The sequence below is a fragment of the Protopterus annectens genome, chromosome 5.part0 (assembly GCF_019279795.1).
Source record: "Protopterus annectens isolate FY-2018-M chromosome 5.part0, PAN1.0, whole genome shotgun sequence".
Classification (NCBI taxonomy): domain Eukaryota; kingdom Metazoa; phylum Chordata; order Ceratodontiformes; family Protopteridae; genus Protopterus; species Protopterus annectens.
This window is the reverse complement of record NC_056735.1, coordinates 404,488,505-404,560,593: the sequence shown is the minus strand read 5'-3', so window position 1 is coordinate 404,560,593 and position 72,089 is coordinate 404,488,505.

Below are 72,089 nucleotides of genomic sequence, written 5' to 3'. Positions count from 1 at the left end.
AGCTTCTTGGAGCAAAATATATTCAACAAGGTTGCATTATATGGTGACAGGCTGTAGACGTAAGTTAAAATCATTCATTCTGCATGTTAGCAGAGGTTATGGGACATATATTGCACATGAGCATAAAAACAAACTTACACACACACACACACACACACACACACACACACACACACACACACACACACACACACACACACACACAAACAGGACCCTGGCAGTAACTTCTTGCAGTATACTGGCTTATTCTGTGTATGTTAGTTTCTGGAATGACAGCACAATTTTCACCAGACTGCTGTTAGTAACCAGTGCCATTTAAATGGAATAACCTTAAATGTAGAACTGTACTCCTATCCATACCTCTAAAATGTTATTCTAACATAATCTTAAACCTCAAACCTTAATTGTAATTCTAACCCTGACTCTAACCATAAAACTTTAACTGTAACCCTAACCCTAAAGCTCTGTCCCTAATGTTAAATCTCTTATTGTAATCCTAACCCTAAAACTCTATTACTAACCATAATGCTAGATCACTAACCCTAACCACAAAACTCTGTCCCTAACCCTAATACTAAAACTGTATTTCTAACCCTAAAACTCCCATTTCTTACCCTAATCCTAAAATGCTAATTGTAACCTTGAAAATCAACCCTAATTTTCAGCTCAACACTCTACCCCAAATCTAACCCTACAGCTTTAATTCATAGTGGTGACTTTGTGTTATAAACTTAAAATTTTAAAGTGTACCTACAATTTTACCTCAGAATTAGCACACTATTCCCATTTTTCCACAATTTATTTACACTACTTTCACACAGCTTCTAGTTTCTCACTATACAAAAAAAGTTTCCTAGGACTTATAGCTAAAACTGCATTAAGAAATATCAAATCACAAATAATTGAACCTGTTACTTTGACAACATATTTTGACTTTAACAGAATAACAAAAGCGCCCCTGCATTTCTAAATATACTCTTCCTGAGATTTTATTGCCTTGATGCTAAGGTAGCTTCCTTATCCCCACAGTTCTGCTGCATAGTTCAGTTCAATATGCAGTTTTTTGCAAAATGCGGGAGTTGATTAAAATAATTGACTGCCTTTATGCTATTTACAGACACACACACACACACACACACACACACACACACACACACACAAATGTACACACACACATATATATCATCATACATGCACACATGCACAGTTAAAATAATGTACGCATATGTGTGTATCCTCTTGGTGATCTCCTTACCTTTACTAATCTAAAGCTTTTGAGGTGCTTATCACAGAGTGAGATGGTAACTAGTCACTCAGTTTTGAGGAGCATGACTATCCATTTTATTACACTTACAGAATATTGTCCAGTATTTGGATTTTTCAAAACTGCTGTGCTCCAAGCATAACCTCATAGTATTGTGATAGAACAGACACCTGTCAGATTCTTCTGCATTAAGTATAATGCATAACTCTGTTCTAGTGAAGTGGATCACTGTTGTAAAATTATTCATGGGTAGCAGATACTGTTGACATGTCACTGTGTACTGCATGCACTGTCTGTGAGCATGTGTGGCTATGTATTGTTGTACTTTTCCATCACTGGTTTCCATATTCATGCATATACCTTTGGTGTAATATATATAAATATATATGAGACTATACATCTGTGATATCTTGGAAGTCTCTGTTGTCATGGTTTGCTGCTACTGTTATAAGACCTCCAGCAGTACCTATACATACTCTGATGGCAAGGCAGTAGCTTCCTTCCATTTGGCAGCTCTTGCATACATTGTTGCAACAAAATCGCTGATGATGACTGTGATGCTTATTCTTCATCCCTCCAAACTGCGCTGCCACCATGTAACATGTTCTATTGGCTATTTGCATATCATTCATGCAGCTCTGGCCCTCTTGGTTGTTGTTGTTGTTGTTGTGTCTTTCGGCTTTTCCCGGTTAGGGGTTGCCACAGTGGAACTCCGGTACGCTAATGATTGGCAGTAGATTTTTACATGCCAAGTTAACGGCCCTGACGCACAACCTTCAAAGAAGGTACGCCCATTCATGCATGTCTCCACACAGAAGACGCTCTAGCTGAGAATCGAACAGGACAATGTCTTACTGTGAGGCGACAATGCTACAGCAGCACCACCACCGCAGATGTGCATCAAAATAAATGTTGCACAATCCTGTTGTACTGTTTTCTATGACTCATATTTGTACTTTAGAGGGTTTATTTCTGTACGTCAGCACTATACAGTATGCATCATTTTCATGAATAGGACATAACAACAAATGCCAGCTTCCTATAAGCTAAACATCTTATCCAGACAGCTTACATCCCCATCTTGTAAACTATATAAAGAATTTTAGTGCACTATATTTGTATTGGTAATGCAAATATAATACATGTACCAGTAAGTGTAACATGCATAAAGATATAGTGCTGATTATAATAAGACCCCCTGATTTAATTTGAAAATGGATTTAGTTCTAAGTGTATGTGTGTGTGTGTGTGTGTGTGTGTGTGTGTGTGTGTGTGTGTGTGTGTGTGTGTGTGTGTGTGTGTGTGTGTGTGTGCATGTGTGTGCATGTGTGCGTGTGCGTGTGTGTGTGTGTGTGTGTGTGTGTGTGTGTGTGTGTGTGTGTGTGTGTGTGTGTGTGTGTGTGTGTGTGTTTCAGCTAAACTGCATTTGGAACTTTGTTGTAAACCGCAGTCCATCCAACACTAAGGTGATAACAGATCTGCCTCAAAACAGCCTGTATTAGATACTTGCTCTGTGGCACTTACTATAATATTCAAGCATGTTTCTTATGAAGTTGGACTAGCAAATATTTGTTTTGGATAGATTTGCAGGGAATGAGCTTAAGAAGTATTTTTACTGTAGCAGTAGAAGGCCTTATGTGATCTGCTCAACAATATTTATGAACATTTTTGTCAAGAGCTGCAGGATTGGCTGACTATATAAAATTATAGAACAGGAAGTGTTATTCCAATAACACTACTTAAATAAACATCTATCAATTGCTGTATAGTTAAATCTGTGACCAAGTGCTAGCCTCAGAATTTAAGCAAATAAATAGAGAAAAGATATCAAAGCATGAAAAAATGTGGAGTGTAAACGTTACTTAAGTCTTAGGTTTTAAAACTGTTACCTTAATGTGTAGTGTTTATAACCACAAGTACAATAGTTTGAGAAGCAGACTACTGGGACATGAATCAAGAAATAAAAACAAAATCCAATGGAATTAAGAATCATCAGCAAGAGGTTCTCCTGTTCGATTCTTGGCTGGAGTGCCTTCTGTGTGGAGTCTGCATATCCTCCCCGTGGTCGAGTGGCCTCCAAAAGGCATGCGTGAATGGGCGTGCCTTCGTTGAAGGTTGGGTGTCGGGCTGGCAACTCGGCACCATAAAAATCAACTGCCAATCATTAGCGGACCGGAGTTACGCTGTGGCGACCCCTAACTGGGAAAATCCAAAAAGACAAACATCCAAACAAGGGAAATAGTAATAAAATATGTAAAAAGGAGGCACAGTCTGCAAATTTCATAAGCACAAAAACAAGCATACACAAGGTAAAAGAGGACCTCCAAAGATGATGCAACAGTGAGCAGATGTGTCTTTAATTTCTCCCAGTTGTGAAAGTGTAAAAAAACTGAACATGGCAGCAATTTGGAGTTCTTAGTGCTATATTTTTGGAACTATGTTCTTTGCCACAGTTTCCATAACAAATTGGACAAGCAACTAACAAAGACCCTGTAAGCAGTTGAGTTCACCAAAATGTTTGGACACACTTTACGATGGTACCGGAACCTCCAAAATGCCTGGTGTAAAGAGTGTTATTGATGACTGTGATTTGCTTCCACAGAAAGTATTGTTGATGGGCTTTAAAGATGTTAAAGACATGCCAGATAGCTTCATAGAGCCAAGAAATCTTCCCGTGATAACATGAAGTTGCAGTACGGAAATTAGGGGAACAGAACACCAATTTTCAGCCTGAAATTTTTTTCCACTTTTGGCCCCCACTGACTGTCAGTCACAAGCCCCTTCCAGACCAATTGGCCCATATGCTCCCTACCACTTGGATGAGGGTCAACCAGGAGAAGCCATAATTTAGACTGTCACTGGGGTGGTTCAAGTTCTTTTCTGTCTTTTTCTCCCCAGCAGTAGCTGGCTGAACATTATATAGAAGAATGCTATATGCTGCCAGTGGAGGTTGTCCCCTCACTTTCACAAGGGGAGTTCCTGTAAGCAGTCCTGCCCCTTCCCACATTATGAGTTTCTCAGTCTTCATCAGGGAAATTGCACCTTACAGTGTTTCTCTGAATATATGCAAACTCCTCCTACACCACAGGAGAGGTGAGTGGGCTATGCCCCCTCACTCCTCCCCCTCCTTGAATGTCTCCTCCAGTGCCAGGGCCACTAATCAAACCCCAGTCACAGTCAGTGTCATAAATTCAGGCTTTTTCCGTCTAAACTTGAAATATGAGAAGGTACTATCTGATAATGAGTATCAAACTAAAGGGAAAATATCTAAACAATCAGAGCTCCAGAGAAAGTGGAAAGTAGCATCTGTGTTGTGCATAGTCAAATTATACCAAAATAGGACAATTAAACAGAATACATATTGATCTCAAATGGTACCATTACTATGGGGCAAACTTTTACCTTGTGTATGTAAATCTGTATCATTACAGATTCTTAAAATAAGGCTGGATGAGTAGATTGAGAAAAAAGCTTATATCTGGTCTTAAGGAATCTGCATTCTTTGATGGTCTTCTGACCTAATGCAGTACAACAAACAATGAAACTATTAAGTGGTTGAGTGGAATAGTTTGCATGCAAGTCAAATAAGAATTAATCAGGCCCACACAGTTTATGCAAGGTAAGAAGGAAGTTGAACAGTGAAAGGCATGTTTTGGTCAGGACTGAGTCAAACAAGGTGAAAGGTCATATATTATTAATATAGTTAAAGTGGGCAAACAAGATGTATCAAACTGCAGATAAATGAGTGTTCTTTGAAAATGACTACTGTGACTGTCTGCCAACTCTAAGAAAGAGGCCACACTCTGTAGCACTGATGAAGAAATGTCAATAGAAATATTTATAATTCTGAGTTTTCTGTCCAACCTCGCTAAGAGTGCATTTTCTGAATGGACATAAGCCATTTTCTAATTTTCAGGCGTAGCTGAAAACTGTAAGATAATATACACATAGAAAAGTGTAAAAGGACATTTCTACTTCAGAACTTTATGAAGAAAGGCCTAACACATTAGAGTCAGGCAAAACTGAGAACTTGTTCATAAATTGGAAGAAGGCTCTGTGAAGAGTTGTTAATTTGGCAGCATTTCTAATTTTTAGGTCAAAACTACTATAAAACAAGCACTAGATCAAATAGTTAAAAAAAAGCAATGGAACAATTTATTGAAGTCACCTTAATATGACCAAAGGGTATGTAGGAATACTCACTGAATCTTAAGAATATATGGAGTCACACATTTAGTAACTCACTGACCTAAACAGAACATAATGAGATCTTTGTGTTTTTGCCAAAAAGAATTAATAACAAGAATGATTCCTTTAAACAATCTAATTCCTCATCTGGTCATAGATTTTTTAATGGGGCAGAACATAAATGAGGACATTATATACTTAAAATATGATAATGGTTGAGCCTAGTAAATGAAAGAACTAATGAAGCAAAGTTTTTGTCTTTTACTATGGGACTAGTGGGTCCACATCTTATATTGTGAAAAAAGACATCAGTGAGATAATATTGTAATCTAGAAGTCAAGTATTGCAAAAATGAGAAGAGCATTGTCTCAAAGTAATGCATATATAAATGTTATTAAAATGAAAAAGTGAAAAAATAAATATGTAAATTAATATTAATCTGACACCTTATTACTGATTAACTAAGAAGTATAAACAGCCATGAAATCTTAAGAATTAATGGTCAAATGGCTTGGAGCAGTTGTGGCTTAGATGTGACTATATCAGATACCTGCATGTCAATATTTGTATAACTAAGTACAATATGTAATAGTTATGTTTGCTTTTTAAGTGTGTTGATGCATTGTTTTTACATATTTTTGTTAGAGACCATGCAGACATTTAAAGGGTGCTGGTATGGAAGGTACTGAGGACTTTTGTTTTGGTTAAGGAATGGATTGGTTTTATTACATGGCATGTGAGTTGTCTGACTAATCTAACTAATCTGCAAAGGATTATTATGGTATTCCTACAGGCCTTAAGGCCATGGGCTGTAGCCCTGTGAGTTATCCATTTTAAAAGTGCAAGAGCATGCCATGTTGTATAAATGGGAAACAGACTGGAGTAAAGGGTTTACTTTACAATTTAAGAAGAGTGAAAAAGAAGGGTGTGATGTTATTGTAGGCAAATACTTCACTATATAAACTATGCAGAAAGGAATTAGGGATTTAATAAGAGCTATGAATGATTTTCAAGAAGTGCTGTTGCTGTTTGTGGGAGACTGGAAGACAATAACAAGTGTAAATGAAATGAGGGGACACTGTTTCCATAGAGTTGAAAAGTACGTAGATCGATATGTTAATGATATGTACATTTAAGATGTATCAGTATTAAAAAAAATATGAGGGATATTACACATTTCATATATAAAGCCATGGAAAGAATTACCATGGATATAATAAATACTGACATTAGAAACTTTCAGACAATGGAACTAACCCAGTCTGGTTTCATTAAGAGCTGTTTATGCCCATTCAACCTGAAAGACTTCTTCAAGAAGGTCAGCAAAGCAACGCATAAGGGCAAAATGGTGTATATGGCCTACCCTGACCTGGCCAAGGCATTCAACACAACACTCATTTGGATATCATAGAGACTGGATAGCCAGCTGACTGACAGATAGGACCCAAGAAGTCAGAAAGAGGAATCTACCTCTACAAAAAGTCCAGTCACTAGTGAAATACCTCAGGGCACATTGCTGGGGCCACTTCTTTTTGGCATCTTTTTTTCTGAAGTTGAGACTTATGTCAATAGCCACTGGCTGACCAAGTCTGCAGATGAATGCAAATTAGACACAGTTGCAGAATCCACCAAAGGCACAAATACTGTCCAATAAGATTTGACACAAACTAATAGCTGGTGCTAGAGTTATGGCCAGAAACTCAGTGTCAAGAAATGTTTAGTAGTAACCTTCAATAAGAAGTCCATCCTGGGAAATAACTTCAATGATAATACACCCCTGAGATTAGACACTTTTGTCAGGGATTTGAGAATGCATGTGAACAGTGACTTGGCATTTGGCCATCATAAGGATATAATTTTATGTTGTGCAACTTACAAGTAAGGGCATGGCATCTAGATTCAAAGATGTTATTGTTTCATTCTACTTGGCCCTCATTAGATGAATCACTGAATGCAATGCCCCTCTCAGTATGTATCCCACCAGGCATATGCAACAACTGGAACATACACAAAGGTTCCTCACAAAAAGAATAGATGGTGTAGAAGACATTCTACGAGGACTGCCTCAAAGCCCTATCCCTGCACTCGGTCTCTTACAGACTTCTGAAAAGCAATCTATGCCTGGCCTACAAAGCATCCTCTGATCCAACTCTGTAGGACCTACTGCATATCTGTAAAACAAATAGTATCAGAAATACCTGATTCAGAGATCTAATCCTCATCTGTAACATAAATAATACAAGTTGAATGAATAGGTATGTATCTCAGAAATTATCCCTTCTCTGGAACAGGCTTCCCATCCATGTGAGGTAGAGTTCCTCTTTACACTTGCTCAGCACAGTTTGGACCAGTGGGTGGGGGCTAGAAAATCTACTTCTTGTCTGACACTTATGGCTCTGTTACAAAGAGTGCCCACTCATTCTCAAGTTATATGCCTAAACCATATATACTCCTCATAAAATCCTATGATATCAAACCCTGTCAAACACAATTGGAAAGCATTGCTAGTCTTAAAAAAGGCCATTTAGAGTCATTAGCCCAGTAATCACCTATGAATATTTGGAGAATTTACTCCCACTGAAAGATAAATACAATATTTACAACGTAAAATAAATTAGGATATACCCTGTTCTTTTTTTTAGGCCGTTCCCTTTTACAATGTAACTTAGTGTTTCTGACCAAGTGCTTGAAGCAGTCCACATTTGCTGAGTGATTCAATGGTATGAATGATGACAAAACAGAACTGATGGGACTGCTCCAGGATATTTTTTTATTGTCCGTGAAACGCAATGCAGATGAACATTGGGAAAAAAAAAGAAAACAGATGGCCCAAAACAAATGAAAGTAGAAGAATTGTTGGATTAGAAAATATTTGATGGGGGTGAGGATTGTAGAACAAAAAAGCAACATATAAAATTGGAAAATGAAGAAGAAATGGAAAGGAAATTGCAATTCTCTAGTGAAAATTTAAAAGAAAAGCATTTATAACAGTTAGCCTGAGTAACAGAGGGAGTGGGCTGTAAGACTGAGCTAACAATGTTCACCAGGGCTATGAAACAAGTGTGATACATAGATGACCAAGGATCTAGCAAAAAATAGCAGATAATTTGCATGCATTACCACTTTTTATATGGGGAGAGACCATGTGGAGTCAGAAAGAGGATATGTATATATTTGAATAGTTTGGATTTAAGAAGGGGATAGATAAAAAGGTTACACAGACAAACCATTCAGCAAAAGCTGCAAGAAAGACTTAGCCAAGCTATAAGCTTCACTGTATAATACCTTAAAGCTCCTGAAGTGGAGGCCCATAGGACATATGTAAATGACCACTTAAGGAAAACCATTGTTTCAGCTAAATGGCTTCAGAATACCCATGACTTTTTACGTTTTAACTTTTAAGTCTTTATGGGCAGATTCAGGCCAATAAAGTCAAATCCCACTAGCAGCAGACATGCCATGTGTCTGACTTTTTGTGACCTCATCAGGTCAGTATAAGTGGAATGTTTGGCTGTACTTTAGAAAGGCATGGTTTAAAACCTAGTCCAATGCCCTTAAACATGAAGATACCTGCAAAATATCCCAAACAACATCCAAGCAAAGTGTAAAATGGTTACATAGACAAACCATTCAGTAAATACTGCAAGAAAGACTCAGCCAAACTAGAATATTCCCTGTTTAGTGGCACTCCTACTGAGATGTTACACCCCCTAAATGTATATATACCAACTCCAAAAACACAATACTTTGTAGAAAATGGAATATTCCTAGAAAAGGCAATGTTAGTATGTGTAAGTTTGGATTTTCAACCATGCAATCTCCACATTACAGAACTTGGCATTTCTAGTCTTGATTATTCAAATGGTTACCTGTCACTGTCTTTGGTAGGGTGGAATAGTATTTTTTGGCTTTCTGGGGCTAGGATTTACTGAATACTTTGTATATTTAATTATGTATATTTATAACCTATTTATACTATTTTATACTTTTAGACGTTTATATACTATTTCTGACAGTTTGCTGAAAATGAGTAAAATGATGTGCTGCTAGACATAGACCCTGAAACAGTCTTTGCTATGATTTCCACTGTCTCCATTTGCCTCCTCTTTGACTCTGAACATGCAGTCTAGTGTGTTCCCCTGACTCTGAAAATGTGACTTAACCAGGCATTACTCACTGGTTGCCCACGAAAAGGGACTGTGTATACAGTGGGCTTACACTGTTAACATTTTTTTCATTTATAAAAAAATCAGATGCCAGAAAAAAAACTGTATGCAAGTCTATCCATCCCTTTTTAGCTTAGAAGAGGAACCAAATGGGGGTACCCATTTCCCCTCTTTATTTGTGTTATATCTACAGCTATTACTGGCTTGTGTTAGACAAAGCAAAATTATTTGGTTTTAAAACAATTGATAAACAAATCAAGTATAAAACAAACAAATAACTATTTACATAGGCCCACAGCTGATCCATGCATCAAAGTTATACATATCAATAACAAGTAATATTTTTAAGCAAGTCTTTAAATTTAAGCCAAAATTTATATGACTCTGTAATATTAGAAGTTCTCATCTTTATAGTATGCAATTCACTACTGCAAACAATGTTTCTCCATACTAATAAATTTAACACTAGAAGGAATAACTTTACTTTTCCAATGTTTCATACTTACTTTTCTGGCTGTAGCAAGAATAGACAAAAGAAGAGGCACTTGGGTTTTTGGAATGATCTCAGGAATCAAAGCATTACATTAAAGATTTAGAAATATTATATCTATCTGACCATAGAGCTTAAATGAAGTTATTAATTTCTTTCCAAAAAAGGGAGATGACTTCACATTCATGTACCATATGCCTCCAATCAGCTATTATTTCAAAAATCACATCTCCAGCATTTAATTCTATTTGATTTATACATAATTCTAATTTTGTGAGTGACAAAAGCTTTGTGTAAAAATTTCCAAGTGAAACTTTTCCAATATAATGAAGATGTAGTTTTATCAGTAGATTTGAATATTATTTTCTTGTATTCTTTAGAAAAGTCTTCATTATTAATTTTTGAGGAATAATTCCAGTAGGAATTATCTAAGTATGTGAAATCTAACTTGAGTTTTATAAATTTGTGACAAATATGATTTATTTTTCATTGCATTATTATTAAGAATTCCAACAATTTGGAGAACAGTTTCTTATCTAGGTTAAATATCCCTCTGCAACCAGAGTTAGAAGAGTTTCTTAATATTACAGGAATACAGTTGAGAGAGATATTTGTCAGCAAGCCTAAAAGGAAATATTATAATTTAATGTCTAAAGAAAGAGCAGCCTTTCATCAAATTGTAAACAATGATAAAATAACAGTGACCAAAGCTGACAAAGGAAATACCATGCTCATTATGGACAGAGAGATGTACCCTAATAAGATGTTTATGATGCTTGCTGATGAGAAAGTTTATAAGAAGGTTACCTTTATTGATATTAAAAAGGCTTATTCTTTGATTGATTATTGCTTAGAGCAATGGGTCTGTAATGGAAGGATTGATAATGTGACTGCTATTTTTTTAGAAATCAGAAACCTGAAGATCAGCCAAGTTTTTGGATTGCCTAAAATTCATAAATCTTTAGACAAGCCTCCTTTAAGACCGATTGTGACCAGCAATAAGACCAAAACTGAGGCTAAGGCTATTTATGTGGATAAAGTTCTACAAAACTTGTTTTTAAAAGTGAATCTTTTGCCAGAGATACTTTTGATTTTAGGAGCAAAATTAAGGAAGTTCAAGTGTCTGATTCAGGTGCTTTGGTCACTCTTGATATCCAGTCATTATATACTGTCATACCGAATGATACTGGAATGGACATTGTTAGATCTGAACTTATTGATTCTAAGGTAGTTTTTTGTGACAAAGTTGATTTGATTATGGAAATGTTGAACATTATATTGTCTTACAATTTTATGAGTTTAATTCTACCTATTACCAACAGGTTAATGGAGTAGTGATGGGTGCCTCAATGGCCCCTAGCTACGCTAACGTTTCCATGAATGGTTGGGAGAAGGCAAATATCTTCTCCATTGTTTATTTTGAAAATATTATTATTTACAAATGCTTTATTGAAGATGTCTTTTGGTTTGGAGAGGTGAAATTAATCTTCCCAATGTATTTTTAGACTATATTAATACTGTGTCTCTGTATTTAAGCTCTACCTTTGAGAAAAGTTTTGAAAGTCTTATTTTTTTTAGATGTAACTATATACAAAATAGAAGGTAGGCTACAGACAAAGATTTATAAAAAGGAAGCTCAAAATAACACTTACTTAAGTTATGACAGCATGCACCCTAAGAGAATCAAATCCAATAAAATTAAAGGTCAACTTAAAAGAACAGACATGCTTACACAGGATGATTCTGATTTTTTGAAAGAAAGTGAAGCTCTCTGTTATAATTTTATTAATAGACGTTATCCAGAGAGAATCGTGAAAGAGAAATATTATGAGGCATTTGAAGCATGAAAGGATGGAGAGAAAAGTGTTAAGAACGAGATTAAAAACAATGGATTTAACACTTCCATGCAAATAACCAGTAGTATAGATGAACAGATTATTAAAGATGTTATTGTGGGCAATTGGAAAGTTTTAAGTAGCTTCCCTGAAATCAAAATAGTTGTCTGAGATAAGCCTTTATTTGTTCAAAAAAACATAAAAGCTTTAAGAATTATTTTCAGTCTAAGTTGAGTTTACCCCCAAGCAAATATAATAAAATGGGAATGTTTAAATGTTTTAACTATAGCCATTGTAGTTACCTATTGACTGAAATTACTGAGTTCAAAATAAGGAATGTTAGCATACAAATTAGAGGTAGTTTCTCTTGTAAATCCAAATTTATAGTGTACCTTACTCTGTAATTTTTGCAGAGCATTCTTTGTTGGGAGACCTACAAGAGAGTTGAACAGAAAAATCTATGAACATAAGCATGATATAAATATTAAAGATGAGAAAAATGCTCTCAGCAAGCACCATGTTTTAGAACAAATTATGAATTATGAAAATTTATTTGATGCTGAGGAAGAACTTGAGTGGAGACAGTACTTGTGGCAGCTAAGGTTGGATGCTTGTCATCATCCTGGGCTGAATGACAGAGAATTTCAAAGTTTATTTAAAAAGAAAGTCTTAGCCACTAATTATGTTAGCCATGTGACTTTTTAATTGCTTTAAAAAGGCATGTTTTTAATTGTTACATTCAGTCTGAAGAAGTCTTTTAGAAGGATGAAAGTGCTTACTGAATGTTTTAATAAAATGTGATTTTAAGTGTTTCCTTAGCATTTCAGCTATTATTATTATTATTATTATTATTATTATTATTATTATACTATTTTAGCTTTAGTATTTGAACAGACTCCTCCTCTTTACTGGATTATTCATTCCATTAATATTAAAAGATATACATTTAAAATCAGATATTTATATAAAAGAGAAAAAAACAGGTATAATGAAATCACATTTATGTATAGAACTTATTATATACTTTATATATAACAATATGAAATCTTCAGCTGTGGACAAAACTTTTGAAACAAATAAAAAAATGCCTAATGATATAACCCTAAACATTCTAGCATGGAATAATGTATTCCTGGTTTATTGAAAAAGGTGAATAAACTACCTCTCAAACTCTCCATTAGACTAACAACATTTAGTTCTTGCTTCTGATACATATTAATGTGTCTCATATTTTTAGTATGCATCATCTTTAAAAAGCCCATAAGTGGGTTACTATGTATAAGAGAAGTTAAACTGGTGTTCAGAATCTTTATTATAAGTTGACCAAACTGAATATATCTACAGTCTTCTTTTTCTGTACCTCACATTATCTCTCTGGCCTAGTATAGGAAGGAAGTCAGTTGTTATTTTCATATTTACTAATTTATAAGTCAGATGATTTTATATTTTTCTATTTTATTTACTATGTGTAAAGTTATTCATAGGATCATAAATTAGTAGTAGGCTAACTCTCCTTGTGGGTCTTTCCAACCCAGCCAATTATCCTATGTGAGACTCAAACCCTGTACCTTGTGCCAATAAGGTGAACACGTTAACCACTATACCAACTTCCCACCCTTGTAGAATTATCTGTATTCAACTATATATATTTACTTATTCTGATCTCTTTCTGTATCTGTTTGTATACAATTACTGTATTCCTAGGTATTATATTTTAGCTATAATCCTAGTATAGAGTATTATATAATAGAACATTTATATTTGCCCTTATATATTTGATACTCTTTAATCTAGTACTACTATTAGCATCAGTCCTATTTTTCCTTAAATATTATGTCTAATAGTATCTGAACAAAACATCTAAAAATTCTTCCCCTTTAAGATTCAAGTTTTCCATAATAAATTGTTATGAGCTATCACATTTTGTTATCATTAACAAGAGACAATAACTGAGAAAAACAATCATATTTTTATCAGAAATGTTATTCTATAGGCTAGCGTATAAACTAAGCATTCAGAACTATTTAATAACTGACAGTGGTTTAGAATGCAATTCACTGTCTTTTGTTTATTATCTAACTTGGATTCATTGACATCTTGGCATATGATTCAAAATATTATAATTATTTACTTTTAGACAGGAAGAAGTAACCTGGACAATTTTTTAGAATTTTTAGAACTCCCACAGCATCACATAAGTGCTCATGACTCTAATTAAGCTGTTTCAAGCTGGTCTTCATGACAAGGGCTTGCATATGAACAGTTTATCAACTACAATTTGAACAAAAACATTCATGTGTGAATCCAAGCCACCTCTACTTTATACATCAATACCTCAAACCCTTCCTAACCACTTAAAAAAACAACAAAAAACATTTTGATGTATGTTAATTACTAGAAAACTATTGTAGTTAAAGAAATAATATTTATTAATCCAGCAAGCACTATTTGTATCACATTTAATATAAAGCAGGCTATCATTTTTTAAGGAGATATACATAACATATAAACTTGCATTAAAAGAATGACATGTGTGATCCAGGTTTAACTTGTAAAAGTGTGAATGTTACTCTAATTATTTGATAACATTCCAATAATAACTTTTATATATGTAAGAAACTATATTTTATACTTTGTTTATAACATAGCATTATTTTCCTGGGTGCTACTGCACGTCAAGTATACTATCAGTAGCAAGCATTCGGAACTATGTAATAATGGAGAGTGGTTTAGAATGCAATTCACTGTCTTTTGCTTATTATCTAACTTGTATTCTTTGACATCTTGTCATATGATTCAAAATATTATGATTATTTACTTTTAGACAGAAAGAAGTAACTGGACAGTTCTTAGAAATTTCAGAATTCCCATACCATCACAAAAATGCTCATGACTCATGAAGTTGTTTCAAGACAATTTTCATAAAGGCTTGAAAATGAATATGGCATCAATTACAATTCGCACAAAAATACTCACAAGAGAATCCAAGCCACCTCCACATCACACATCAACCCCTCAAACCCCTCCAAACCACCCAAAAAAAATCTCAAAGTATCCCAACCACTAAAAAGCAATTGCACTCAAAGAAATCACATTTAATGAGTCAGCAAGCACTATTTGCATGAGATGTTTAATAGAAAGCAAACTGTCATTTTTAAAGGAGACATAGCATATAAATTTGCATTAAAAGAATGACGGTTATGTGTGATCCAGGTTTAACTTGTAAAAGTATGAATGTTACTTTAATTATCTGATATCATTCCAGTAGCAGCTATATTTTTTCAACTTTGTTTATAACATAGCATGTCTTTCCTGAGTGCTATTGCATGTCAAGTATCCAATCAGTAGCACACTACTGGACCATTTTAATAGCCCAGAATGTAACTTAACATGCCTCTTTAGTGTCATTTGTTGCATTTTGTATTATATGTAAGAGTTCATTACTCAACTATACCAAGGTATCATAAAGTGTACCACCTAACATAAGTTTCATCATAATAATGATTAACTTTTAATAAAATAAGTAGTTGAACCTTTTAAACTCTAAATGTAAATAAGTGGCTTTAATTTCATATATAGCCAAAAGAATCAAACTCTAACATTTTAAAAAAAGGGAACTAGTAACCATTTGAAATAGGGAAAGAAAGAAATTATTTGCCTTGTATAAAGTAATATTCAGCACATGTTCAAAAGTATTCAAGCACTTCTTTAAATTAATAAGAATTCATAACCATGAAATACATTGATTTTCTTTTCTCCCTCAATTTTTTACTCCTTTTGTCTTTTATTAACCAACTATCTCTTGTTGCATTCCTCTTCAAAGAAGTTGCTAGATTACAATCCATTTCTTCAGTTTTTTCTAGGATTTTATTTTCTGCATAAATCCATTGCTTCTTCCAAGGTGTTAAAAATCTTCTTTCCTTCTGGAAGGCAAATCCTTATTTTTGCTGGAAACAAGATTTGTTCTTTAATATTGTTTTTCTTTAAGCTTTTAACAAGTGGCACACATGCTTTTCTCTTTAACATCACTAATGTTGAATAGTCATTGTCAAATCTTAGAGTATTTTCTTTAAAGTTTAACTGGATAATTAGTCCATGCAGATTTTAAGACTAAATCCTTATCCTGACTTGAGAAAAATTGTATGATCACTGACCTTGGTGAAAGTGTCTTTGTTTTTAAAAGATGAGTTAGAAAGTGATTTATATGTCCTTTCAATGCCAAAGGAAAAAGCTTCAGGCAGGTTCAAAGTTTTAGGCAGCCAGATATTAAGGAATTAAATCATACAGTCTTCTCTCTTCTTTTTCAGGAATCCCATAAATCCTAATGTTATTCCTTCTAGATCTGTTCTCTAAGTCTTCTGTTTTTTTTTTTTTTTTACTGGAATAAGTTGTTTTGTTACAGAAGAAATTCAGTGTTATTCTCATTTTCAAGTAATCTTCCATTAAAATCAAACATAGCCTCTTTTATACTCGAGATTTGTGATGAGTGTTGTTTAAGAGATTCACTCATCACTTCAACTTGTTTTTTACATTCCTTTTTAAAATTGTCCATTTTGCTTTCTACTTTATCTATCTTTATAGATAACTCACTGATGTTACTTAGTATAGCTTGTGTTTTTTTTTTTTTTCATAGTAGTGTCCCATACACTGGGGTTAGAATATCTCATTCTGAAAAATGAGTTCTTCTAGTTTTCTTGGCAGGAAAAGGCAATTAAAAGTGTTTCAAACTTGTTATTTTTGTAGTAAATCTTTCAGCAGATGTTCAATGGGTTCCTATTATATGAGCAAAGATGCAATCCTTCAAATGTGTCTTGATCGAACTTGAAAGCATGAAACAGCAAAATAACGAAATGGGATATAACCGATTTCTTTCCCTGGGAAAGAAATCACTTGGCCGCCTCTGTTACTTTGCCGTTTTTGTCACTGTAGTGCTATCTCGAAGTTGGTATATTTAAGTAGGTGGTGGGGGGGTGAAGCCCCACACTTTATGTAATGTTTCGATGTTTTTATTTATTTATTTATTTTTTTTTTTTGTGGAACAGTGATTTTTTTTTTTCCCCTGGGAAAAAATCACTGTTCCGAGTGTTCGGGATTGTAAGCTTTCGCTTGCATGGGGTAGATAAATCAGCGTTCACTGATTTAATGTAGACCCTGTTCAACTATAAATCCATCAAGTTTTGAAATGTTCTACTTGAGTTTTTTAGTAAAAATCCTGTCAGAGATGTTAAAATGAAGCAGAGTTAAAAACAGTGCTGTTAACAGCTCACCATCTTGGCAATTCCCACCCCCATAGTATGCTGGGTTTTGACTTGCCAGCTCTGATTAGAGGTCTGTATATGTTTTATACATTTTCTAGATATAAAACTGATGCAGTTAAGACGAGTAAAGTAGTTTTTAATTGTTGCTCCTGATAGTTTAAAGACCAAATGTGGTCATTTGTGAGTATCCCCCCATACAAAATATTTGAGAGTCTGAATGAATGTTTCATTCGAGGACTTGGTGGCTAAAACATATGAAGAGCTAACAAGAAAGATCAAAGATTACTTAAGAAGGTGAAAGTCATTAGAACTGAAACCAAACCAGATGGTACAGGTGCAACATTTTCTGTAGTGCCATCACAACTGAATGATTTTCAAGTTTTCCCAGTAAGTCTCTATGCCATTGCATTAATAGCTTTCTTTTTAAACATTCCTCATACTAGTCAGTCTGATGATGATGCACTGGTAGGTTGTCTATTTCCACTGTCAATGACCTAAGTTCAGTAATGGGCTCAAGACATCAGTAGGGCTGACTGGCAGAACAGGATGAAGTGGTCGATGGTCAGGAAGGGATATGGAAGCTAGATACCCATGCAACCTCTGATGAAGACCAGGAGCTTCACAGCATCCACTCAAATTACAGGTGGTGATGATGTTGTTGCTGATGTCATTGCAATAGCCTGTCCCTAAGGTAGGGACTTTTACCAGCAACCATAAGGATGATGGCTTCTGACTAAATGTATGCAGCTTCCTGATGGATTCTCTGCTCCCATGACTAAACATGAATACTATCAAGACTGACTTCTTGAGGAGTCAGGAAGCCCAGCCAGCAAGGGGTTATGCCAGGGCACAACTGGAAGGAGCAATCAGGGGATCTATTGGTTGGGCAAGTAAGGATGCTAGGACTTCACAGTGCCAGGAAAGGGGTTAAAATATTCTCTTGCTATTCTGCATTATTTTATTTGAATATATATGCTTTTGTTTTGAAAACCTTTTAATAAAATATTTATACTAAAATAACTAAGTAAAACACTTTCATCAGTTTCTGCTTATAGACTATATAATATTCACCATTAAACAATTTAGTGGGTCCTGCTTTGGAATCTAAAACACCTATGATTTCGAATGACTGGAGTGAGATGGATTTCACCTAAAGTACTGGTCTATATTTGTAGTTATAGCTGCCTCTAGTTACAGAATAATTGCACATTAAAAGAAATGGAACAATTTTTACCTTTGTTAGTTTATATTGTATTGCATTTTAGTATTATTGATTTGATTTGGGATGTTATATAAATTTTATATTAATCACCGATATTCATGAAACACTTCCCAAAAATTATTGGTTAGCCTGAGAGTAACTTATACTTTAGGCCATTCATTCATTAACAAATTGCCTGCTTAATCCAGCTCAGATCACAGGGAAGTCAGAGGCTACCATTATACTCAGTGGAGAGAAGGTATAGAAAGCAATGCTGAATAGGATATTTGCCCAGTATAGAATCATGAGGTGCATATGCTCACTGGCACACATACAAATGTGCATACACACACACACACACACACACACACACACACACACACACACACATGCACATTCACTCACTAACTCACAGCATGCACATTTATGGGCAATTGGAGAAACACCAGTTGACCTGTGGCGTGTATTTGGAATGTGAAAGGAAACCAGGGGATTGGGTAACAGCCCACAAGGACACAGGGGGAGGATATGTAGATTCTATACAGAAGGAAGCCCTATCTGTACACCAAGGTGGAGAAACAAGCACTATGAGGCAGTAATGCTAACTACTACAATGACTGCATTTCTGTACCACCTTAATTTAATCCAGTAGTTTTTAAATGGACAAAGTTTGATAAAGAATCTCAAGTACAACACAACTCTAATGCCTTACATGGATTTTTAAATGTTTCTAAAATGTGTTCATTTTTCCAAGGTTAGCACAATTAAAAGAATTAAATTTGTTTGATGTGGTTCACTGGGTTGGAGGTCACAGATGCATCTAACTGAAGGATGTTTAAATACTAAAACAAAGTTACCATAGGTTATGTTATCCTACCTGTATGAGATGTATTTATACCACATTATATTATATTGATGCTTATTCAATGTAGAATGCTCATTGCAATGACTGTTACCAACTCCATTCACAAACTCATGACAGGAGTGCACAGAGCTGTGTTGTTTAAAACTGATAGTGTATAAATCATCAGACTAATTTAGGAATCTGACATATATGGCACATAAATTATATTACCCTGCAGTCACTTGCTGTGCTTGAATGTTTCAAAATGACCAAAAGTAAAACTTTTAATATATTTATTTTTCTGCATAAGATGTAAACTAAGCTATGGTTTGGGGTAAGAGGTCATTGCTGCAGCTGTGCAGGATGTAGTTTCCTCACAAAATGAGCCTTATGAGGTTGTCTTGGTTTGGCCATACAAGTTTAGATTTTAACAAATTAAACTAAGGCAATGTTAGCTCTGTCTTGGATGTTTGAGTGAAATTTTAAAATCTTCCACAACTGCTAGAGATTTAAAATATATTGACAATAATTTACTGAATATAATGCTAAGAACAATCCTTTTAAAATGAGCAAATGTTGATTTGGTTGCCTGGCACAGAACATAAACAGCTTAATTTCTTTTATCTTCTGGACTGATTTCAACTGTTTTAAACAAGCAGATTATGTCAAAGGATAGCATATTTCAAATAATGCAGTGGTAGTCCTTCAGTTGTTTGGTTCACTGTCATATGAAACCTGATCTGGAGACATTTGGCAGAGATTACCTAGATTTCCTACTGCAGCTGGATATGTTAAGAATATGTACAAAAATCATTTATACTCAGTCACAATAAAAGCATGATAACTGAGAAAAATATGTTTTGCATATAATTCAGAAACATTACTTTAGTAGAAGGACTATTCAGAAACCAAACATGAGGATGAATGAAATGATTTGTTCCAACAGATATATGGCTTTAAAGGTGTTCCATCAGATGATGACAGAAAACTTTATCAAAATCTGCTAGAAAAAGATCAATAGACAAGAGTGCAATTTGATCATGGACCAAAAAAATGAGAATTGCAGTTATGTAACATCGTGCTTAAGAAAACAACAAGAAAACTTGGAAGAATAGAACAGGCAGTTATTGTGTAAGATAATGGGATTTTTGTTGTATGTTCAAGGACTGCAACTCTCAGAACTACAAAAAATTAAATGCAATTATGGAGAAACTGTTGTATCTTAGAGTGTTCCTTCATCTCTGTGGTACAGTAATCTTGAAGTTAGTTTATATAAGTAGTGGAATGTGGGAAGTGCAGCATCCCACACTGGGGGGGGGGGGTCTTGCTTCCTCTACAAACAGCATTTTCAATGTTAACAGTGGCTTAAGTTTACTGTTAACTATAAAATTGCAGAACCAACTTAGAAATAAACCACACACTGGAGCCAGAATAAATTTATTCTGGCTCCAGTGTGTGGTTTATTTCTAAGTTTACTGTTACTTGTGATAACTTGCATTTAAATGTTTATACTTTCAGGACTCGCACTATCATGTCTAAACATCCACTGTGTAAGAAGTAGAATGTTCACAAACAGTTATTATGTGATCTAAATCGTCACAAAACATAAATGGAATAATGATAATAACTATACTTCCTAAAGGTGTAGACTGTGGCTTGTGCCATGTACTATCTCTGTCAATCAGTATTAAAGACAAAAAGAAGCACTCATATCTTAAGATTATTGTTTGCTGTAGCACAGACTAGATCCAGGCCTGCTGAATCTAGCTTTGTTTGTATAACTTGAGCACTAATCCAGGCATTCTTTAAATTATTCAATTGTATTTATTACTGCTTGGTAGTAACTTGATTAAAGTGTAGCTATCATTCTAAGTCTTTTGGATTAAGCACTTGGGCTTCAGACCACTTGTTTTACATTACGAAGGTTTGTGGCATGCACTGTGGTGGCAGAACAGGTAGCTTACATCCTTCTAAGTTGGGAACTGCTAATTGAGGGCTCAGTGTCTGTTATTCTAAAAGTGTATTAGTTTTGGTTTAAGCACTTGGGCTTCAGGCCAGTTATTTTACATTAAGAAGGTTCGTGGTCTGCACTCTTGTGGGAGGAGAGGCTGGACTCTGCCCTTCTGAGCTGGGAATTTCTGGTTAAAGGCTTATAGTACCTGCATATTTGAACTGTTTCTTACTGAAATTGGTACACCTTGTTTGCTGTAGGATAGACTAGATCCAGGCCTGCTGAATCTAGCTTTGTTTGTATGCTTGTTGTTTGTCTGCTTGTTATTTCCCTGAAACGCTAATTCCACCTAAAACGCGGCTTTTCAGCGCTTCTGTGGATCCCTAGTGATATCTGCATTGCTTACTGTACTTATTTCCTTGTTTCACTTGAAAGAAAGTTACTGTTTGTCATTTTTGCATTTAAGTTACCTGTAACACATTGCATTTAAGATACCGGGCACTTGCTCACTAAAGCAATTATATAAGTCAGCACTAAAAAATTAAAAGCACTACACCCTCACAAATTCCCCTTGAGTACCTTGTTCCCCACTGGCCCTTTTTTTTCAATTATAAAGGAATTCCCAATACTATTCTAGCATGTCCACAGGTCAGTTGTCAATCTCCTCTCCGGTCCAGCTGGTGAATCTGGGAATCTTGAGACAATGTTACAACTGCCTCATGTACACAGACAACCCTCTCCTCCTCCCAACAAATTCCAACACATGTGAGAGATGCAACCATATAGCCATACTGGAGGCTAAGCTTTCTCAACTCAGTACTGGTGAAACCAGTCAGGAGGAGAAGGAAACCACACTCACTACAATTCCAGTCTCACATAGACCTACCACGACAGCAAACCAAACACATAAACACACAAAAACATACTCGGAGGCTCTAAATAAAAATCTGCCTAAGCAGCAGAGACCTCCAAAGCAGACACCCAAGCAACCGCTACCCCAAAACAAAACACGTGCAACACATAGCTCACAAAGCCAGCGTGCCAAACAGTCACAGACCTTAAGGCTAAACAACACACCTGATACACTTGTAATAGGTGACTCTATCGTCAGGCACACTGACATCCCACTCACCAGGCTGAACAAGAAGAAGGTCATGGTGAGCTGCCTGTTGGGTGCTAGGATCCACCACATAACACAAGCACTCAGGTCACTCCAAGGCAAGTACAAATATGACTCAGTCATTGTCCATGCTGGTGTGAATGACCTGAGACGTACCTCCCTGGACTACATGAAAAGAGACATAGAGGAACTCTCTGAGCATGTAGCCCTGGCCGGTATGACCCTGACCTTGAGTAGCATCTTACCCTCATCAAGAATGATGCCACAATATGAAGACAAGATGATCAATTTCAACAATTGGCTTAAGTACTGGTGTCATTCAAAGGGGATCCAATGCCTGTCAGCCTGGGATGACATGCTTGACAAGCCACGATGCTTCGCTAGGGATGGCTTGCACCTGTCACCCCTGGGCTTTCGGATATTGGCAAAGGCTCTTGCTACCCCATAGTGCCTTTTTTAGGCAAGGCTCAAAAGACAAACCCACCTCCATAGGTATCACAAGGGATAAGAAACTAAGAGTAATGCTACTCAACGCCAGAAGTCTAAACCTCAAGATGCATGCACTCAAAACTCTCCTTAGCATGGAGAACATCAATATCTGTGCAGTAACAGAAACCTGGTTCAAGGCTCCCGAGAGCACCCCAGCACTACCAGGTTATACCTCATACCATGCTTTTCAGCCCCAAACCTTGGACCGAACCACAAAAGGAGGGGGCGTATCAATATTCGTCAAAGATACCCACACCTCCAGGTTGGTGGCACAGCACGAAGAATCAGAGACTATCCATGTGCAACTAACAGTGGGTAAAACTGCCTTCCAGTTTATAGCCTGCTACAGACCACCCTCCCAAACCCAGGAACCCCACTCGGCCTTCCTGAGAACACTGGAAAATATGAAGGTCTCTCCAAACACCATTATATTGGGCGACTTCAACTACCCAAACATAGACTGGGAGCATTACTCTAGCTCCAACACCCTAGCCCAAAGGTTCCTTGAATTTATAAACTCAAATGCTATGGAACAACTTGTTACCACTCCCACAAGAAGGGAAAACATACTGGACCTGATCATCACCAACATAGGGACTCTATGCTCCAGACCAGAAGTGTATCCCTCACTGGTAAGATCAGACCATAAACTAATCTCACTGGATAGTCACATCATGACTCAACCCCCTGCCCTGAAAACCACAGTGAAAAACTTCTCTAAAGCAAATTTCACACTCCTCAAAACCAAGGTGGAACCCTTCAAGGCCTTTGGAAAATATGGCCCAGACCGCAGAATCCTTTATAAACACATTCTATGAACACCCTCAGGAATGCATGGATCATGCAATCCCAAATAAAACCAAGACCCAATCCTCCAAAGGCAGACGTCCTGTCTGGTGGACCCCAGCCATAAACAAACTATACAATAGAAGGAGGAAGCTACTACATGATAAAGCAAAATCCCAAAAAGGGAAGGCATCTCTGATCAGTATTAGCAAAAAACTATGGGCACTCATAAAATCGTCTAAGGTCAGCTTTGAGAGAAAAATTGCACAGGACACTAAGGATAATCGCAAGGCTTTCTTTAGTCATGTTAGGAACCTGGGTGGAAATTCCCAGATATGCTCAGAATTAGTCCAAAATGACAAAAAATACACCGAACCCACAGACATTGCCAACATCCTAGCTGACAGGTTCAGCGCAAACTTCTCCCCCCCCATCCCCACCAAAAGGGAAAATATCTATCCCAGCAGAGTGCTGCCCCCCTGACATCTCAGATGCTTAGGTAAGAGCTGCCCTCTCCAAAGCAAAAAACACAGCATCAATGGGACCAGACAGTGTCCTGGGCTGCGTCCTACATGAACTCCAAGAAGAGCTAAATCCAAACATAAAACTACTGTTCACTCTCAGCCTTACTACAGGATATGTACCCAAAGAGTGGTGTACAGCAACAGTTGTCCCTCTCCACAAAGGTGGTGCCTCAATGGATCCTGGAAACTATCGCCCCATAAGCATGACTAGCTTGGTCTGCAAAGCTATGGAAGGGATCATCATGGACCTCATAAATAAAGATATTGGGGGCCTACAGACACTGGATCCTACCCAGTTCAGCTTTGTTAAGGGCAGATCCTGTCTCTTAAACCTGGTTGATTTCTTTGAAACAGTCACCAAGGCCATTGACGAGGGGAAGGTGGTCCACACAGCCTACCTGGACCTCGCAAAAGCCTTCGATACAATATCCCACTCGAGCATTATAGATAAGCTCACCAGCTTAAATATAAACCCCTATGTCACTAGATGGGTTGCAAACTGGCTCAAGGACAGAACCCACATGGTTAGAATTGCTGGAGCCATGTCAGTCTCCAAACTATTTACAAGTGGTGTCCCACAAGGCTCAGTCCTGGGACCTCTCTTGTTCGGTATATATTTCTCGGAGGTACAGGCCAACACAGAAGGACTGTGGCTGACCAAGTTCGCAGATGACTGCAAACTGGGCGCCATAATTGACTCTCCAGCCGACACAAGCATCCTCCAAAAGGGCCTCATACAAACAGACAACTGGTGCCAGAGCCATGGTCTCAAGCTAAATGCCAAAAAGTGTATAGTCATCCCCTTTGGCAAAACCAAAGTGCCCACAAATTACAACATAGGTGGTAATCCATTAAGTACAGAAGAAGTAATTAGGGACCTGGGGACCCAAGTTGATAGCAATCTCTCATTTGACAACCACGTGGCCAAAGTGGTTAGAAAAACATTTTATATAGCCCACCTAATCATGAAGGGATTCACATCTAGATCAGGGGAGGTCATCGTGCCTCTTTACTCATCCCTCATCAGGCCCATAATTGAGTACAATGCCCCTTTTGGGATGTACCTTACCAGACACCTGCAGCAACTGGAAAGACCCTAAAGCTACCTCACCAAGAGGATCAAAGGGCTCAAACAGATGCCATATGCTGCCCGGTTAAAGAAACTCCAGCTCTACTCAGTGGCATACCGCCTGCTCAGAGGCGATCTGTGCCTGACGTATAAAGGCATGTCCAACCCGGAATTAATGGACATGCTGCACCTCAGAAAATCCAAATCCCATCAAGCTACGCACTCGAGAGACTTGAACCTCAGCACTGAAATAAATAGGACATGCTGGAGGGACAGATTCATAACCCAGAGGCTCCCTTCACTCTGGAATAAAATCCCAGTCCAGGTTAGGCAGAGTCCCTCATTGACTCTCTTCAAGAGGAATCTTGATGAGTGGATGGGAGATCGTAGGTTTACCCCAGGTATCACTTCTGTGTCTCTGTTAGACAGAGGCACAGTATACTAACCTCAAAAAAGGGCATAGCAAAATTAATTTAAAATGGGTGGCGAAAGCCAAACACACTCTGGCTAGGCTTATAAATGCCCTAGGGCAGATAGCCTAGTATGAACCTATGAACCTATGAACCTATGAGTGACTTAGCAGTTAGTAATACTGCTTCACAGTGCTTAATGGTTCAGTTTAGTTCTTGGATGAAGTACGCTCAGTGTGGAGTTTGCATTTCATCTCTGTGCCTGTATGGATTTTTGGAATTTAATTTTCTCCCACAATCCAAAGCTATGCAAGAAGGTAAAATGGTAATGCGTTAAATCGACCCTTGGCTTGTGTGTCCTGTCCATGTAATTGTGCATGTGCCCTGCTGTGAGCCAATGTTCCATCCAGGATTTTTCCTACCTTACATCCAGAGTTGTTGACATAACCACAAGCTCCTCATGACACTGAATTAAATAACATATACACTAACAATGGATGGAAAAAGAATATAAAGTCTTCACTATGCCAGTCCCGCTGACTGGCATTATCAGCATCTATGTTATGATATAACATAATCTGAAGAAAAACTCTTAAATCATTTTGTATTTATTTATTTTATTTTATTGGTACTAGGTCAGGAACTTATTTTAGAGGTCCTCTTTCGAAAGACATTAGATGACTGCTTTTCTTTGCTCTCCCTCAAAATCTTCTTCTCCCCTAACCACTCTACCTCCTATGTTAGGCTAACAGCACCCTCAAACTGGTGTGTCAGATAACTGGGTCAACAGTGCTGGGAACTGTTGAGGGAAGGAGGTTACAGCATCATCCATTCTGCCTCTGGGGAAGGTTTCTGGAATCTTTGTTGCTGAATGATGCAACTGGGAAGACATGCAATGGACATTGTGAGAAAATCATTCCTGCCTTTATGTTGGCATACTTATCTATAGCCCCGCCTGCCCTAAAACTTGAAAATGCCTGTGTCATCTGGTTGCCACTCTCTACCAAATGCCACAACTCTGGTGTGCCTCCAGTATTGTTTTTCATCTTCATTCTCTAAGATAGGAGATCACGCATTGCTTCATTTCATTTCTCTCTCGTCCCTTCATCTCTTCCTCCTGACTACAGGCCTCTACTCAAACCTAGGTCATCAGGGTCGTAGTCAGGACTTCATCCTTTTTCACCATGGGGATGACAACTCTCCTCAAAAATATGAAAGAGAAGGGACTTCCAAGATGGCTGCACACTGATCAACAGCTTAACTTCTGCTCTCCCAGTGTGAAAACAGAAAGTGAAAAAGAACAGCCAGTGATATAGTCAGTTTGAGTAAAATTCTGTTACTGACTAGTAATTACACTGCCTAGATGCCAGCAAACAAGAAAATAAGACAGCCTAAAAGTTGAAAACAAAATGTTGACTAGGAAGAAAGCAGCAGATGTTCAGCAAAAAGCAGTTCAAGCTTCAGTTTTGGTGCAAGACATGGCTTCCAGTAATCTAGAGGAAAAAATAAGTTAAATGTGTTGATTAAAATAAATGAAACACTAACAGAATATATCCACTCAAATAACAAAAAGCTGGAAAAATAGAAGAAGCTTTAGATATATATTCAGATGAGCTGATAAAACTGCAAAAATCAGAGGTCAAAAATGAAGAAAAGGCTGGCTGAGTATGAAACTGCTCAAGAAGAGAAGTTTCAAAAATAGTAGACAGAGGTCAGAGCTCATAGGAAAAATCTGAAATTTTCTGCTGTATCAGAAAAACTGGAAGGAACAAACTATTAATTTTATAAAGGCACAAATAAGCAACTAGACTTGTATTTCACAGAGGGAACTGTTAATTGAAAGAGTACACTGTGCGCTTGCTTCAAATCTGGCCATGAGAAAGCATCCAAGACCGTCATTTGTACAGATGCAAGCCATTCAGCAGAAAGAGTTTTCCTGATAAAACTGTGACAAAAGAGCAAAGTATTAAATGCTGGAGACTGTAAAGTGCTTGTGGGAAATTTCTATTTACTGTACACCAGGCAGAAGAGAAATAAATGTATTCCAGTAATCAAGGAATGGCAAAAGGCATGTGTGAGATTCAGGATGCTGTATCCAGCTGTATTCAGAGCATTTTTTCCTGGAGGATCAAGGTCATTTTTTGATGCAGTACAGGCTAAGGAGGAAATGCAGAAGTTTGTCCAACAAAATGTGTGTCATCAAGCAGAAGGGGATTCTGCTTTTCATTCTTCTGATAATAAGGCACATGGAGATATTTTGCCAGTGAAATCGTTTCCACTGATTCAAAGGAAATGCTTGAGAGGCAGAGAAAAGCACAGGAGTTGACTAGCAGAATCAGGAGCACTTTGGAAATGAACTGGAATCTGGATTTGGGATATGAACAGGAAGAAACCAGCAACACAGAAATTAGTGAATAAATGTGAGACTACAAAGTATGATAACATTTGAGAAATACAGCTGTATAAAATTAATGGAAAGAGTGGACTTTTGTTGACTTTGTTAAACTTCTGGGGAACTGAAATGCATTTGCCTCACTTGATATCATTAATATTTGGAAGGACTCTGAAGGGAGGGGAAGAAGAAGGAAAAGGGTAAGTTAAGTAAAACAAGTTATGTTCTTAACCATATTTATATGAAACTTTTCACATTATAAATTGCATATTTTATAGTAAAGCATTTTAGGTGTTCTTGAATGTGGTAAAGTTACTAAAGTAAACAGATGTCCTTTCTTCTTCTTCTTCTTCCTCTTCTCTTCTCTTCTTTTCTTTCTTTTTTTGGTATTAAGACATGTTGGCATTTCAGTGCATAAAAAGAAGCAAAGCTAGACAAAAGCATGTTTATGCTAATTGGCTGTAATCTTGGGTTGCTGAGGTGGAGACTGAGGTGTAAAAGCACACAGATCATAATTATTGTAGAGCTTAAATCTAAATTCATTAATTCTGGGTTTCTCATTTTTATTATTGAAAAATATCATTACATTTAGTTTTCTACAAAAAGCAATAACATCCTTTACAAACACTTCCTCTGAAACTAGAGAGGATGAAACAAAATTTAAAGATTTATTCAAAAAATCCACTTCCTCCATAGACAAATTAACAGAAGAAATAGTGTGTATGATTTGACATCCTACTAATTGGGAGTCATTAGATACAACAGAGTATCCAAAGTTGTATCCAGCTTTGTTCGTCCTATGAATAAGTATGTTGCAGCTTTTCAAAGAAATATTCTTAGATATTTACATTTCAGTTTTTATTATGGTTTTGACCAGCATAATAATTTTTCCAATTTACAGAAGAAAGCATTACAGGCCCTAAAACCAAATAAAATATAGTTGTAAATAATCCTGACAAAGGTGGGGCAGCAGTTGTTTGGGTCTGGGCTATATTTTATTTTTTTTATTTTTATTTTTTTATTTTACATTTGTTGACCGGGCTAGTCCAACTGGATTTATGTCCATTTTCAGTGGAGGCCCGGGGAGAAAAGCTCCAGAGGTACAAAAAAATCTTACAAATACAAATAATACATAGTACAAGTGTGTAATGCAATGGGAAGAATGATATGTAATCACATATATTATAGGTCTTAAAGAATGAAATAAGCTAACTTAGACAAAAGGCCTGTGGAGAAAAGCTCCAGGGCTAAAACAATTTTACAATTACAAATATTGCATAGAACTAATGTGTTATATAATCACTTATATTATAGTTCATGACTAACTAGAAAAGGCTAAATTAGAAAGAGTTTAAGTTAGAGGTTAACTCTTAGCAATACAAAAGGAAGGTTAGAAATGTTAAAATGAATAATGTAATATTAACAAAGATAAGGGAAAAATTGTTAGTTGGAGAGTTGAGGTAGAGGCAAGGGTCTAAGTGGTTAAGGAAGGTTTATGATAGAGTAAGGTGCAAACAGGTTAGTCTGGGTTGGTACAAGAGCAAAGCCAGCATTTATTGAAGTGTCTTAATAGTTGTTTCTTAAAGAGTGGAAGAGTGGACAAAGAAGAGATATCAGATGGAAGATTGTTCCATATTTTACCTACTGAGTTAGAGAAAAGGCAGTTGCCTGCAGAATTATTAGTTTTGGTAATATTAACAAGTAGTTTTTCAGAGGAACGTAGTTGTTTCAGGTTTATGTAGGAAGTCAAGAGGGTATAAAGAGCTGGTGTTTTAGAAGGTTGGTATAGGATTTTGTGTGCTATTAAAAGTTGTTGAAAAATGAGCTTGTTAGGGAGTTCCAGCCAGTGTAGTTGTTTTAGGTTTAGACAGTGGTGGGTTCTAAATTGGGATGAGGTGGCAAATCTGGCAATATTATGATAAGATGTAGTAAGTTTCTTAAGGTTACTTTTAGATAGATTAGTGTAAATGGGGGAGGCATACAGAAGGGTAGAGATAAGGTGTGTTTGGGCTAAGGTTGTCCTAGCTTCAGGTGTGAGGAAGGGCTTTATTCTGTACAGGGATCCTATTTTCTTATTAACTGCTTTTATAGTACTGTTGATTTGAGTATCATAGTTAAGATTGTTATCGATAATAACACCGAGAAGTTTAGTTGTGGAATCAGGAGAGATAATTGTGTTGTCAGTTGCTGTAATACAGAAGTTTAATAAAGTTGATTTACGTGTAGGTGAAAAGAGTAATAATTTAGTTTTCTTAGGGTTAAGGAGTAGGCAGCGATATATGTGTAGGAAGCACAGACACAATTATTGGATAATTGTTTCTATCAGAAAATGGTTTTAGATCCTACATTGAAACTTAAACATGGTATAGATGCCTTTTGGCATCTGCTTTAGATGGCAGTATTATACCTAAAAATGTGGTTTATCATCTTAAGGTTCAGGATCCATCTCCGCAATATTTTTATATGCTTCCTAAAACACATAAGAATTTTCATTGCTCTCCAGGAAGACCCATTATTTCAGGTCATGGTTCTTTGAATGAACCCTTGTCTGCTTTTCTGACATTATATTCAAAACCTTTATTAGCTTGGGTTCAGTCAAGAATACAAGATACTACTCAGTTTTTGAATATTCTGCAAGATGTACAGATGGAAAATGGTATGTATATGTGCACCATTGATGTTAAGGTATTGTACATTAATATTCCACATTGGGCTGGAATGGTGGCATTATAATATTGGATTAATATGATACCCATATATAATCTGGGATACAATACTTTGTTATGTGGAATGGAACATGTTTTGACCAAAAAATTATTTTATTTTAATGGGGAGCATGTTTTACAGTTGAAAGGTATGGCAAAGGGAGCATCTTTTGCTCCTATTTATGGGGATTTCTTTATGAGTTTTTTGGAGGAACAACTTATATATGATATGAGCCATAATATTTATCTAGATGTCATGGATATATGGCATAGATATTTAGATGACTGTTGGATGGTTTGGAAATCTGATGTAATTTATTGGCAAGAATTTATCCAGTACTTCAATGATAACAAGTAGGGATTGCAATTTAGTGTGAATTATGATCTTAAAAATATCTTTTTTGGATCTGATGGTTTCAAAAAAAATGGATGGAACTCTGCTTACTTCTATATTTAGAAAATAGTTTCATTATAATTCTTTTTTGGATGCTACCAGTTGTCACCCTCCACATATTATTAATAAAATTTCCAAGTCACAATTTTTGAGAGTTAAAAGAATTTGTTCCTTTACAGAGGAGTTAGACCAACGTGTGATGGATTTGTTTCAATATTTTTATGCTAGAGGTTATAGGATTTCTGATGTATAAAAAGTGTACCTTGCCACAAAGTCATTTACTAGACCTGAATTACTAAAATATGATGAGAAAACAAGGGATGATTCCTCTCTTCATTTTGTCACCAGTTTTGGTAGCAATTCTTTGGCCTTTCAAAATTTAATATTTAAAAATTGGGATATTATTTTGTTGGAAAGCAAATTAGCAGCTTTGATACCATCTAGGTGTTGATTTTCATTTAGATATGGTCAAATACTAGGTAATCAATTACATCATTATAAAAGAGCCACATTGGCTGGTTTGCATGGGCAACAAACTATGGTTGGGTACAACTTAAGGGTTGTTACCCTTGTGGTCATTGTTCTGCTTGTAAAGTAGTTATAAAAATGAAACAGTTTTGCTCTGCCAGTACTGCCTGGGTATTGATACTTAATGTTACAATTCTTGTGTTTCTGAATGAGTAATTTATCTAGCTTACTGTGGTTGTTCTGCTTTTTCTGTAGGCAAAACATCTCATCAATTAAAAATGCACATTTTGAATACTTAAGTGTGCTTTGTACAAACACATCATTAAACATTCTACTGCTAGATTTAGATTTGTTGCTATAGTTAGGATATACTATCATCATCCTATGAAGTTGGAATGGCACAACATTTTAAATTAAAAGGAATGGAGCTGGATAGTCAAATTAGGTGCTTTATTGTCTCCTGGTTTGAATGATTTATTGTGAATGGATATGGAGCATCCTTGAGGAGGAATTATTGTTTGTTAAGCCTATTTATTTGCTGCTGTATTAATTAATAGAGATTTTATGCTGTATTGTTTTTCACTGAAGAAGGGTTTTGCCAAAATCAGTCTGCCTTTATTTTAACTTTGGATTTAATAAATTAAACTTGCCCTGACTTCAGTGCTGGCCAGGTTTTGTTTTGTTGTTGATGTGTACTATTGGCTGTGCACTCTGCCATGCTTGCTTGGAGTGTGGTTATAGTGTGATAATGACTTCTTACCATAATGGCTACACTTTTCATGTTATTTTGGAATGTGAATTGTCTCATAAGTATAGACCAAAATAAAGAATTATATTAAGAAATGCAGCATGGTAAATAATAATGCTATAGGAGACACATTTGGAAAGAATTGAGCATGTGGATTTGATAAAGAACTGATTTCAGGGTGGATGTTCTGAAGAACATCAGGGGCAAAAGAAAAGAAGAGTACTTATATTAATTGCTAGAGGAGCTCCAGTAGTGATAGAAGAGGAAACAAAGATAATAATAGCAGATTTGTGATAGTAAGAGGCTGCAAGAGGCTACTTTCAGAGGATGAGGATTACACTGCCATGTATTTATATTCCACCTAAAACTGCTATTATGGTACTTAAAAAAAAATAGGAGAAATAATTAGCTTTTAACAGGGAATATTACTTAGAGATGGAGACTGGAATTTGATATGCAACAATGAGGATGTATATGTGGGTCAAGACAAAAGAGGGTAGATTTCTGAATAAATGAAGACAATATTTGGTATGAAAGATGTTCATTCAGTAGTAGGAACTCAGAATTTACACGTTATTCACCAAGGTACAGTAACTGGGCTAGACTATACAGAAATTATATTTCACAGGAGCATGTGCATTTAATTGAGAACTTTGACACATATTCAATAACTATTTCAGATCATACACCAATAATTACTAAGATAAAAATGCAAGGTAATGAAGTAAAGATGAGACACTGGTGTGTCCTCACCTACCCGTTAAAAAGAGGAATTTAAGGAATGGGTAATGTAAATAGTGAATGGGATAAAATGAAAGTGAAGATTAAAAATAGGATAGAAATAAAATAATTACTTTGAGGGATGCAAATGTTACACTATTACAAAATAAGGGGAATCTCACAGGACAAGAAGAGGCACAATTGTGTATTGCTTAAGTGAAAATAAGGGAGTAGCTGCATAATATGCATGAGTTTAGAAAGAGTGCTGTTAAGCAACTGTTTTTTTTTTGATAATTACTAAACAGCACAAAAACTTTTGGCACAATGACTTAGGCAAAATAAAGTAGAAAGGGTTGTTGCCATGCTTAGAGTGCCTATGACAATAAAAATAACCAGAAATCCTGTAGAGGGATTAGAGATATTTTAGAAATTTTATGAACATTTGTATTATGCAGAAAAGTGGGGACATGAAGAAAAAGCACAAATGGGAATTTTTATGGAAGACTTCAATATGTCAAGGTTAGAGACAGATGAGGCTCAACGCCTAACAGTTAAAATAGGAGAGGATGAGATAAAAGTGGTGATATATAACAAATCGGAAGGAAAGTCTCCAGGAACAGGTGGCATTCCGGTGGAAGTTTGGAAGCTAGGAGGGAAGAAAGTGATAAAGATCTGGAAGGTTTTGTTTAACAGTATTTTAAAAGCAGTGGAGGTACCAGCATCCTGGAAAAAAAGCTGTGGAGGCTGTAATATCTAAAGACAGAAAAGAACTGTCTGATTCAGCTTCATATAGGCCCATTTCAATTGTAAATAATGATTATAAAGTATTTATGTCAACAATGGCTGAAAGAATGGCAAAGTGATGCCAAAACTGATAGATATGGACCGATGTAGTTTTGTAGAGAGGATGCAAACATTTGACAACATTAATAAAATACTGATGATCTAGAGGGAAGCAAAATGTAAGAAAATACTGCTGCTATTGATAGGTGGCCAAGACATGTGAGTAAAGCCCTCAGCCAACAAAGGGTCCAAGGGAATAAAGCAACCTAGGAGTAACTTGCCATACCAAACCCTAGTGTCCAGACTGTGAAACTAAGAGAAAGAGACAAAGCATGGGTTCCAAAAGCCAATGTCCATTTTGGCTCAATTGTTCAACTCAAAACAAGTACCCCTGTGTAGATACCTTGTGTAAATCTCATTTTAAAAATATTTGATTTGCTAAAGAATACATCAAAGGCACCAGAAAAATGCAACAATCAAAATCAGCATATGCATGCCCAACACTGCCCTTTCCATTTTCTGAATCCTTAAAATGAATACTAATTGGGGTTTCCTATCATGGTGGGTTGATAAGACAGATTTTGTAATGCTCCCAATCACAGCTACTTCAGTCTGTTGTAATCATAGTCAGGGCACCATAAACAGAACTTCTAAAGTGCACTTCTGTCAGTTAAATGGCACAACAAGGCATCTGCAATGGAAGAAAAATACAAATCTAGATAATTTCTTAAAAAACATATAAAACAACCATTAAAATCAGTCACCACTGTCTATGTTAATAAAGCACAACTGTGACCTGATGGCCACATCTATGGTAAATGAGGAAAAGGCCAACTATCCTCCAGGCAATCCATTATGTATGTCTTAAATGACTTCAGAGAACTAACATTACTGTGGCACCTAGAAATTAGGTAGCTGCTGGCCTAATACAGCATCCAGCTGGCTGAACTGAAGGCCACTGAAGAAATTTAAAACATAACATTTGTTCTTCACTACACAAACTCAGTCACTATTGATCAAGACTGTTGACATTGAAAATATGTTCTTCAGATCTAATTTAAGAATATTTGGCCTCCAGAAAACCTTGAAGGTAGAGCTATGGGTTGGATTGCTTCAGCAATGCAATCCAAAAGTATTCCATAAAGATTTAAAGAACATATAGTGGTGTATGTACCCTATAAAATCCTGATTGCACCTGGGAGGGGATGTTTGATCATGCAGTTTGCTTGAGCTAGATCTGTAGATGGACTTTAACTGTCCCCAAACAAGTACAGTGAATGCTTCACTGTCTCCCTCTCCTACTATCTTTCCAGATAGCTAGCTCAAAAAAAGCCATAAAAGTGTGATGGCAGCAGACTTCAAAAGTGTTAATAATTGCTCAGTAAAAAGTTTACCTTCAGAATGTGGATCATCTGCTTATCTCCCATAAGACAGAAACAGATGCCTTTACAATGACAGACATGTTGTGCTGTACAACAGATGGCAGTCTCTAACTATCATGAGATGAAACAGCAGTTTTAGTTTAAATGTTAATTTGGTCTTGGTGGTTATAATTTATTCAGTTGCATGATGGTAAAGTGTTTTGTAGATTTCACTATTCATCATGGGAGTAGGAGTGAAAAAATTACATGGAGCTGCTTACTGCTTGGTGTGATGGATTTGAAGTGTTCTTAAGACACTCAGTCTTGCTGGCTGGATTCTGCTAAAATTCAAAGTCTGGTTATATTTGCATTCACAGTCTGTTGCATACAAAAACTTGCAGAATATACACTGATGAGAGAATATACTTTGCAGCATCAACTTTAGAGAGCAGTAACAAATAACTTTTTATAATAAACCAAACGGAACCACGTTGCAGCTTAAAAGTACTGTTCCAACTTTACTTCTCATATAATACAGATGATGTGAGAGATATAACATTTACCTTAGGACAAATGAGTCCCTACCATACCTCTAACATAACTGGATTTATACAGCTCTTTATATACAGTTTTAGTCCTCTTGGTATTCTATTTTGGAGAATTGCTTATCCTGTAGAAACAATACTAAGCTTCCTTGTTTAACAATGTCTTGTAAGAGACCAGCTTTTCTGACAGTGTGAATATCCTGTAACAGTGTCCTGTTGTTCATGCAAAAAAACATATTTTTGAGGAAACACATTGTTCTGTATTCTATTTGGATCTGTGTATAAGAACATCTGTTCTTGTGCATCCTGTTTTCCATGCAGAAAAACATATTTTTGAAGAAACACATTGTTCTGACAGTGTGAACATCCTGTATTTTATTTAGATCTTTGTATAAAAACATCTGTTCTTGTGCCATATCCTGTTTTCCATGCAGAAAAACATATTTTTGAGGAAACACATTGCCACAGTGTCATTGTCCATTCTTTAAAAGCAGATTTTGCATTTTTGCTCTTGCATACATCCTGTTTTTAAGTCTGTAAGGAAAAATGTCCATTCTTTAAAAGCAGATTTTGTATTTTGCTCTTGCATACATCCTGTTTTTAAGTCTGTAAGGGAAAAATGTCCATTCAGCAGATTCCTTTTCCAAGCCATGGTAATTTAGTATGGATGCTGATTACATATTACTAAACTCTATTTCTACATTTAAGCAAGCTTTATCTTATACCTTATTTATGTTGCATAATTGCAGCAAAATTACTTTCAACCTTAGTATATTGTTGAGCACACTCTAACAATTCCGTCTTTTTTATTTTAAACTAGAGAAATAAATTCAGCATTATTTGGTAATACTTTTTCATTATGACAATTAACAACAGTAACTTGACTGGCTTTTGCTAAGCAGACTTTAATACATGTAAATAATATGCAACCAAGCATTACAATAACAATAAAAGAAATTAAAAATACAGCAATTTTTCCTGTCCATCCTGTAAATAGATTACTAAACCATTCACTCCAGTCATCATTCCAGTTTTTTCTAGTATGTTGAGACACTTGTGCAATCACTTCTAAATGTGCTTTTACAGATTCTGTTTTGTCTGGAATAAATGTACAACATTGTTCTCCTATTAAAGCACATGTACCCCCTTGTGATGCTAATATGTAATCTAATGCCATTCGATTTTGCAAAACCATAGTTCGTATTGCTGTCATTTCAACAGTAATGTCAAGGACTGCATTGAAAGTGGCATTTGCCAATACCTCAACTAGTTTAGATAGTTTTCTCAGTTCCCAGATGGCTTTTGCAGCCCCGTACCAAGAGAAAATACCTGCTCCAGAGATTACATCATCTCCTAAATCCATATCTTTTAATTTAATATAATCAAGATTTTGATGATATATACGTGATGTATCTAAGGTGTCTACTGGATTTTCTGGACTTTCAATTACAGGTAATATATCCCTTTTCTTTTTGTATTCCTAATGTTTCCTTTTGGTAACTCTTTTACATGATGCATTGCTGGTACCACTAATCCTATATAACAGGTGCCATCCCATCCCTTTGGTAACCATTTATAAGCATATTTACCACAGATGTAATATAACCCATCTGATAGAGCAACACTGCTATTTACCAGACTGCCATTTACTTGCCCCATAGTAGGAGTTTTATCATGTACAACTGTAAAGTTTTTATCTGTTTTACTTCTCCAACATGTAATATTAGTTTTACAGTCATTTTTGTCATTTTGTGAAAAATGAAATACTGCTGTGTCACTTAATATTAACTGACCCTTAATTGGTATTAAAATAGGAAAACCATGAGAAAATACTCCACGTACTGGTATGTGGTTGTGAAAATTTATCATTTCAATTGTTTGAATACAATTGCTATTACCCACTGGAACAGTTCCATTTTGTTGAAAACATATGATCCCCTGCACTATAGCAGATAACTGTAGTCTTGCTTTACGTAATTGTACATTTATAACTTGATCTCCTGTTTCATTTATTAATACTCTCCAACTACTAAGAGAATTTAGTGGAATATGTATTAGAGGCATTACCCCTGTTATTTTTGGTATTAAACTACATACCCAACAATTAGAAACATTCATGCTTTTTGCATACCAACATTGTCTTGCTAAGAAAGTGTTAAAAGATGGTGACCAGTCTTGTTCATTTTTCCACATTTTTTTACTCTCTCTCTTATGTAACTTTACAGTTTGATTAACAGGTTGTAAGTATAATTTAATACTAAGCAATACAATAATAGTTAGTATAATAGCTATTATCAATTTAAAAAACATCCTTTAAATAGAAATTCCATTGTTGAATCATTTTGCCTTTGGTCATCCGAAACTGGATTTCCAAAAGGATGCACTTTAAACCATGTCAATTTCATTAGGGTTTTCTCTGTTGGAAAACTACAAAAGAATACATTTAATCAGATTTACATTGTTCACTATTTTATATCATTCTTAGTTGATCTTTATGTACCAACATTGTTCTGTTTTTCTTTTTTCCTTTGATTTTGTACACTAATGGTCCAATTTGTTCCACTACTTCAAAAGGGCCTTGCCAATTGCTAGCCCATGGTCCTTCCATTTGGAATGTTTTTACCAATACTTTGGTTCCACAGGGAAGGTTTTCTTCAGCTGGTATTATTGGCACCTTTTTCCATAGATGGAACGCTTGCTCCCTTGCATTATAGTCACATATACTAGTAAGTTGTTTTAGCCATTCCTGATGTTTGCTAATTTCTAGCATGGGCCTACCATTAGGTAAATCTGGATCAAATGGTAATTGTATGGGCATTTTGCAGCCTGTCATTATTTCATATGGGGAAATACCTGTTTTGCTGTTTGGTGTTGCTCGAATACCCATTAAAATACCAGGCAGATGATGTACCCATGTATTGGCCTTTTCCAAGCATGCCTTTTTTAGACGTTCTTTTAACGTCCGATTCATACGTTCTACAATGCCATTAGATTGTGGATGGTATGGTACATGAAACCTTTGCTGTATGCCTAACAAATTACACATTTGTTTAATGAGATCACTAACAAACTGTGGGCCATTGTCTGACTCTATGACCTGTGGCCATCCCCAATGACAGAAAATATTTTTCCATAAGGCTTCTGCTGTTGCCTTTGCTGTCATGGTTTTGGTAGGAATTGCTTCTACCCATTTTGAAAAGACATCCACTACTACTAGTAGATATCTGTAACCTCCCTTTGTTGTTGGTAATGGACCTGCATAATCTATTTGAACTGCATACCATGGCCCATCCGCTGGCTGTACTCGATGTAACTGAGGCCTTTTGCTTTTAGCATTTACCTGAAGACAGATTAAACATTCTTCTATAATCAGTTTGCAGACCTTTTTTTAAATTTGGGTTCCAATACTTTTCTTTTACAACTGCCCATAACTTATCAGTTCCTATATGGCCCAGTATTTGGTGATTTAACTTGACCAACTGGCGTGCCAACTGAAATGGTACATATGGCAACTGTAACCCTTTGGAGGTCGTGTATGCATAGTACTCCTTTGGTGGTATACCTGCCAATCTGCACTGATCGGTTTCTTCTTTTAAGCCCTGTTGTTTTTGTATATTTACAAGGTCTTTCTCTATTGACTCTTTATCTAGCTCTTTTAAGACACTAACTTCTACATTGGCATACTCATATTCTGGAAGTTCTTTTTCATTTTGTGCTGCTTGTTTGGCCAAGGTATCAGCTAACACATTTAATCTGTAAGTTTCACTGGTTGGCTTTTGATGTGCTTTTACTTTTAAGATGCTATACTGTCCTTGTTGTTTTGACATTGTTATAACTTTATATATGTCTTTTAATACTTCAGCATGCCGTAATGGTTTACCTACACTATCCACAAATCCTCGTCTTACCCAGGTTTCCATATGTAGTCTTAAAGAATTTACTACATAAGCACTATCTGAAAAAATGTTAATAGGATTGTAATACTTTAGCACATACAATACTGCCTCCAGTTCAGCTCTTTGTGCTGACATATGCCCTGGTAACTTGATTAGTTCAGGAGAACCCAGTTGTGGATTCTCTGGAACTATGGCAAATCCTGTCCAGTATCTGCCTTGGTCCCAATATCGTGCTCCATCCACAAAGATGGATGGCTTAAAGTGATCAAAATCAGATGCTAAAAGTTGCACCTCAGGTGACATTATCTTTTCTAAACAGTTATGCTGTTTTCCTTCATATCCCATATGGTTTGACAAATGGTATTTATCCCTGTCTGTATAGTAACAGTTTTCATTCCAAAAAGTGCCATCCATTTTGCAAAGACTGCCTGACTAATACCATCTGTAATTTTATTCATTTCAAAACTGTCTATCAAAGCTTTTACAGCTTGATGTGGTGTTTGTACTATAATGCTGGAAAATCGGTCAAATATTCAGTTTGTTTAATACCCCAGTAAATGGCTAATAACTGCTGTATACATGGATGGTAACCCAATTCCACTGGAGTCATCTTTCTGCTAAAGAAAGTGACTGGGCGTAATGTTTTTTCCATTCTGTGGTCACTACCATGTGGCCATTCCTGTAGTAGTACCACAGACAGTGTTTTTTTTCCTGCTGCTGCTTGTAACACAAATGGTAACCATGGAGTGGGCGCTATTAGTTCTGTAGCTTGTGCTAGTTTTATTTTTATCTGTGAAAATGCCTCCTCTTCATGAGATCCCCACTCTAAAAAGGTGGAGTTCTTTTGTTCATGTAACATTTTGTATAGGGGAGCAGCCACGGCTGCATAATCCTCTATTAATTCCCTATTGTAATTCATGATTCCCATGAATTTATGTAAGTCTGCTATAGTCAGTGGATTTTCCATTTGTAAAATGCCTTGTACACATACAGGGCAAGGAGATCTTCCTGTTGGTTTTGTAATAGTACCTAGAAACTTAACTTTTTGTGTCATAAACTGAATTTTTTCACTTTTAACCTTAAACCCTGCTTGCTGTAGAGTATGAAAAACTCTCTTAAGAAGCCGTACATGCTCCTCTACTGTTTCTGACTGAATTAAAATATCATCAATGTAATGTATTACTGAATCATCCTTTTCCAAATGTTGTAGAATGGATCCTACTGTCTGATGAAAAATAACTGGACTGTTTTGAAACCCTTGTGGTAACCTTGTCATAACATATTGCTGGTTTTAAATGTAAAGGCAAATCTTGGCCAATCTTTTTTCCTGAGTGGCACTGCAAAAAGCCATTTGCTAAATCTATTACTGTAAACCACTTACTTTGTGGCTTAATATGTGCAGCCAACTCTGGGACTCCTGGAATCAAGTGTGCTCTAGGAGTGGTATATTGATTAACCTTTCATAAATCAATAACAAGACGATAACTACCATCTTTTTTCTTAACTGGCCAGATTGGTGAATTTGTAGGACTGTTGCCTTTTTGTATAATCCCTTCTCATTCCCATTCTGCAATACATTTTTCCATATGTTCTTCTGCTTCCCTAGGAATAGGATATTGTTTTTGAAAAGGTGGTATATAGTCCTGATCACTTCCTATTCCTACTGGGCTTTCTAGTTTCCCACAATCACTGGGACCCTTGGACCATAGATTTGGGAATTGCTGTTGTAAATGCTTCCATACATCCTCACTGTCTGTATTTATATAGCCTGTAGGTTTTTCAGGTTTGTCAGGTAGAGAGATTGCATAGCAACCTGTATTTTGCTCTTCCTCTCTTTGTTGTTTGTCTCCCATCCACAGAATTTCATTAGGCAAATCAATTACTATGCCTAAAGGTCCTAGAATGTCCATACCAATAATGGTATTTGTGCAAGATGGATGCATTAAAAATGCACCCTTGCATATTTGTCCCTCTTGACTAAACTTTATGTCCACATTTTGGCTACTCACTGCATAGCATCCTGTGCCATTAAATGCTGAAATGCAAACCTTTTTATAGGATTTACTGGTAACTGTCTGTTTGTGACAGATACTGCTGCTCCTGTGTCTATTAAGACATTTTTCCACAGTGACCCCTCTACCCAAATATCAATCAGTGGTCGTCCATCTCGACCCTTTTTAAAAGTAGTCAGGAAAGATACCAGAGTAGGGGGGGGCACATCCCTATTGTAAGGAAATCCACTCATCCTCTCCTTTATTATCAAATGCAATATGACACACCTGATGTTTTTGTTTGTCATCTTCTTCTGTGTCTGAATGATCTACATATTTAGGTTTTTCAATCTCTTTTTTTAACTGTTGCCTAGCTATTCCTTCTGCCTGTTCCATCAAATGTTTTGGATTTACAGGTGAAACTGTTTGAAAATCTACCGGGCATACTTTCCCTTTTCCTGTATATTGATGGCTCTTATAACTGTTTTTACTAATATTGTAAGGTTTTTGTACATGATCCTGCTTTTCTGACTTTTCTTGTAAATGTGTTTGCTCTCTTTTTGGAAACACTCCCTGTTCTTCCTTCTTTTTGCGCCAGGCTTTGTAATGATCACAATTTTGCTTAACGTGTCCTATTTTTTTACAAAAGAAGCATGTTGGTGCCTTTTGCTCATTACCTGTGCTTGATCCTGGTACTACAAGCATAAAGGCAGGAGCTGGTGGTGCTGACACAGCTCTTTCTGCTGGTGGATGGTCACACCATCTTTGCCTTCCCCTGTTTTTGACTTCACCAATTACTTCAAATGGCTCACTATTATCTTCACATGCAAAGATATGGTGTGAGTATAAAGTCCCATCATCGGCCATAGTCCGTCCCCTCATTAGTTTTTGTACCAAATCAGTGAGGGTATCAGAATTTTCTTCGTAGATACATTTAATATCCCCTGGAACCCCTTTGACTTGTTCTCAGAAGCAATGTATTAACTGTTTTTGTATGTCTCTTTTTCCCATGTCTCTGTCTGTTTTTTTATATATGATTTGAAATGCAAGTCTAAAATGATCACTTTGTTCCATTAATTTATCTGTGATAGTAATTTTAAAATTATCTAATAATTTGGCTGTGAGAGGCTGCCCTTGTGTAAATGCCATTAAAACGGCTGTCATACATCTGACTTTAGTGTTCAACTGATAATCATCTTGCTTTAATTGTATGAAAGTTTTAAAACATTTGGGAATGAAAATCCAGAAACATCTAAGTAATGCATCTGTCTATATATCAGATCCTGCTGTATATGCCACCCATTCTTCAAATGTAAGCATGTTATAAAATATGCCTTTTTTATCATTCCACTGTGGTAAACTGTAATAATCTAGACTGTGTACATAAATCTGTAGTGGGTTCCCTGTCCCTGTTCTATAATTTGGACTGGTTTTGTGTTTTTTAACTCTTCTTTAAGCTGGGATATCAAAATAGTATTTTGGAGGTTAGTCTCTGTTAATTCATCTAATTCTTCTTCCTTTTCCTTCAGATGCTGTTTAAGGTCTGTCATTTCTACCTGTAAGTGTTTAAGGGATATATGATACCTGTTATTGGATTCCTCTGTTGACTGCAGAGCACCTATGCACTTTTGACAGAGATCTTGGATGTCAGTTTTGAACATTTTAAATTCATTTTGTTTCTCTTTTAAAAACTTATTAAAGTCTTCTGTCAATGTATCATAAGCTTTGTTTCTGTCCTCATCTGTATGTGTAGCCGTGGCATCATTCCATGCTTGTACATAATTTTTAAAGGGAGTTACAAGATCTACAGGGGACTCTGTCAATAACAGATTTGATTGTTGTTGTAATTCAGAAATTAATGTACTGACAGGACATAACTGCTTTACATCTGGATATAATGAAAACTGCGTATCCTTAATTAATTCTTTATCATGAACAGATCTGTCTGCACAGTCTAGTTTTTTAGCAATATCATGCAATACTTGTTTATGGCATATTACACAAAATGCAGTTTCCATCACACAATAAACATTTACTATGATATACTTCATTTTTTTGTTGCAAATACCAATCAAATGTTACAATCCACTTACATAATGCTGTATGTCAACTTGCCCTAACAAGGTTTTACACTTACTAATGTGTTGTGTATACCAACATTGCAATTTACTCCATATTTTATCTGGTTGTTCTGCTACATTAAGAGTAAAACTTGGCTTACATTTGCTAGAATTCTGCCTGATAGCATCCATACTAAAAAATGTGACGTAGAAAAAAAGTCTTACCAGTGAGCAAGAAAACAGGTGATCAGGCTGTTGTTGCAGATGGCTGAAAATTTTTCAAAGTCACTTGAGAAGCTGGGAAAGCACAACAGGCAGCAGACTGCTGTGCTAGTGGATATTCCCCTTTTCTTAGCGAAGTTATGGCACTGCGACTGGAACTTCAGTCTCACTCCGGATGTAGACGTCTAAAAAACTGTACTACTGCAAGCTGCATAAACTGGAATACTTCTGTTTAGGATTTACACATACGTACAAATGTTAGTTACTGCAATTTAACTGAAGTGACCCTCTGCAGGGCTTACCATCACTCCTCCTGTGTTTGAATGCAGATTGTAGGTTCAAATGCAGGCTAGCTTGCCATTGAAAAAATTACATGGAGCTGCTTACTGCTTGGTGTGATGGATTTGAAGTGTTCTTAAGACACTCAGTCTTGCTGGCTGGATTCTGCTAAAATTCAAAGTCTGGTTATATTTGCATTCACAGTCTGTTGCATACAGAAACTTGCAGAATATACACTGATGAGAGAATATACTTTGCAGCATCAACTTTAGAGAGCAGTAACAAATAACTTTTTATAATAAACCAAACGGACCCATGTTGCAGCTTAAAAGTACTGTTCCAACTTTACTTCTCGTATAGTACAGATGATGTGAGAGATATAACATTTACCTTAGGACAAATGAGTCCCTACCATACCTCTAACATAACTGGATTTATACAGCTCTTTATATACAGTTTTAGTCCTCTTGGTATTCTATTTTGGAGAATTGCTTATCCTGTAGAAACAATACTAAGCTTCCTTGTTTAACAATGCCTTGTAAGAGACCAGCTTTTCTGACAGTGTGAATATCCTGTAACAGTGTCCTGTTGTTCATGTAAAAAAACATATTTTTGAGGAAACACATTGTTCTGTATTCTATTTGGATCTGTGTATAAGAACATCTGTTCTTGTGCATCCTGTTTTCCATGCAGAAAAACATATTTTGAAGAAACACATTGTTCTGACAGTGTGAACATCCTGTATTTTATTTAGATCTTTGTATAAAAACATCTGTTCTTGTGCCATATCCTGTTTTCCATGCAGAAAAACATATTTTTGAGGAAACACATTGCCACAGTGTCATTGTCCAGTCTTTAAAAGCAGATTTTGCATTTTTTGCTCTTGCATACATCCTGTTTTTAAGTCTGTAAGGGAAAAATGTCCATTCTTTAAAAGCAGATTTTGTATTTTTGCTCTTGCATACATCCTGTTTTTAAGTCTGTAAGGGAAAAATGTCCATCAGCAGATTCCTTTTCCAAGCCATGGTAATTTAGTATGGATGCTGATTACATATTACTAAACTCTATTTCTACATTTAAGCAAGCTTTATCTTACACCTTATTTATGTTGCATAATTGCAGCAAAATTACTTTCAACCTTAGTATATTGTTGAGCACACTCTAACAGGAGTATGTATTTAAACTGTGTGCACTGGCAGCTTAACAAGTTAATGAAGCCATTAGCCACATGGTTTATTGCTTGAGTGACAGAGAGCAGGGGCTTAATATCTGGTAAAGGGAAATAATCACTTCTATGGCAGTTTGATGGCATCCATTATTTTTTCAAGGCTGACTGATGTCTGAAAATAAATGTCACTGTTTTCTGAATTAGAATGTTACAAATTTGTGAGCTGCACTTATGTCGTGTAAAATCTCCAACATGTTCACTAAAAATATGTGATTTTAAATGGCAGAATCTGTATTTTTCTGTGGCACAAAAACGTGAGAATTAGTGACCTTTTCTTATGTGATGTTTAAGTGCAATATGTGCATTTTTTGTTACATGAAAATATTTTTCAGCTTGCAGCCTTCTTCTATAAAATGCATAGAAAAGTATATGGAGTTTGTAACTGAAGATTGTAACTTCCTTCCTATATTACACAGGTGCAGGATGATTCTCTGGTATTTAGGCCCTGCATCTGAGCAGATTTCTGCTTGTTTGCACACCATACAGCATAGCACACTAACATGCAATTGTGCACCAAAGTCAGACAGTTAAATTCAACAAATTTTCCCTTAAAATCCCAGGCAGAAATTCCATCCGTCAAGCTCCTCCATGATCATTTCTGAAAAGCCACCTCTAGTGACAACAGTCTTCAGCCTACCATTATGGACAATTGGACTACCTTTGTTTCTCCTCCCAGCCTTGTTGACTTGGGTCTCTTGAGATTTAGCAATTGCCTCATGTACACAGACAACCCTCTACTAATAACACAGTCTAGTACAGAGTGGGAGCGATGTATTTTCACCAAGAATCTGGACTCCATGCTCTCTCTCACTCAAAACAATAACATGGAGAGGGTTGCCAATGCACCCACCATTACATATTCACATAGTACTACTACTCATACACATACCAGTACTCATACACATAGTATGTATCAAACACGTAAAGCCACATACGAGGAGGTTCTCTCAAAAAATTTACCAGAACACCAGAGATCTCCAAAACACAAGTCTGCTACAGCTAACACAGTCTCCACAGCACCCATGACACATAGCAACACCAGTGTCTCACCTACCAAGCCCGTGAGGCATAACACTCAAAAACGAATGTTTCTTTTCATTGCAGACTCAACAGTAAGACACACAGATGTCCCACTCACCAGGTTGGACAAGGAGAAAGTCACGGTCAGCTGCCTGTTCGGTGCCAGGATTCACCAAATTACACATGCACTCAAGTCTCTCAGCAACAAGTATGGTTATGACTCTGTCATAGTTCATGTTGGTGTGAATGACCTCAGATGTACCTCACTGGACTACACGAAGAGAGACACATGGTAAAGCTTTCTGAGTATGTGTCCCAGGCAGGTATTTCTCTAGCCCTTAGCAGCATACTACCCTCACCTAGAATGATGCCACAGTATAAAAAAAATGATTGATTTCAATAATTGGCTTAGTTTTTGGTGTCACTCCAAGGGGATCCAGTTCCTGTCTGCCTGGAAAGCCATTGTCGACAAACCTCTCTGCTTTGCCAGAGATGGTTTGCACCTGGCACCCCTAGGCTTTTGGCTGCTGGCAAAGGCTCTTGCCTCCTCCATAGTGCCTTTCTTAGGCAGGGTCTTGAAAACAACATTAACAATGTGAAATTATCCAATCAGAACAAAATAAGGGTCAATCTGCTAAATGCTAGGAGGTTAAACTAAAAACTGCACACCCTGGAAGCACTTATATCACTAGAAGACGTAGATGTCTGTGCAGTCACAGAAACCTGGTTTAAGCCCTCAGAAAGTATGTTGTCCCTGCAAGGCTACAATGCCTTCCACACCTATAGACCGCAAAATGAATGTATGAAGACCAAAGGAGGCTGTGCTTCAATCTATATTAGAGATAAATTCACCTCACAGTTAGTTAGACTGGCCAACTCCATGGAGTTACTCCAGGTCCAGGTTATGGAGGGTAAGACCCCCATTCATGTCCTAGCCAGTTATAAATCCCCTCCATGGGAGACAACTATGAAGCCTAATTAACCAAACTGAAAACAATCCAAATTTTACCAAACACACTGGTTATGGGGGATTTCAATTATTTCACCATCAAATGGGAAACCTACTCTAGCCCAAACTCACTAGGAGAAAAATTCCTTGACTTTGTGAATTCTAATGCCCTGGAGCAAATTGTCCATACCTCAACAAGAGGAACAAACATTCTAGATCTGGTGCACTGCTGCAACTGTTGGGCCCTCATTTGTTATAACTGACCACAAATCAGTCACCTTCGAACTGACACTAACACCAGATCTCACGAAGGGTGATGTCAGACTAAAAAACTTGACCAAGGCCAACTATACCCTCCTAGGTGAAGGTATAAATGCATTCCAAACCCCACCCCAAGCTAAAAGTTTTAACTACACCAAAGCTTACACTAAACCATTGTACAATTACTTGCGTGAGTGTATAAACACGGCTGTACCAGATAGAATCAAAGCCAGAGCCCCAAGTAAAATCAAGCTGCCATGGCAGACTTCCAGAATCAACAAACTCTACAATAAATGCAAAATTTTGCTGTCCAAGAAAACAAACACAAGGACCCAATGATGGAAAAGCACCCTCCCCAGCCTTAACATGCAAACAAGACAACTTGTTAAATCCTCCAAGAACTCATTTGAGAGAAACCTTGCAAGTACTGCCAAGGATAACCATAAGGTCTTTTACAGCTATGTAAGTAATCTAAAGGGTAGGACCCAGGCATGTGCAGAACTGGTGACCAATGGTATCACACACACTGACCCTACAGAGATAGCGAACCTGCTAGTGTATAGGTTTAGTGAAAATTTCACTCCTTATTCCCTCCTAACTTACAACAAGCCCTATCCCAAACTCCCCCCCACATTACACATCTAAAGAGCAGGTCCTCAAAGCCCTGTCCAAGGCAAAGAACACAGCCTCTATGGGACCAGATGACATCCTAGGCTGTCTTCTAAACAGGCTAAAACATGAACTAGCATCACCACTAAGTGGCCTTTTCAATCATAGCATAACCACAGGTTTTGTTCCTGCAGAATGGAGAACAGGTATAGTTTCCCCTCCACAAAGGTGGCCTAGCAACAGACCCGGGGAATTAAAGACCCATAAGCCTGACCAGCCTCATCTGTAAGGCCATTGAGCATGTCATTATGGAACTCGTAAATAAAGACATAGGTGACCTCAAACCCTGGGTCCTACCCAATTTGGCTTCATGAAGGATAGATCCTGCCTGTTAAATCTGTTGGATTTCTTTGAAAGCATGACCAAGGCCATTGATGAGGACAAATCTGTGCACACAGCATACCTTGACTTGGCAAATGCTTTTGACACAATCCCACATTCAGGCATTACCGATAAACTTATCAAACTGAATGTAAACCCCCTCGTTGTAAGATGGGGTGTCAACTGGCTCACAAAATGGACACACACTAACAAAGCAGGTGACTCCACATCAATCACCAGACCTGTTACCAGTGGGGTGCCATACGGGTCAGTGCTGGGCCCCCTACTGTTTGGTATATACTTCTCAGAAGTTCAGATCAAAACTAAAGGGTTGTGGCTGACCAAGTTTGCAGACGACTGCAAGTCTAGGTGCAATCATCGAATCTCCAAATGATGTCAGTATACTCCAGGAGGGTCACACACTGACCAACGACTGGTGTATTAGTCATGGTCTCAAACAGAATGCAAAGAAATGCATCATCACTCCCTTTGGCACAAGCAATGTTCCTTTACACTATCAAATCAATAACCATATACTAATTCCATGTGAAGTGGTAAGAGATCTGGGATCACAGGTTGACTCCAACCTTAACTTCGACCACCACATGTCTAGCGTTGTAAGGAAAGCTTTCCACATAGCTCACTTGATTAGTAAAAGCATCACCTCAAGAACAAAAGAACTTATAACCCCACCTATACTGGGCACTTATCCATCCCCATTCGTTATGTACCTTACGAAGCACCTACAGCAATTAGAGAGACCTCAGAGGTTTCTAACAAAGAAGATCAAGGGCCACCAGCATGCGCTTTACACAGACCAAATAAAATCTCTGTCACTATAATCTGTATTGTATAGACTTTTTAGGGAAGACTTATGCCTGGCCTACAGAGTAACCCAAGACCCAAACCTAATGAATTTACTGCATATCCATAAATCAAATGGGTCTTGGGCTACCTGTTCCAGGGACCATTATATGGCCTGCAACTTAAATAGGACATGCTGGAGGGACAGATTTATCTCCCGGCGAGTGCCGTGTCTTTGGAACATGCACCAATTCATGTGAAACAGAGCACCTCTATGACACTGTTCAACAGGAACCTGGATGAGTGGATGGGACACTGTAAATTCTTACCAGGGATAGTGCCCACAACCCTCATGGACATGGGCAGTCATCACTAAATGCTATATAGATAGTTCTCAAACCAGAATAAGTATAAGTCACTTACACAGAGAGCAAGTCTTTTGGAACTGGACCAAAATATCCTGTTAATTCAGAGATAGTTTCTAGCTATACTGGGCTTGCAAACAGTGTTGAAGAGACAACTGTACCATTTTGCTTTGTAGGATTATTCCAGAAATAATTGCATCTATATTATCTGAATAGGGATTAATTATGGACAAGTGCTCACAGTCTTTATCTATTACATCTTATGTTTTGGTCTCATAAGTAACTCTACTGCAGTGGTTATTTATCTGGATAATACAGGTTTAACCAAAATTGACAAAAAGTTAGCATGAACAATACTGAAAAATAATGCCAGCTTTGTAAAAGTGGACTTCCATGTGTTGTCTAAAGATATTTATGTCAGCAATGTAACAGGTATGCAATAAGGTCCCCCCCCCCACATCACCTTACTAATATGAGCTAACTATCCCTAACTTGTCTTTCGTCTTTCCCCAGTTAGGGGTCACCACAGAGGAACTCCGGTCCGCTAATGATTGGCAGTGGATTTTTTTGGTGCCGAGTTGCCAGCCCGACACCCAACCTTCAAAGAAGGCACACCCACTTACACACAAACCTACCTGCATGTCTTTAACTTCACTCGACCGCGGGGAGAACATGGAGACTCCACACAGAAGGCGCTCCAGCCGAGAATCGAATGGGAGAACCTCTTGTTGTGAGGCAACAATGCTAACCACTGCTCCACCATGAGCTAACTATCCCTAACCCTAGTCCTAAGTCTAACCCTGCTTCTGACTCTACCCCTTACCTTACCAAGAAACCCTTTACATTATCCCTAAATTAGAAACTCAGACCCAGTTCACATACACCGCCACACGTGTATAGCCCTAGATTTATCACCTCTGTTTCTTTCTGTATTATTTAATTATTGACATTTGATTACTGGGAAAGTCTGATTGGGTAGAAGCCAATTTTCAGCAGAAGCCCAGGGAGAAAAGCTCCAAATTCTTACAAAACATTTTAAAAACAATAATTTTACAATCTTCAAAAAAATAAACAAAAATATCTGCAGTTTAAATAATTATACCAAATTAGTGATAATATAACAACATTGATTAAGAATTGATACAAGTTATATGACAATTATTTAATATTTATAGACATTTTAGACAGTTTGCAGAGAAATTAAAGGTAAGTTAGTCTAATACAAATAGGAATTGCAATATGGAGTGAGGGAAAAAGAGGATTATGGTATATTTAGAGAGAAAGTCAGGGAAGAGAATTAGATAGCAGCAAGGAAGTAAGTGAAGAAGGGAGAGCAAGAAGGTATAAGGAATAAAAAGGTACTTATTCACATTTAGGGATATAGTTTATTCTGGTTTTGGGAAGCTCTTACTCTAACCCTAATCTGCACTCTTACTCAAACCCTAATATGCAAACACACACACACACACACACACACACACACACACACACACACACACACACAAACACAGACACACACACACACACACACACACACACACACACACACACACACACACACACACACACACACTCCTAAGGCCAAAACATTTGGTACATCCAAAGGTTTACAATAAAACTCAGTCTCACATTTATCATTTATCATAAGTACAAGCCTCCATTCTTACTTCTTGTAACACTTCAGCATTTAACAGAGTATTATTGATGAATTTTCCAGCCAGGCACTTCAGTCTGTCAATGAACTGTTGCTGAACTGACTCTTCAACAGTGAAGTGCAACTATATATATATATATACATATATATATATATATATATATATATATATGTATGTGTGTTTATATACATATATATATATATATATATATATATATATATGTGTGTGTATATATACATATATATATATATATATATATATATATATATATACATATATATATATATATATATATATATATATATATATATATATATATATATATATATATATGGGTCCCCTTCACATGGTCGACAGTTCATTTGATCGACAGTTATTTGGTCGACAATTCATATGGTCGACAGGCAGATTTGCCCCCCTCCCCAATGTTGTGCGACCCTGGAGTTGATATATATAGTTAGGAGGGGTGGGGGACACAGCCCCCCACATAAAACTGCTTGTCGATCAAATGAATTGCCAATCAAATGAATGTCGATCAAATGAACTGTTGACCATGTGAAGTAGACCCATATATATATATATATATATATATATATATATATATATTTGGTTCTACCTTACATAACCGACACTGCAAAACACCGACATAATCGACAAACCATAAACACAAAACCTCACATGCCCGACAAACAAATAACCGACGGTCCACAAACACGAAACCTCATACGCTGCACACACCACAATAACAACAATCAACTAACAAAACACATCCCCTGTCCAAAAACCACACACACAACACAAGCACACCAAAATCCTCACAAACCCACACTAAACCTCACATACACAACTATCTACAACCCTAACCCAAACCCTTACCCTAAGGTCCGTCACTATCGCACACTCAGCTAACCCGCGCCCTAACCCTAACTCACTTAACCCGGACCTAACCCAAAAATACTACTACCAAGACACTTACCTAACACGGGCCCTAACCCTAACTCACTTAACCCGCCCCTAACCCAAACACTATCACTACCGCACATTTACCTAATCCGCTCCCTAACCCTAACTCACTTAACCCGCCCCTAACCCAAAAAATACTACTACCGCACACTTACCTAACACGGGCCCTAACCCTAACTCACTTAACCTGCACCGACCCTAAATCACTAAACCCACCCCTATCCCCACAGACCGTCAATATCCACACTTACCTTACTCGCACCCTAACGTCCGTCACCACCGCATACTTACACAGCCTTTTTCCAAGTCAGTATCCTCGGTGTCGGTGTTTTGATCCATAGCGTCAGTCTTCCGGATTGTCGATCTTCTGGCACTTGCAAATTCATTGTCGGTGAAATCAGCCGTCGGCTATCTCAGGTAGAACCATATATTTACATAGCTATATCTATATCTATCTATCTACCTATGTTTTGATTCTGAAGACTGATTTTTTTGGATCACTGTTAATTGCAAATTACATACAGAAAACGGTGAGCTGAAAAACCTAAAAAAAAACACAGAGAAGAAGAAAATCACCTCCCCCCTTGGACATGAATAATCATGACCAGAAGTTAGAGTTTAAAAATAGGATTAAATGATGGCTGCCTTTGTTACGGCTCTTCTAAGACATCTCTTACCACAGTAAGGTGAATTAATTGGCCAACTGGCCAATAAGTGGGCTGGTGATTGGCAGGCAATGGGACCCTTAACATAACAAAAAAGTATTGCTGATCCTGGTGATCAAAAATCCAGTTCTGCTGGCATCTCCTGGGCACTTCATTATTGCATTACTAGTAAAAATAATGGTGCCCACATCAATGTTTTGAAAACTGTTATGCTTTGCTGGTATGTTTCAGACACTTGCAGATGCATGGTCAAAGGATGGGTTATTAGTGATGTTTTTAGAGTGATGGCAGGCAGGGTGAAATGATGTATGTCTCATCTGGACTCCTAAACAATACTTTAGGTTCTTGGTATTTTTGTTGCAATGTCAGCCAGTTCCTTCACTGTCTGTCTTCTATGTCTGTTAGCTCTGTGCGTTGAAAGTTTCAAGTGTTCCTCAATCTGCACTGTAGTGTGTTGGTTAGGATTCCAGTAAATGTGTGGCATGGTACAAAATCAGGGTCACTGTGTTGCACATTCTGGCTCTTACTGTCATGAGACATTGTTACACAGTTGTTTACTATACACAGCAGCACACCTAATCTCAAGTGTCTTCTGGATTTCTTACACATAGAATATTTAAATCACAGTAGTAACAGTAAATGTTTCCCACCAGCTAGCTGGATATATCACAAAAAACATTGTTACAGCCATTCATGCTCAGCCATCAGCTATTACAAGTGTTATTCACAGCTATGTACTTTGACTTCTACAGTGACCAAAATACCACACAGGGGCCTTAAATAAATTTGCATGGAAAAGGAAGTTCAGGTACCTCAGCAAATGGCAATTGCCACAGGCTGCTTACAATGTATTAGAATATCTGAATCTAAATAAAGTAATGGTAACTTGAAAACAACAATGTATAAAATGCCTTTTCCTATATGATGAGTGCTTACTAGATTGGCATCAGTCATTATAGCTAATCAGTGATGTTTTTCAAAGTCTCCAGTCATACATGGCTTCAGATTCCAAGATAAAATTGATTCATGCAACAGACTACAAAATAATGTATTTTTATTTCATTTAATGTGTATTAATTAGCAAAGAAAATGAAATGAATCACTTGACTTGGACCCTTTTAGCAACAACCCTGGCCATTTGGCAAAACAATTTAACCAATATTTTGGGGAGAAGGGTGGGAAAAGTATTATTGATAATAAAAAGAAAAAATTCACAGAAATAACATGCTAACTCAGCAAAGACAGTGAATGAAGGCTAGGGTAAAACATAAGGTTACAGAGTCTGCAGTTACTCAAATATCAAAACAGAATACCTTACTGAGTTAAAAATGAAATACCATTAACTAGAAGCAAAGGAAAAATCCAAAGAAAGCAACTGAAAAGGTAAGCTACCACACTTGTAAACAAAAGTGTGACAGAACAAAGTGTCTAACAGCTTTTAAAGTAATTCTTTCTTCAGAGGGCCACTTCATTACTGCCAGTTGTCTGTTGGACAGCACAAAAGTGTTTTACTGGCTTTCAAAGGTTTTTAAAGCCGATAAAACCTTTCATGCTCCTACACTTTTTTTGCTTTAACTTGTAGTACATTTAGCAGATAAAGCTCCATGTACTGCAAAGAATTATGATTGTGTCTCACCATTCATAATCCTTATTATGTGTTCTTGACATGGATGCCAAGACTCACTCTCTAAGCTTTACTCTCAAGCAGGATTCATAGGCAAACACAAAATAAGCTGGTTGTCATGAGAGATCCAGTCATAGTTCCCTGTATTAGTCCTGCACTGTGGTCCTAGTGCACTGAGACAAGACATTCAAAGAGTTGTCCAACCACAGTCCTATTGCTCTACTGTCTCTCTCTACAATAACTAATGTACTTGAAAGGTGCATATATATATATATATATATATATATATATATATATATATATATATATATATGAAATAGTTATGGCAAACCTTTTGGGCTTGGCATGGCAAAAATCTGGTAAATGCCTATCTTGACTCTGCTGGCATGTCACCCCCTTGCCCATCCCCACTCACCGCTTACCCCCCACCCTATTCTGTGTGCACAAGCACTAAAATGACTCAATAAATTATTTTGCCCAGTGGTCACTTCAGCAGTCTGACCATGTATGTGCATGCACTTCCCTGATACAAAAATTAATTATTTCCCCAAGCAGCATGTTCATTAGTATGTCCACGTACACACAAGCACCAAAATGAAACATTTCCCAAAGAGACACCTTCAGTAAAATGTCCAGGCACAGTAAGCACAAGTACCAAAATTAAACATCTGCCCAAGCGACCCCTTCAGTAACATTCCTAGTATGTGTACAACCACCAAAATTAAGCATTCACCCAAATGACCCTTTCAGTGAAATGCTGAGGTATGCACAAGCAACCCCTTCATTAACATTCCTAGTATGTGTACAAGCACCAAAATGAATCATTTGCACAAGCAACCCTTTCATTAACATTTCTAGTATGTGTACAACCACCAAAATGAAGCATTAACCCAAGCGACCCTTTCAGTAAAATGTTGAAGTATGCACAAGCACCAAAATGAATCATTTGCCCAAGCTGCCCCTTCATTAACATTCCTAGTATGTGTACAAGCAACAAAATGAAACATTCACACAAGCGACCCTTTCAGTGAAATGTTGAGGTGGGAACAAGCACCAAAATTAATCATTTGCACAAGCAACCCCTACATTAACATTCCTAGTATGTGTACCAGCACCAAAATGAATCATTGCACAACCAACCCCTTCATTAACATTCCTAGTATGTGTACAAGCAGCAAAATGAAACATTCACCCAAGCGACCCTTTCAGTGAAATGTTGAGGTAGGAACAAGCACCAAAATTAATCATTTGCACAAGCAACCCCTGCATTAACATTCCTAGTATGTGTACCAGCACCAAAATGAATCATTGCACAAGCAACCCCTTCATTAACATTCCTAGTATGTGTACAAGCACCAAAATGAAACATTCACCCGAACGACCCTTTCAGTAAAATGTTGAGGTAAGGACAAGCACCAAAATGAATCATTTGCACAAGCAACCCCTGCATTACCATTCCTAGTATGTGTACAAGCAACAAAATGAAACATTCACCCAAGCGACCCTTTCAGTAAAATGTTGAGGTAGGGACAAGCACCAAAATGAAACATTTACCCAAGTGACCCCTTCATTAAACAATCCTAGTATGTGCACAAGCAACAAAATAAAACATTCACCCAAGCGACCCTTTCAGTAAAATGTTAAGGTAGGGACAAGCACCAAAATGAATCATTTGCCCAAGTGACCCCTTCATTAAACAATCCTAGTATGTGTACAAGCAACAAAATAAAACATTCACCCAAGTGACCCTTTCAGTAAAATGTTGAGGTATTCAGAAGCACCAAAATGAATCATTTCCCCAAGTAACCCCTTCATTAACATTCCTAGTATGTGTACAAGGATAAAAATGAAAAATTCACCCAAGCAACTCCTTCAGTAAAAACTGCATCTTTCTAAAGCTATGCACTCTTATGTTTATTAAAATAAATGAAATACTTAAGTGCCTCTCCTTTATATTTGTCTTCTCAGCCCAGGGTTCCTGCTGCTATTTTTCTGTGCTGTTCGGTATCTACGTGTGTGATTGCATGACCATTAAAGGGCTTCCTGCTGACCTGCTACATGCATGTGTGATTAATTATGTGCAACTTAGCTAAATGGAAAGCCACCATGGCACCAGCTGATTAATGACCAGGCCAAAAAAAAAAAAAAACAAAACAAATAAAACAACAGCTTCTCAGAAGAAAAAAAAACAGCTTATGGAATGCTGCCCAGCCCTTTTGCCCCCACTAGCTATGCCCCTGTGGTGAACACTGATGTGTCAGCAAAATGTCATGGCGTGTCACCTTTGACACGAGTGTCATAGATTCGCCATCACCGATATATATCCACCTTATAACTTATCCACAAACAGATAAACTAATGGCCAGTCTTCAGCTGATGAACTCGTTCAGAAGAAATCATAGTCCGTGCAACATGAAGTCAGAAGGAATGAGGCGGTACAGTGGTTAAGGGCCATCAGCGTAAGTGCCATAAGGGGCTCTGTACTGGGTTCTCTCTTAATCATTATATTTGTAAATAGTTCATTATGTCACTTTGGTCAGCAGCTGAAGGTACTACAATATGGAAACAACTGAGCTAAAGTACTTAACCAACTGAAAATCAGTTTTGTAGTCTTTCACTGAGACTGAAACATCTGACCTTTGCTTAACTGCCAGTATAGCCAAATCTATGGAATTTTTGTAAACAGTGATGTAGACACCCTTACTTTAACTTGCAAAGCAATAGAAAGTAGTCAGAAATGCTAGCATAACTCCAGTTTCAGATAAAAGGTAACATCCCATGACAAATAAAGATATCAGTAATTAAAAAATGTATCATTAGAAACAGACACCCGAGAGAGAATGTGTGAGTCAAGTCGACCCATTTTGTCACACATGGTTAAACATAATATGGTATAACTACAGAAAAAGTAGGAAATAATAAGGTGTAACTACAGAAAAAAGGATGAACAGATAATTTACATACTGAGCATCAGAGAGAAGGGTGAGTTAAAATAGTATGGAATGATTGCTAATGCAAAGCATTTGGTTTCTTTAAAGGAGAATACAACATAACAGGAGTAATTTTAAAAATTCTTTTTTTTTTTTTTCAATAATCATTTTTTATTATTTTTCACAACCATATTACAAATTCACACATTATATACAATATATACAAAATGCTTCCATTGGTTAATTTCACATATATATCAACCTCATGTATTGATCAAAGGTACAGCACTCACAATCAAAAGGAAAATAATAAAAAAAAAAAAAAAAAAAAAAAAAAAAATCCAACATTAACAAATCCAAGTCAACAATCTGTCTTTTCTGTACATTTTCTATCTAATCTAAGGTTGATTTAGACTATATTCTGGTTCCCGAGAAAAAGTGGATAGTAACCTCTTAAGCCAAAATAATATTAAAAATTTGCTCCCAGATTTTTATGCTGTTGATATTTTTCTTGTGATCACTAATTAACAGTTTATGCGCTGTGTTTTATTGCCAACAATCTGAAATTTTCCCACGATGTCTGGGCTGGGTTCAACCAATTTGTGGCTATATATAATTTCATTAATAGGCAAATATTCATAATTACAATCGTTTTTGATTTATTTAGATTCTCCGGGGGAATATGAAGAATCATAAACTCCCAAGAGAGTGTTGAATTTTGGTAACCCATTTTTTGTAACTTCAATTTTAATGAATTCCACAATTTATAAATGCACTTACAACTCCAGAACATGTGAAGCAAATCTGCTGTCTGATCAAAGCAATGTGGGCATATGGGTGAATTCTTCGCATCAAATTTGTGCAAAGTGAGACGAGTATAGTATGCATTGTTAAATATCATCAGCTGCGTAAATACCAATTTCTGAAGGGATACGGACTTTAATGTTAATTTAAATGCCTCCAATATCTTATTGTCGTCTGGGAATATCAATTTCTTTCTCCAGTAACTCGATAAAAGAATATAATTATTATACTTCCTCTCTTTTATCAATTTATATGCTGCGGTTATATATTTTCTATCCTGCAACAGCGCTTCCCATAGATTACGAGAAATGATTAAATCTTCCCCTTTCATTTCAAAGTTGTTAAAATAGTTTATAACCAAGTCTTTTAGCTGTCTTACTATAATTAAATAGGAAATAGGGAGTTCTATTTCTTTTAAAATATCCTGTACTGGTACTCCTAGAAAAGGATATAAATCAAGTACAGGTAACTCCATGATTAAAGGGAATTTCTTTAGATCAATCAATTGACCACCAATTGTTAAATTTGGGTTCCTATGAAATGGTTGGAAAACCATCATATATTTTAGTAAATTTAAGGAAGTGAAAAGAGTTTGAATTGCCGTTACATAACTTTTGATGTGCTCCATTAGCTTATATTTACTCATTGTCCAATTATTTAAAAAGGGTAATGCTTTAGCGTTGACTCCCACTTCATTTATATGCTTGTACGTTAAGAGCACCCATTTGGGTGTCCATTTTCTATTATGACTATCGAAGTAAGACGTCTTTAAAATCCTATTGGCCTGAATCACTAAATAGTACATTTCGAAATCCGTAATTCCCCCTTATTTTTGGAGCCATCAATTTTTCATATGAAATTCTCGCCTTCCTAGGTTCCCAAAGAAATCTTCCCAATCTTATATGAAGCTGTTTGAAGAATGTTTTGGTAATTCTGAGTTGTGCAGCTCTAAAAATATATAACATTCTAGGAAGAACATTCATTCTTATGATAGCTGCTCTTGCCATCATCGGTAACTTCAATCTACTCCATCTTTCAAGATCCAATGTTATTTGATCTGTAGTTGACTTTACATTGTTAATAAAAAATCTCTATTTTCAGTTGAGAAGACAATTCCCAGATATTTTATCTTTTCTTCCGTCAATACTTGTCCTATTAATGGTAGCATTGAAAAAGGTGTAGGTGTCTTTAATGGGAATATTTTAGATTTTTTAAAATTTAGCTTGTAATTGGAAATTCTCTCAAAGATTTCTATTGCAGCTAATATTTTTTCAGTATCGGAAACAGGTGTGGTACAATATATGTTTAAATCATCTGCATAGGCAGCCATCCTAACCTTTATTCCATACAGTACAGCAGAATTATAAAAAACATTTTGCTTAATGTGTAAAAATAAAGGCTCCAAGTAAAGATTAAATAAGATGGGAGATGATGGGCAGCCTTGTCGGGTACCATTTATGATTTTTATCCTATTCGAGCATTCGTGATTTATAAATAAATTTGTGTATGCATTTCTATATAGTATCCTTAACATTGAGATAAACTCCTGCAGTATATTAAAATAAGGTAATGTATCAAATAAATAATCCAAATTAACCCTATCAAATGCTTTCTGAGCATCAATAATTAGGGCATACAAATTCAGGTTTTTATATTTCGCATAAGAGATTAAGGTATGGAGTATTAAGGTATTATCCGTGGTCTGACTCCCATCCATAAACCCCGCCTGTTCCTCTGATATTATTGGGTTTATTACCTTTTTCAGCCTACTCGCCAGAATGGATGTCATGATTTTCATGTCCATATTCAAAAGTGATATAGGCCTGTAATTATCAGGATTTTTGGAATCACCTTTCTCTTTTAATATCAGAACTGTCCTTGAGGCATTAAAATGAGGATCATTAATTCTATTTAGAGTGATATAATTAAAAGTCTGTGACAATACACTGCTCAAAATCTCACTAAAAGATTTGTAGAATTCCGAGGTCAAACCATCTGGGCCTGGGGCTTTGTGAGGCTTCAGTTTCTTGATTGTTTCGGACACCTCCTCAACTGTAATCGGTTTGATTAAATCTCTATGAAATTCCTTGTCAATATTAGGGAAAGTGATTCTCTGTAAAAAATCTTTTCTGTCTTTATCTTGCAAGAGTGTCTGCTTCTCACCATAAATCTGATTAAAAATTTTTTCAAAGGTCTTCATGATATCCGCCTTGTCAGTATATGTAGTATTGCTATAGTGTATTTCAGTAATTAATTGTGTTGATTTCATCTGGTTAATAATACGAGCTAATGCTTTCGAGGGGGTTTGAATATGATTTGCATATTTATCTAAATTTCTTTGTTCATAAAGTGACAAATTTCTATTATGAAGTAAAAATAGTTCTTTTTGACATCTTAATAGCTCAATTTCTGTCTGTTCATTATAGTTCCTCATCAAATCTTGGTCCAGTAATTGAATTTTAGTTTCTAAATCCAATTGAGTCTTCTTTTGTAATTTTTTATAATATGTAGCTTTTTGTATAAATAGTCCTCTTAGCTGCGTTTTAGTTGTAGCCCATTCTATATCTATTGGGTGTCTATTTTGGGAAATATTATTTAATGACTGTTTAAGTATCTCCTTGACTTCCATTAATATATCTTCCTTGGTTAGTAAATATGGGTTCAAGGACCAATTATACCCTCGAAGCCTCTTAGTATCCATATTACTACTGTTTAAGGTTAACGTTATCTTTGAATGGTCTGAGAGTTGTCTGACTTGATTAGAAACACTAGGGTCAGCTGAGATCAACACCTCTGAAATTAAGAAAAAGTCAATTCTCGACCACATTTTATGGCAGGTTGAATAATAAGTAAAATTCTCTGCTTTCCCTTGTGAGTGTATGTGTTTAAAAGGGTCATAGAGTTTGAAACCCATTTTCAATTCTTTCAATGCTACCATTGCCTGTTTATTGAACGCTGAAGAAGCACCCAACTTGTCTAATTTAGGATCTTGATAAGAGTTCCAGTCACCTCCCAACACTATATAGCAATTATTGTATGACTGTAAAATAGTAATTTTAAAAATTCTGATTAGGATAGTTATCTGAAAGCAATTTTCATTTAACTCCACAACACATTTTCTAGAGATTTTGAATAAATACTTAGAAGATGGGTACCACAGTACAAGTTTAAGCACATTTTATACTTTCCTAACATGGACAGAAAAAGCATGAATCACTAAATGTATTATTGGATTTAGGTAGAGATGTGAGAAACAGTGGTTTTGTGCCATTCCAGGGTAGAAATGAATAAAAGGCAGTTGGGCAATTGAGATAATTTAATAGTTTATCTGTGATTTTTTTGCTGAACTGGGAACTAGTGAGAGCTGAATCTAAGCCATTGCAAATTGCAGTATGCAGAACAGTGGTTGGTTCTAGTGTGGTAAAATGCTGCAAGTCTAACAATTCTATAATAACCTTTGTCTAGTTTGAAAAGTAGAGGAGGATGACAGTTAGTGAATATATTCACAGAACAGAGAAGGGGTGGCAGGAGAAACAGTGATGAAGCACAGCCAAGAAATGCGGGTAGGAATCACCCTATCCAGGTGAATTTGTTGAGGATTCAAATTTATCCAAATTAGTGCAGTACCTTCTATGTTCATTATTATATTATATGCTCATTTTACTTGAGCAGATATTAAATGGTCAGTGCAAGTACTAGGTCTATATATGCAAAACAGATTATAGAACAAGTGGGGGGCAACAGTTTGCAACACATGAGAATTAAGCACTGCCAATGAAACAGTGAACAGTATGCATTGAGCATCATTAGAGGTAATTTGTTGAATTAAATCTGTAATCTAGAGTCCAAAACATACAGCAATATTGGTGTGGTGAAAAGGAAGAAATTAGAAGATTAAGGCATAGAGTTTTTTCTAGAATTGTTTCTGCTGATCCAGAAAAGAGTGGGGGGTTTTTTTGCTAGATAATAAAAAGGATTTAATATGATTTCTGGCATCATGAAATCATCAGAGGTCAGCAATTTAACTTGACAGTGGATGCACTAGTGGTCTCTTAGAGATATCACAGCTTTCATTTTTGGAGTTATGCAGGGGAAATTAGGCATTTTATTTCTGCATTTTGACAGTGGATCCATACCATAGATGGTCTTCACAAAGATACCACTGATGTATTCCACTGTTTCATTAAGCATCAATTGCTTCAGGGAAGCTCAGCTTGTGGTGTCTATGACATTACTGAAGTGTTTAGGATTACATTTATGAATATTTCTTGCATAGCAGAGTCATGTTTTGTGGATATCGTTATAAGATTATAAGGGTCTATATTTTAACAGCGAATGATCAAAATATCAAACGCCGTTATATCGACCCCTAAATATCGAAAACGAAAAAGAGCAAACAACCAAAACAGAGATTTCTTTCCCAGGGAAACAAATCGCTGTTCCCAAAAAAAAATAAAAAATAAAAAAAAATAAAACACACTAAGCACTATTTTAAGTGGGGGGCTTTGCACCCCACATCCCCCATGTAGGGGGCTATGCCCCCACACACCCCTACTTAAATATAACAACTCAAAAATTGCACTACAATGGAGGAAATGGCACAACCCGGACAGCCGGCCCAGCGATTTCTTTCCCTGGGGAAAAAAATCGCTGTTCTGGTTGTTCGCTCTTTTTCATTTTCGATATTTAGGGGTCGATATAACAGTGTTCGATCTTTTGATCGTTCGCTGTTATAAAGTAGACCCGATTATAATACAGAAATAAGAAAATAGCAATTGAAAGCATCAGCCATTAAGCCAACATCATTGATAATGTCAGAAGCACACATAAGGATCAACCTTTAGTAATTTCATGACCACAGAATTTATCTGTTCAACCTAAATAAAAATAGAACCAGTAAAATGAAATGGCGCCACCACAGAGTAAATGCTCCAGCGATGTAAAAAATAAAAAATACGTATTTGTTTGGTCTGAAGTAGCCTTATAGGTGAAAGCGCTTACCATTTTTGTTAATAGAAGTGTTTTTTCGTTTATATGGTGTGATTAACAGAATTGTGTTTGCACCCGGAGATTTATACTACAACAGTGGAGAGACTTTTTATCATCTAAAGACTTTTTGCTAGCTGTGGTTTGTTACTGTGGATGTCCTATACCTTCTACTAAATAAAAATAGACTGACCATTTATATTATAAGGGTTCTGCATGTCATGTAAGTAGCAAGTGATGCTGAAGAGATTAATAACAGCAGAAACAGTATCTCACTTATATTCCCTTTTGCAATGTTTCTTGTTGTAATTGTAGGAGTAAGATGGCAGCAGCTAGCTGATTAGCCTACATGTCTGTTCTTACTTTTATCATTTTCCCTTATTTTTACTTTTATATTCTGTATACGTCTGAAGTGCAGTGCTGGAAATTGCCTTATCAACTTCTCATGCTTACCCTTATCCAAAATATTGGTTTTGCCCTCTGACTTGGGTTGCAAAGCTTCAAATAGTACGGTGAACTCTTTGACTAATGCTATCATGCTGACTGTTATAGCATGATCTTTAACCCTGATCATTTTTCACAATCATTATTCGATAGTAATTTATTTGTTATCATGTCAGTTGCCTGGCTGTTCATCTGATTGGCTGTCATGAGCTCACATTACATTAAGACCTTGATTTGACAACTGTTGAAGCACGTATCTGTTTGAATAATAACTGGAATATTATTTGTAATTTAGAATTGCTTATGGTGTAGTCTCTTTGGGATAAATTTTTATGTCTATTTTTCTTTTCAGCAGATTTTTCTGTGTCTTGATAGTGAACTCTGTTTTGACAGCTGTTAAGTTTAAGTTATGCTATGAGATCTGAATGCTGACACTTATCAGGTATAAAGCCTGATTGTCTTAATGAGATTAATATATATTTTTTTATATTTTTCATGTTACTGCCTTCATTCGCATTTTTTGAATGGAATCAAGTTACGTAACCTGACTGTTCTTGTGGAATGAATGTTTCTTTATTTACTTCAAACTTGTTTTTTATATGAAATCTGTTCTGGCTACCTACTTCATTGAAATCAAGCTCACAGAATGTGTTTGTTGAATTACAGATCATCTAGGCTTGGTAGTTTGCCATGCCTTGCAGTATTTATTTTGTATTGCTATTGGACATATTTTGAACATGATTTGAGTTTTTAAACATGGCTGTCTGGTTCACTGTGACAACAGTTTTGGGATATTATTCAATATTCAAGATCCAGTATGTGCATTTTGGAAATTTGCCCTTCTTGGCTCACGAGAGGTTACTTTCAATTTAAATTTTATTTGTATCAATATATTTTTCAAAACTTTAACTTCTCTAATCTTTCTTTGTTATTTTAGTCTGTTTTTACATTTTCTTTTCCATTCTTAAATATTGTTGTTGTGTCTTTTGGCTTATCACAGTTAGGGGTCACCACAGCAGAACTCCGGTCCGCTAATGTTTGGTAGTAGATTTTTACGTGCCGAGTTACCAGCCCTGACGCACAACCTTCAACGAAGGCACACCCATTCATGTATGCCTCCACACAGAAGACGCTCTAGCTGAGAATTGAACGGGACAACGTCTTGCTGTGAGGTAACAACGCTACCGTAAATGTAATAGTTGTATTCTGTTTATATTCATTTAATTAAACTTGATTAACCGAGTGATTGATAAACAGTGCAAGGTGTCTTACACCTTTGGAGAAATTTCTGAGTCTAGAATGGTTTGCACAAACCATGTTTTAGATACAACCTTGATTTAATAATAATGAGGTGTAATGCAGCTTTGCAAGGGATAGCCATTTCTTACTATTTCTTCATTACTAAGTACCTAAGAAACAGACCAGATGTTGTTAATATGGTCAAAACTAATATTTTTGGAACGAGTGGAGGTTGGGAAGATGTCTTTAGAAAGTGTGAGAGGAAGGTGGGCTATGAAATAATTATTTGTAGTTTTAAGTGTATGATTAAGGGTGTACCAATGAGCAAGTAATTGAAGGGGAGGGCATCTGCCTGAATAATGAGGGATTGAGTGAGGAATGATTAATCTGGTGTGAGAGAGTTTGCCTTCATATTCTAGCCGGGCGAGTGACTTTAGATATAGTGTTGCACTCTATGTGGATGGATGGATGGATGGATGAGTCATGTCAGATTTTGTTGTAAGTTTGTTTTACCTTAGTGGAGAGGTAGTCAGGTGAGTCGGTTGAAATACATTAAGTATATTGAATGCTTCAAACTTTGAAGCACAGAATATCGACCACACAAGGTCAAAACACACAACACTGAAGCTGTGTTGCTACTGGCTTTTTAGTAACACTAAATACCTGGTAATGTGTTGCACAAGATCATGGCACAGCAAAGATCATTTTTTCCCTTTCCCCACTGTAATGCGATCTCATAGTTGGTATAAATAATTTAGCAGAGGGTGAAGGGGATGCAGGGGGGCTTCCCCCAGCAAAGCCATTGGTTTCAGTGGTTTTGTTGTTGTGTGTTTTGACTTTGAGTGGTTAATATTCAAATGTTTAATATAATGAATGTTTTCCAGGTTGGTTAGTACAGCTGAGCAGGAGAACAGACTAGGTAGGAGACAGGCAGAGTTGGTTGTAATCTTGGCTTGAAGAGTGCCTGCTTGCTGATGCAGAAGAGGCATTGTGTTTACAAACGTATGAAGAACAATTGTCCTAGTACTGATACTCTTGTTAAGCAAGAGAGTATGTATTAGGGTTGGGAAAGGATATGTTGCTATTTGACTGCTTGTGCCATTTTGTTCAGGTAAATTGAGAGTTGGTTAGAAGTGCAGGTGACAGCTTGTTGTACTTGAATTATTCTGTTAGAATAATATGGTCAGCTATGTCTAATGTTTTTAACAAATTCAAGAAGATTGGTGAAACCAGCTGAGTGGTATTTAGTTTTTGTCTTATGTCATTGATAAATGTCATTGATAATAGCACAGACTGTGTGATGGCAAAGGTTAATAGTGCAGACTCTGTCATGGTGAAGGTTACTGTTGGAGGTTGTGTGGTATTGAATGTTAGTTGTGCAGATTCTGTGGTGGTGAAGGTTAGCAGTGTAAACTCTGGGGCTGGTGATAGTTATCAGTGCAAATTCTGTGGAGGTGAAGGCTAGTAGTTCAGGGTATATGGAAAATGATGTTTAGTAGTGTAAAATCTGTGGTGGTGAAGGTTAGTAGTACTTATTATGTGGCAGTAAAGGTTAGTTGTGCATATTCTGTGGCAGTTAAGGTTAGTTGTGCAAATTCTTTGATGATGAAAGTTAGTAGTACTTATTATGTGGCAGTGAAAGTTAGTTGTGCAGATTATGTGGTGCTGAAGGGTAGTTGTACAGCTTTGGTGGTGGTGAAGATTAGTAGTAGAGGATCTGTGGTTAGTGATGTTTAGTAGTGTAGATTCTCCACCATGGTAGAGAGTGAAGCCATTGTAGTTTTCCACAGAGATGATTGCTGGTTAGGAGGTATTTGAACATCTGATGGTGCACTGTCTTTTCAAGAATTTGAGAAAGAGTGTGAAATAATTCTGTAGATCTGGATTGGTTGATGTCTGTTGACATTTGAGAGTATTCCTTTATGAACTGGAACAATGGTGACTCACTTTTAGGAAGATGGAATGTAATTTTCTTGCTCAGTTTATTGACATGGATGTGGGATATGCTATGGAAGCGATAGCAACTTTTAAGTAAGATGTTATCAGATGAGGTAGAGGAGCTTTTCATTTTTTGGCAGTTTGAGTAGTTTGAGGTTGGAAGGGAATTGAGAAAAAAAAGTTTGTTTTTGGTTCCTGGGATATTTAAAGGTAGCCTGGAAGATGTTGTGGATAGTAGGGCTGATGCTTGTTAGGGAGTATGACAGATGTTGGTGAAAGTATATACAGAACTATGTGGCAATACTGATGGATGTTTAATAGGGAACAGCTGGGAGGAGCATTTTAAATGTCATTGGTTTTGGAAGGGTGTTTAACATCTCCAAGAAATTCTGTGTACTTTATATGTTCTTCTTGTTTGCAGTAGTGTCTTTTAGGATTTAGAATTAATGCCTTGACTGAGTTATGTAGTTTGTATAGCTTCTTATGGATAAGGGTTTTTGCTGATTTGAATAGTTTCCATACCAGGTCACATTTGGAAATGAGTTATTGTGTTTGAGGTATGGGATGAGATGGTTTTGGTATTCTTAGAGCAACTAGAAGCCATTCATTCTAGGGTACTAAGGAAGGGTGTTCTGAAGAAATGTTCAAAATATTTAAGATGTAGGGGCCAGAGTGGCTTTCATCTGACAAAATTTAAGACTGTTAAGAGTGTTTTCTCATTGAAATGGCATGCATCCTTACATTTAAAATGTTGGTGAGTAATATGGGTTTGTTTTGGCAGGTGAAGGTGGCTGAGTGGTCACTAAAGGAGTCAGGATGCTGGTGACAGTAAATTTAAGGGAGTGTGATACAAGCATCCCACCAGGCATACTGCTTCTACTTGTATTTTCCCAATACAAGTGGAGAGGGTAATCAACTGGGGTAGGTCACAGAGTTTGGGGGTGGCATATGCAGTAAGTGTTAAAGTTACCTAGAAGTATAATACTGGATAAGAGCCAGTTTGTGGTATACTCCCTGGTATCCTTGCGGGATTTGGATAGAAGTTAGATGCTGCCCATAAGTATAATCTTAGCTGCATTTGGTTTAATGACTGTATTTATGCATTCCATGTGGCTGAAGTTACTGGTGCCTTGGACAAGGGGCAGAAAACACTAGATATGAGAAGTGTTGTAACACCATCAATGGATAAATCTTCCTGATAGACAGGGATGTAAGCATATAAGGATGCTTATAGAGCATAAGCTTTGATACTGAGTGCATGGTATGGCATCTGACACAGATTATCATGAATGTGCATCATGCCAAAATGTTTATAAATAGGACTTTCTGACTGTAGCATGAAAGTTTCTAGAAATAATGTTTATTTCCTATTCTAGATGACAACTGCATGGAGTTACATGCAATAGAAGACAGGAAAAAAGGTCTTAGGCTTCTCACAAGAGAAGAATATACAAGTGTTCTACATAGTGTCTTGAAGCACAATATACAGGTACATTGTAATCTATAGCTACTGGTGCTCTGTATTTTAATATAATTGATTACAAATATTGGCTTAGATAGCTTTCCAGCAAGGTCAAGGCAGACTTGTTTTCTACCTCAGTGCAACTGGGTAATACTGAGCTGAATATATTAGTCTTGTTTGTAAGTTAACATTGTGCTTTGCTTAGTATTGCATTCCACAGAGACATTACTGTTATATGATGGAAACATTAGACATGTTTGTAAAATGACACTACCCAGAATAAAATGTGTAGTTCATGGAACAAAGAATTGCTCACACATTACAGCATTTACTGTGGAAATTAAATATGGCTTTTTTTTTAAAGTAAATAGTAACATAATTTGACAAAGCAAAACATTAGCATTTGAAACACACATCAGATCAGTTACCCGTATTAACATACCAAAACAATGCTTAGTTTAACAATCTCTATGTGCAGTTCAAAGCATTGCTGTATTCTGGGTTATCCTTATTCTGTATTAGAATCCTCAAAAATACAAGAGCATGGTAACTGACTTATGTAGTTGCTGAACCAGAGACATAGTTAACTGTTTTGCTGTTCTGGTGCTCCATGCCCATAGCCACCCTTAGGCATAGGCCAACTAGGTGACCACCTAGGATGCCACTGTAGCAGAAGTGCTTTTCCAGTATTTATTTGTTTATTTTTCTGTAATAAAGAAATAGTTTCTTTAAAATATGTTGAATGAATACAGGAAAAAAGAAGAGTAAGACAAACTGTGAGAAAAAGGAAGAAAAAATAGTCTGGATAGTGTAGGTAGACCAGGACTGGAGCTCGGGGTGGTGTGGGGGGCACTGCGGAGCCCTTTTGCCTAGGACATCAGTTGACCAAAGGCTGTCCCTGTCTGTGCCACCCCCTGATCTGGAAACTCTGCTATACTAAGCAGATGCTACAGTTTATGCCACATATGAAGTGCTGCTGTAGTGTCTCAGTTCTAGCTCTTCATGCATTACTGGCATTCATTCCTAAATGCTGGTAATGCACTAAATACTGATCTGCATCTGCCTATCTCACCCCAAACACTTTTCTGTCCCCTTTGCCCCACCCTTGGTACACCTCTGTGCTGAACTGTGTAAAATGGCATATGTTCAAGCTAAATGTAAAATCAGAGTAACAAATCTGAAATATATGGATCATATTTTAATATCAGTGGGGCTGAAATCTGAACTGGAAAAACATCTGAGCAATTGTGTTAAGCATTGAGGCCAGTGGACAAGCAAGTATTACACAGGTTTCTAAGAAAAATGCAATGCATTACAAAATCTGTACATAATGTATGACTGAGATAACTATGCTTCTGAGAAAGCTTCTGGAGTGGGAATGGATCTATGAATAGGAATTTATGTTTGAAATACAAGAATCTATTTACTGTTTCTCCAACATAAAAATACTATCATATCAATAAGCCAGTTATGTTGTAACTGCAAGGTAAAATATTATAGGAGCTGTGATCCTGCGAGAGAATATGACAGCTGCATATGGATTACTGGAATCTAGGGATGCACAAAAGAGATATGTACAGATAGAAAGTGAGCTGTTAGCAATACAGAATATATGTGAGACATTCCATGAACATGCACATGGTAAAGAAACTCAGATAAAAACTCTTGCAAAGCATAAACTGAAAGTTTTTCTACAAAACACTTGTGAGATGGAAGGGGATGTTACTCCATCTACATTAGTATTATCTGAACATGAAATACAGACATATCAAATATGTTGACTACAGCATTTTAACAGAGAATTGTGAAGGACTGTTAGAAGATGAACTAGGGTATTTTGGTTCATACTGCAGATATCAATGACAGAAGAAGAATATAGAATAATTTCTAAAGTGTACTGATACTGACTTAGAAATGTAGCTACTGAAAGACGTTACAGTGAAAGGCTGGCCTGAGCAAAAATCATCAATAAGGAAGCACATTCAGTTTAAATTTCTTTCAAGGAAGAAATACATTGTATCCAATGTTTACTATTCAAAGCTGACAAAATAATAGTGCCCAACTGACTAAAAAAATGCTTGAGAAGATATCTGGGTTCATAGCTTCATAGCTAAGTGTTAGCCTAGATGTCCTTATGGCCAGTTTTAAGCCTAACCAATTTCCCTTTTTGTGCTCAAAATAACCTATCCCATTTGGCTATTGATTGGCCTTACCCATCCTTTTGTTGATAACTATTTATCACCCCTAATGAGAATAACTGGGATCATAGCATAGATAATTTGAGAGAGCACATGCATGGGACAAAGTATTTAAAAGCTGTCTCAGTCCATTACAGGGGGCAGTCCTGGGGTAAATGTTCTGTTTCCCATTCACAGATCTAAGTTGTGATTGAATATAGATAGGGATGAGCTTTGTTTTATGTGGATAAGGAGTCTGTTCCACACCACTGGTCATCTGGGAAGAATAAAGTGAAAAGAAAAGGTCAGAAATTGTAATGCTTTGGTTTGGTATGTCAACTCAGATGGAGTATGTACTACAGAGTTGTGACATCTGTAATACATACTATAATAAAATGGGAAGAATAAATGGTAGCACTGGCCAAATATCTCATATATTTAGATTATTATTCCACGTTCCCTGAAATAACCAGACTGGTAGACACAAGTACAAATGTAACTAATGCATTATTTTGTACACAAACAGTGGAATAACTAATGTTCTTATGTGTGACAAAGGTCTTCAATATATAAGCTAAGGATTCAGTAGATTTGTGTGTGAATGGAAACTGACACATTATGTCCTCACCACATTATCTGAAGTCATATGGTCAAATGAAGAAATCAATTAAAATAGAGAGGAATCTCATGAGAAAGATCGGCCGCATAATCTATATAGATTTTCATCTGGCCTTTCTGGAATACAGTAATAATCTACCACATGGATTCAGTATCTTACCAGCTTAACTGTTGATGGGTAGGAGGTGATAGAGTGAGTTTATACTTGGCAGACTCATTGGAGTTGCATCCCATGCATCTGACACTCCTGAAAGCTGATGGAATGGTAACCCTTACTGTTCTGGTACCATTCCTCCTGTGGTACAAGCAGGGGCCCTAATGGCAACATAGGCACAATCTAATGAACCTATCACCTCAGAAAAGTGTGACATCCCACAGAAGGCAAACATAGTAGTGGCTTAAACCTGAGGTGACATCAGAACTAGATGCACTGACCCACATGTGCCAAGAGTCTGTCGAACAACTGCTAAAGTATTCTCAAGGCAGAAGCCTGTGAGTTACCCAGTGTGTCCTCATCTTGTTTCTGAATGTTTCCCATGCAATATAAGGGAAGCTATACATACCTTTATATCCACAGGTATTTTAATGTTTCTCTTCTTAGTAGTTTTATTATCTGTTGAGTGGTGATACAGATAGTGTTGAGCAATCATGTCCCCTTTCTTGTTATGTGTCCCCCATATTTTGTTTTTCAGGTGATGTAGGTTACCCATTCATACACTGGCCTATTATACCAGTCTGTTATCTCCTAAGGGAGCTGCTGAAGACCATTTGAACACTGCCCTGTCCAAGACATGGGTAGATACTGAGG